Source organism: Hemibagrus wyckioides, linkage group LG22, assembly GCF_019097595.1.
Source record: "Hemibagrus wyckioides isolate EC202008001 linkage group LG22, SWU_Hwy_1.0, whole genome shotgun sequence".
Lineage (NCBI taxonomy): Eukaryota > Metazoa > Chordata > Actinopteri > Siluriformes > Bagridae > Hemibagrus > Hemibagrus wyckioides.
The window spans coordinates 19,946,314-20,017,997 of record NC_080731.1 but is presented as its reverse complement, the minus strand read 5'-3'; the positions used below and the strand labels follow the sequence as shown (position 1 = coordinate 20,017,997).

Genomic DNA, 71,684 nt, shown 5'->3' with positions numbered 1-71,684 from the left:
AAAATAACTGGAGGAATTTAAGGATTGTAAAAACAAAAACTTTTTGCCCAGCTATTTTTGCCTATCTATTTTATCCTGTAAACAAAGATCTGAATACTGAACCCTACGGGCAAAATGAGACATTTTATCTGATTTGAACTGAGTGATGGAGTTGAAGTAGAGAGAGAGGAAAGGGTTAGGGTAAGGATATGAAAAAGATTCTGCTGAGTTTAGACACTTCAGGGTGACTCCTACACACACACACACACACACACACACACACACAGACATAAGGAACAGATTTTAGGAGATCTAAGATTGTCTAAAGTTTAGTCTCTTCAACATTCTCAATACTCAGGATGAACATCTACATATGAAGCTGTACATCAGGGCTGAACTTCACCACAGTCTCTACACTGTGATTAAATTATGACACGTGATCCTGAGATGTTGTGGGGATCAGGATCTTTTTGTAAAATTCCCTTGTGTTTTCAGTGTATTTTTGTCGGCAATAAATAAAAGTATCAACAAATGTTTAAAGGATTATTTTGACAATTTTAAAAATACCTGCAGTGTTACTGTTTATTTGTAGGTAGTTTATTGGGAAAATCTTATGTCAGGATACATATCATGTGTCGTATTTATGTTTTAACATATCAGGATATATTTTATCTGATTCCAATTTGTTGTATTTTATAATTAATGGTCTTGTTCTCAGATTCTGTACAGCTTGTACTCAGATCCACATAAAATAATACTACTAATAAATGTTAATATTTATAATTAGACTAAATGCAGCATGAGTGAGATCTTCTCTCTCAGATCTTCCACAGCATTAAATCTAACTCATTTATTCATGAAAGGTTTGTCAAATTGCTATGCATGGTATATGCAGAATAACCGTGCAGTTAGATGATATAAAGCACTTCAGGGGGTACAGACACTCAGCTCTAAATCCTTACAGTGTCACTCAGCTCTAATAGACGTTATATATGGAAGGTTTTTGCTGTAACATAATAAGCTCAGTTCAGTTCCAATGTCATTTTACAGTCTTGGGATGTTTTTGGAACATAAGTTAAAACTCACATCCAAATCTGATTTAATGATAAATAAAAGTCTAATGACAGATCAGATCACACTCAGAAAGTGCTAATAAAATTCAGCAGCATATTTACCACACACTCCCTCATCCTGATTAACCCACCCTTTCTGGTCTTTCCTGTTTTCTTTCTCTAACATTACACCACATTACATACTGGGCTCAGGTGTTCTGCCAGTCTTCACATTCTCCTGCTTTCACTTCTGCTGCATGTTTCTCATTCAGCACTGAGAGACAGAACATCAGGCTGAACATCTATCTGAATCATCTGCACTTCAGAAAGAAGACGAATCATTAACTGTGACTTGGACACTGAAAATGAGACAAAAGTGACAATTCATTAAAAAATCAAGAGCAGTGTCCTAAGCTGCATACTGTATGTTACCACATGCAGCAGAATATCCCCTATAGTACAACATAATATTCCTCTAAATAAACAAAAGCCATCCAGAGAAGGAGGAAATAAGGGAAAGATATTAGAGGCCCAGCCACTAGGGGGAGCTCAATGCAGGAAGTGTTGCACTCACCAGACACCACAGTTAAAATAGTTCTTAGAAAGAAAATACTATTTATTATTTAACTGAATTTATGAGGAAGATCATGTAGACGACTCAGGTCTCTCCCACAATGTGTCTGTTGTGTCAGTGTATCAGTAGGAAGGAGAAATTAAGTGTATTTTTCAGTATCAGATTTTCAGTGTCAGAGACAGCGTCTCTCTCTCTCTCTCTCTCTCTCTTCTCATAAGTCAGTGAGGGAAAGATTGATTCTCCATCAAGGTTATAATCAGATTCAGAATAACGTTTATTTGTCACAGTTAAAATATGAAACTTGTCATAGTATTGATTTGTGCAGAACTAAAACGAATGCAATAAAATAAAAAAGAAATAATTTGCAGTAGTGAACTTTTAAATCACTACAGTGTAAAAACTTTAACTATATTTATCTCAAGTCCTACAGCCAGTGATGTTTACATGCAAATGATCATACAGTAAACAACATGCTCATGATTCAGTTATTCAAACCCAGTGTCAAAGGGAGCTGGCCACCTAGTGGCAGTGTTTTAAATTACACTTTATCACCTGAATCAGGTGTAAGAGAGGTTTTTCCCCCTAAGATAAATGTGCTGTAGATAGAAATCTTGGAGGAATGTCAGTACTGTATAATCAGTAGAATTGGAAAGTTTTTGGCGACTGGAAAGTAAAGGTTCAGGATTTCTGTTTGTATATATATATGTATATATATATATATATATATATATATATATATATATATATATATATATATATAGATACATATATATATACATATATATATATATATATATATATATATATATATATATATATAAATAATTGAGGAAAGTAAACTAAAATGCCAGAATCTTGTGAAATAGAGCTGTAGTCCTCTAGGTTCTGGATGTGGGACACATTCAGATCATATCTGTTCCAGATATGAAAAAAAAAAAAAACCCATCACCACCACCAACAACAAAAAACCTTTTGTGTCTTGACCTTTTTGTGTGATTTACATGATGAACAGCATAAGAACAAGCAGGAGGTGTTTGTAAGATCTCTCAGAGCTCTGTATGTAAATAATATTTCTACATTCTACATGATATTGTACAGCTCCACATAATGGAGTTTATATTTTGTAAAAATCTAGCTACACTTTTCATTTAAAAAATGTCCCCCATGTCCCCAAGACCAGCAAGAGATCAGGAGCATAGACTCGAAAGCGCATTTATTACAATGCAGTCTCCTGTACAATCCTATAGCCTTCTGTCTCTAATCATCCATTTCTCTCATTCTTATCATTGTGATCTCTGTGTTTTTTTTCTACTGCAGATCAATGTATTCTATTATTCTATTGTTTGGTAGAGCTGTTGATCTCATGGCAGGGTGTAGGGATAGTGGCTCACCTGCATGGTGGAGTCCTCCCCTCTCACTCCGTCTCCTTTAGGCACATAGTGCTCATGTTTCTGAATGAGACTATTCTAGACATCGCTTACAGAGAACAATATGAGGATAAATCATACATGCTGTATGGCAGTAATAGGAGTAAGAGGAGCTTCATGAGCACAGGAGGTCTAACAGTGTAAAAATATCACACAACATAGATGCAACAGACTTAAGAGAGAACCTAATGGAAAAAAAGAGAGAATGGTTAAACAAAAGAGTTTTTAACAAGTACAGAGGATCCAATGTTTCTGAAGGCTCCACCTCTCAGCTTACAGGACTTAAAGGATCACCTTGGTGCCAGATCCCACAGCACACCTCCAGGGATCTAGTGGAGTCCATGCCTCTATAGGACAGGGCTGTTTTGGCAGAAAAACGGGAACCAACACAATATTATGCAGGTGGTCATAATGTTATGACTGATCAGTGTATGTGTTTGCATATATGAACAATGCCTTTTATACATCTGTAGATACATTTACGATACAGAAAAATTGAGAGAGAGAGAGAGAGAGAGAGAGAGAGAGAAAATGTCCTGGAAACCAGAAAGAAAGTCAAAGTCATTAACACGAGATGAACACTTTATACCGGTTCAGATGTTTAAACCAGTTCAAAATGTTAATCAACTGAGTTAACTGAGATAAAAAAAAAACACGTCCATCCCTCCCCTCCCTCTCCATCAGAGGGTCAGTCTCTAACCCAAGTCTCTAAAGCTCATGATTTTGAAGACCCAAAACTCCCAGGTTTTTTGAGCTTGTGCTAAAATTTCACTTAAAAATATTAAAAATCTAAAACTTGTTATAATTTTTTTTTACAGATGTTCAGAGCCTCTCAGTGTTACAGACTATATCTATGGTCTTTTGTTATAATTTTACAAACATAAATCGAGCTTCCACACACCATCATAAATACAAGCTACTTTGACACAACAGTTCTCTTTGAGGTTCTACATTTTTTTAGTAAACTTGCACATATTATATTCTCATTGGGGCCCGAGCTCCACTCAGGATGAGATCTTATGATCTGATTACTATAAAACTCAGAGACACAATGTGGAGGCTAGTGGCTCTAGAACACATCAGTGAGGAGTCTATTGCTCTCTGATAATTAGCCCTGGGACTTTTCTTGATAAAGCTGAGGCATTACACTGATTATCAGTGGGGTAAGACTGCAAGTGAAAGTTACCAGGTCAAAGCAGAAGCTCTCTGGGCTTCTGACGGGATGTTTCAGGCTAGAGGGGACAGAGGAGTCTCCACTTTCATTGTGCATTCTGTACATACTTATTTACTGACTGATCTCATAGGATTCCCTTATCTATTTAAAAAAACCTCTGATACTGATAAACAATACCAAATGACCAAACACGTATTTATTTATTTCACACATGTACTGGACTATAAACAGCTCTAAACATGAACAGACCGCTACACAACAAACCACAGGCTTTTGCTCAAACAAATGCAGCCTCTGTCCATCTCAGAGAAAGACATGCACAGTGGTTTTAGTATTTTCCATCCACAAAGCTGATGTTCATCTCTTTTCATTGCACCACCACAAACACCTCCTGCCTCTACTTGCTGCATTGAGACCACAAAAACAAGTTTTATTTTCCATAGCTAGTCTTAGATCACACACAGTGGTTTACTGAGGACCACACAAACAGATTTAAAACAATTACATGGACATCCTTCATATTGTTAGTATAAAAAATCTTAGACCCTCTATATTCTAATACTCCACATTTACTTTTTTCTTACCCCTTTGCTAAATTACACCTGTGGCAGTGTGACATGTTACCATGTACATCACTTATATACAACAAATAAGACATGCCACTCATGCATAAACTAGTCTTCACCAAAGCTACATGCTATTAACAATAACATCCCAGCACTTCAAAATGAGGAGTGCTGCTCAATTTTCTCAGAAGACCATATTTTTGGTTGAATGATTGAATTGACTTTGTATGAATTGTATGAATTGACCATGATTGAATGTACTGTAATAAAGCATGGTGAGCTAGTTAGCTAATTAAGAGCATTAATACAGAGAACAGGACACAAAAAGGGTTTATGATCACATCGCACATCTGTGACAAAATATCAGCAAAGTCCACATTTAAGTTGGTGGGATTTGGTGATCTCTCATTACAAGATACTGCTTGCATATTTATTTTCACTGTATATGTTTAACTGGGAAGTGACTTCACGTTTTGCTAGTAGAGTTTTGCTGTCTTTGTAAATTTATTTCACGTGGTTTTTCTTGGTTCTACCATTAAAAAGATCACCTCAGGAATTGGAAATAGACTTTACAGTATTGAGTGTTGAGGTGCATCACATCACCAGGAAGTGTGTTTATTTTAAACATCACCTACATAACAAATGAAACTCAGCATGGAGAAGATTTCTTATCCTTTAACCTAATTTTTGTGTAATATTCTTAAGAACAGTGAAACTAAATCTGTGGTTACTGATTTGTGATGTGATCAGCAGTATTAGATTAATTGGTCATAAATCATTAGGCTTTAAAATGTTTGAATATGAGATTTTGATATGGTTTAATACACCATTAAGGATTTGTCTTTTCTGAGAGTCTATAAGCAGAGACAGTGTTCGTATCTGCTTTAATATACTGTGCTAGACCTGCATTTTCAGAATTAAATTGAATAGATATCAGAAACATTTCGTTAGTTCACTTATACATATTTACCTATTTATGGCTAGTACTGTAACTGGACAAAGACAAAAGTCAGACGATTTCAGACGGTTTTGAAAAAATTATTTTACTTTCTGAAAATGTGCTATAAAAGTCATACAGTTATGTTTATGCAAATATTTAGGAACAATATCCAGTATAGGAATCAGATTAATTTACCAGTTTTAGCCAAGACATTTTCAGCTCTACTCCCTGGGATGTTACACAATTCCCATTATAGTCTCCTTTATAACCTCCACAGGATCTGAGTGTTCTGAACATCGTTAGTGTACATCCACTCTGGAATTATTATAAACTCTTTATTTCAATTCAGCTGAACACAAACCCTGCATTACTGGGGAACATGCTGGTCTTCCTGAAAAAGAAGGTTTGCTGCATTCTATTCAAAACAACTGTAGACATGTTATATAGTGTTAATATCCTCACCACACCCCCTACACACAGATACATCATCATTTGGTTTGCTGAACACACAGTTTCCTCTTTCTGTCTCACCTCATACACAATGCTATCAGGCTCAGCAACAGCAATGGTTCAGTTTATGACTCTGTCTGTGTTCCTCTGCATCATTGGTAAGTGTTAATAACCTTATAAATCGATTTAATTAACAGACAAATATATTACAGAACTGAAAGATTTTGTCTGAATATACACCACAATAATACTTGCACAATAAAACTTTTAAAAAGCATTTAATTAACTGTTTGTTAATTTCCACTTTAAGTTAAAACCAAACGAGTTAAAATGTGTAATAATATTTCAGATTGTTCCAGTTTCTCAGTGTCTGAAGAATATAGAATTATATTCAGTTAATGTGTAACAGATGGAAAAGCAGTTATTTAGAAATGTATGAATCAGCACAAATCCTGAGTGTAATGCTTTCCTGGAATTATTTAATGTGAAAAATAATTTAGATGTTATACATTAGGAGAGTGTTTTCTGGGTTGCAGGTTTGCTCTCAGAGACTCTGAACTCTTTAAGTCTGGAGGCAGAAGTTGGAGATAACGTCACTATTTGGTGTCAACATGATCTGAAACGTTCAGATAATATCTTCTGGTTTAAACACACGAGTGATTCAGTTCCATTTCTTCTTGGGTGTAAAAGGTTTTTAACATCAGCTCCATCAGAGCCGTGTTACTTCTTTAGTGAGAGTGAGAGAATAGTGATGTCTGTTCATGGCAGTAAAACGTCTCTCACAATCACTGCAGTAAACGTCTCTGATACAGGACTCTATTACTGCAGCTTCATGCATCTGGACCAAGTTAGATTTAGCAACACGACCTATTTACAAATGAAAGGTAAATTTATAGAGTTAAGAGATTTTTAAATATAGAGTGATCTGACTGAGGATGTAAAATTAATGTTTCCTTTTTTCAGCAGGAAATAAAACACTGTCTACCTCAGACAGAGCAGAAGGTTTGTCATTTTTCTCTTCTAACAAAAGACTTACCAATACAGGCTTTTTATAAAAATCATGTTAATATGTTTATCAATGATTAACATTTCAAGGTTCAGTGTCTCTGGATCTGTCTTTCATACTGAATGTGGTGTTTGGTGCAGTGATTGTGTTTCTTCTCATCATACTGAAGCACAGAAAAACACACGCTGGTATATTTTTACTTTTTTAGTGTAACAAAAATATAAAATATACAATTTTATATTATATTATGTGTATTTGCATTGTTAAATGAATAAATGTATAATAAATACATTTATTGAAAACAACTAAACAAAACCTTTATAAAAAAACACTTTTCTGTGTTACTGTAGGTGATACAACTGACAGACATGATGATGAGGTAAATCTGAGAATACGTATTCAAAAACAATACATAGATACATTGGCACAGCATGTATAGGAGAATACTATGAATACTCATTGTAGATTATGAAGGCTGATCTTCTCTGGAGCAGAAATAAACCCTTACAGCTGTTCTGACATGTTCTCTGTGTTACTGCAGGATCAGGAGCCTGATTCAGTGAACTACGCTGCTCTGCAGTTCTCTAAGAAGAAAACAAAGACAGGAAGATTTAGTGAATTAATATATTCACATGTTGTATATAATGCTATCAGATAATAATTTAGTAATGTTGTGATGACACGTTGACATAATGTCATATATACGTTATTATATATGTTACTGTTACTAAAGGCAACATCAGAACTTTCATAACAGAAAATAAACATAGCATTTAAAATAACTATATTATGGTAAATATGTAGATCTATGGTAGCTTTGCATTTATCAAAATTATGTACATCTTATTTGTCTTGTGTTATGTTACTGTTTATCAATCTGGTATTCACTGTAATAAAATATTTACCTTTAAAAAGAAACATTTGTTTTTGTTATTAAGAGTCTCGTGTAAAGACTTGGAATCATTAATCTTGCATAAAGAGGCAAAAAATTTGATGTCATGTATTAAAGTAAGCTTTCTTTTAAATCTAGTTAAACTAGGAAAAAATAATAGCTAAACAGCCCGTATTACACTACTGTTCAATAGCGTAGCTGTCTGGCTGCTAGCTTTCACACAGGAAAAATCATCTCAGCTGGTAGCTAATAACAAGTGATTCAACAAATATTATCTTGCTGAATGCACTAATAGTGGATACTTTAATAGTTTTCATTAGCCCTATTTTATATAAACACCCTTTTCTAATGTTAGAACCTAAGTTATTGGTATTTGTTGTTGGAAATGTTCAGTATATAAAAAGGTAGTATCTAGAATTCAGGAGGAGGAGCAGAGTTCATGCAGCACTGAGCTTTGAGGGGTTTGTGGGGTAAAGTGTGATCAGCTTGTTGTAAATATAGCTGACGATCTCACCTGATTGTTTATCATGTCACACATCATTAAAAAGGCCCAACAACACCTCCACTTCCTCCATCAGATGATGTGAGCCAACCTAAAACACCAGCTCTGCTGCAACGGCTCAGTGGTGGAAAGCATTCTAACTCGCTGCATCATGATCTGGTATTAGAGCTCCACTGCTGCTGAATGCAAAGCCCTGCAAAGGGTGGAAAAAAGAACATCACTGCAGCTGCCCTCTGACCATACAGGAGGTTTTTAACAAGAGATATCTGAGGAAAGTCGTGAGCATTACCTTTTACCCCACCAGTTAAACTGGTCACAGCATCACTGACCAGAACATGTGTATGTTTGCATATATACATTGAAATACAGTTACTGTTCATTGCATATATCTTGTATTCATTGTCTTTGTGTCTGTCTTATGCCTGCCTTTTGTCTACTGTTTTTGCACTTCTCTCTTTGTCAAGAATCAGAAAAGTAATACTGAAGTATTAATTCTAACACACACACACACACACACACACACACATCTATACACACATGGAGCATGAATGTAAACTGTAAACTTGAACAAGGTGAAAGCCACAAGCTAATGTCAGTCTCTTTTCAGTGGTCTCCCCCCTGTTGGTATAGAGCAGAGGGCTGTTTATTCACACCTCAGAATTTGTACTGGACTTTTTCCAGCCTCCTCAGAACCATGTGAATAAATATATAAGCGTGCAGGAAACAATCACCATGTTGTTATTAATGGATACAGCATTAATTAGTGTTGTGAGTTGCATGTTTTTATTTTGAGGGGATAATTTTTTGGAGTGATGTTATTAAGTTTATCTCACTGCAGTAGTGTCCTGTAGGACGCAGTACATTATTACTTACATTTCATGCTGTTCACCAACCTTAAAACATCAGCAAAAACATTATTAAATAATCTGTTATACTGAATCTTTTAATTTTATGACAGATAATTTATTCAGAAATTGGGAAAAATTGAAGAAGGTAAACATTTAATAAATAGAATTTTTAAACAGCCCATGTGACAATTTGTACGTTTTTGTACAACTTCTTGAAAATACTGAAATATTTTATTTTTATTATACTGCTATTATTTTATTCTACTTTGATAATATGCCCTGATTTATCCTCTTATCTGTAATACTGTAGCATAGCCCTGTTGTCTCTAGCCTTACTAAACACACACACATTCAGTACTCTCTTAGGATCAGAGAACACACACACATTCAGTACTCTCGCAGGATCAGAGAACACACACACACATTCAGTACTCTCTCAGGATCAGAGAACACACACACACATTCAGTACTCTCTCAGGATCAGAGAACACACACATTCAGCACTCTCTCAGGATCAGAGAACACACACACATTCAGCACTCTCTCAGGATCAGAGAACACACACACACATTCAGCACTCTCTCAGGATCAGAGAACACACACACATTCAGTACTCTCTTAGGATCAGAGAACACACACACATTCAGTACTCTCTTAGGATCAGAGAACACACACACATTCAGCACTCTCTCAGGATCAGAGAACACACACACATTCAGTACTCTCTTAGGATCAGAGAACACACACACATTCAGCACTCTCTCAGGATCAGAGAACACACACACATTCAGCACTCTCTCAGGATCAGAGAACACACACACACATTCAGCACTCTCTCAGGATCAGAGAACACACACACATTCAGTACTCTCGCAGGATCAGAGAACACACACACACATTCAGTACTCTCTCAGGATCAGAGAACACACATTCAGCACTCTCTCAGGATCAGAGAACACACACACATTCAGTACTCTCTCAGGATCAGAGAACACACACACACATTCAGTACTCTCTCAGGATTAGAGAACACACACACACATTCAGCACTCTCTCAGGATCAGAGAACACACACACACATTCAGTACTCTCTCAGGATCAGAGAACACACACACACATTCAGCACTCTCTCAGGATCAGAGAACACACACACACATTCAGTACTCTCTCAGGATCAGAGAACACACACACACATTCAGTACTCTCTCAGGATTAGAGAACACACACACACATTCAGCACTCTCTCAGGATCAGAGAACACACACACACATTCAGTACTCTCTCAGGATCAGAGAACACACACACACATTCAGTACTCTCTCAGGATCAGAGAACACACACACATTCAGTACTCTCTCAGGATCAGAGAACACACACACGTTCAGCACTCTCTCAGGATCAGAGAACACACACACACACACACACACACATTCAGCACTCTCTCAGGATCAGAGAACACACACACATTCAGTACTCTCTCAGGATCAGAGAACACACACACACATTCAGCACTCTCTCAGGATCAGAGAACACACACACACACACACACACACACATTCAGCACTCTCTCAGGATCAGAGAACACACACACATTCAGTACTCTCTCAGGATCAGAGAACACACACACATTCAGTACTCTCTCAGGATCAGAGAACACACACACATTCAGCACTCTCTCAGGATCAGAGAACACACACACACATTCAGTACTCTCTCAGGATCAGAGAACACACACACACATTCAGTACTCTCTCAGGATCAGAGAACACACACACACATTCAACACTCTCTCAGGATCAGAGAACACACATTCAGCACTCTCTCAGGATCAGAGAACACACATTCAGCACTCTCTCAGGATCAGAGAACACACACACACATTCAACACTCTCTCAGGATCAGAGAACACACATTCAGCACTCTCTCAGGATCAGAGAACACACACACACACATTCAACACTCTCTCAGGATCAGAGAACACACACACACATTCAACACTCTCTCAGGATCAGGGTAAAACACATGAAGCTCTTTTTAACGGCACCGCCCTATAGAGCTTTAAACCAATGAGAAGAGAGGGGCGGAGACAAGAGCCTGAACACAGAACACACATGGACAACGATAAAAACACAACACTATAGTGCAGCTCGTGCTAAGAGAGGGAATTACATAAGAAGAAATAGTTTCAATTTAAGATAAATTGTTGTTAGATGAACAAAAGTGATATTAAACTGCGTTGGTTTTATTTCCCTCCAGCAGACTTGCAGAGTAAACGCCCCAGAAACCAGTGACGTAACTGAATCCTGAGTTCTGATTGGTCTAAATTCTGGCTTTTGTTGTGACTGAATGCTGTGCTCTGATTGGTTAGAACTCTGACTACTGTTCAGTAATCTCCTCCTCCCGGTAGTTTTTCTTTATATAATTATTATTTTGTTTGTTTGTTTGTTTACTTTTATTATTTCGGGTCAGAGCTGACACTGAGAGATGTCTGGCTGCAGGGATAAAAGCTCTGAGTTTCCTCACATTTTCTCTTCATTATTCCTCAGCAGGTGAGTTCTGTAATGTTTACTGTCTGTACTATAATGGTAAAGTGGAGGACTGAAACCTGAACCTCTCAATCTTAACGGGTTTATATTTCATTTAGATTAATATCTGGGTGATGGACTTCATTATAAAACCAGGACCGTGGGAATAAAGAGTACATAAAATGACAAAAATAGGAGGCAAATAAGATTAAAAAAGTAAAGCGGGGTTAAAGGTTTATAAATGAGACATATATTGAAACGAGTTTCTTCTGCTCCACTTTAACATTAACGAGAGGGACAAATAATCAAGTCATTTAAAAAGGATTTGTAAACATTTCTACATTCATCATTATAATGTATAAAAGTTGACACGTATTTCAGAATGAAAGAAAGAGAGGGAGGAAGAGAGAGAAGGAAAGAGCAGTGAGGAGAGGAGGAGTGGAGCTGTAGGAGGAAGAGGAGGAGAGAGGAATAACACCAACATCTTAGAATGATGATGAGGGAAAAATGTCCAGAAAACACCAGACACCAGTGGACAAGGACCATGATAAATATTTTAAAATGTTATATTTCTTCTTCTTCTTCTTCTTCTTCTTCTTCTTCTTCTTCTTCTTCTTCTTCTTATTATTATTATTATTATTATTATTATTATTATTATATTTTAAATTTTTATATTTCTTCTTCTTCTTCTTCTTCTTCTTATATTTTAAATTTTTATATTTCTTCTTCTTCTTCTTCTTCTTATTAGTATTATTATTAAATAATTACCTTGTGCTTTGTACAAATGTGTCTATTTTATGTACATCAACCAACTGGTAATTTAATATAATATAAATTGTATTGAATTTATTTTTTATCATTGCATCATAAATTTTTCATTTATGCATTTAAGCAACCTGCAGAAACCCAAGTTAAAGTTTAGATTAGTTTCTATATTACAGAGTGGGATAAAAAGTTTCTCTCATCAGTTTACAGAAAGTAAAATATAGATCTAACAGGATTAGAGAAAAAGTGAATAAAGAAATAAAAGGAGTTTAATCAGAGTGAGTATAATCAGTGAATGTGCTGAACTGATGATTTATGTAGGACGGATTATGTAGTAAAATGATAATTAGTGTACAAAACAGGGACTTAATGATCAGTTAATAGGATATTTATACCGAGACAATACTAAGTAGAAACATAATAATTAGAATAATGAAAAGAGTTTAAAAAGTGTGAATTGTTCTGATAAAACATTTTTATTGGTGCCGGATGTACATTTGTCTTTTTCATGTGATGTTAATAAATTAATATATAAATGTTGTTAAACTCTTACAGACACACACTATTACCAGTACTTCTTCACTGGAGTCACACCAGGAATTAACTTCCCACAATTCACTGCTGTTGGGATGCTGGATGGTGTGCAGGTCAACTACAGCAACATCAGGAAGTTTGTCCCAAAGACAGAGTGGATAAAGAAGGTTCATAGTGAGAAAGAGTGGAATGAAGTGAGTGAGAGTATGAGAGATGAACAGGAGAACTGAGAAGACGATGTGGCTGCAGTGATGAAGCGCTTTAATCACACTGATGGTAAAATACACTTAGAGCTGCAATCACTAATATACACACACACACACACACACACACACACACACACTGACTCGACTCTGGACACACACACACACACACACACACTGACTCTACTCTGGACACACACACACACACACACACACACACACTGACTCTACTCTGGACACACACACACACACACACACACACACACACTGACTCTACTCTGGACACACACCCACACACACACACACACACTGACTCTACTCTGGACACACACACACCCACACCCACACACACACACACACACTGACTAAAGACACACACACACACACACACACACACACACACACTGACTCAACTCTGGACACACACACACACACACACACTGACTACTCTGGACACACACACACACACACACTGACTACTGGACACACACACACACACACACACACACACACTGACTCTACTCTGGACACACACACACACACACACACTGACTCTACTCTGGACACACACACACACACACACACACACACTGACTCTACTCTGGACACACACACACACACACACTGACTCTACTCTGGACACACACACACACACACACACACACACACACACTGACTCTACTCTGGACACACACACACACACTGACTCGACTCTGGACACACACACACACACACACACACACTGACTCTACTCTGGACACACACACACACACTGACTCGACTCTGGACACACACACACACACACACACACACTGACTCTACTCTGGACACACACACACACACACACACACTGACTCTACTCTGGACACACACACACTCACACACACTGACTCTACTCTGGACACACACACACACACACACACTGACTCTACTCTGGACACACACACACTCACACACACTGACTCTACTCTGGACACACACACACACACACACACTGACTCTACTCTGGACACACACACACTCACACACACTGACTCTACTCTGGACACACACACACACACACACACTGACTCTACTCTGGACACACACACACACACACACACACTGACTCTACTCTGGACACACACACACACACACACACTGACTCTACTCTGGACACACACACACACACACACACTGACTCTACTCTGGACACACACACACACACACACACACTGACTCTACTCTGGACACACACACACACACTGACTCTACTCTGGACACACACACACTGACTCTACTCTGGACACACACACACACACTGACTCTACTCTGGACACACACACACACACACAATGACTCTACTCTGGACACACACACATACACACTGACTCTACTCTGACACACACTGGACACACACACACACACACACACTGACTCTACTCTGGACACACACACACACACACACACTGACTCTACTCTGACACACACTGGACACACACACACACACACTGACTCTACTATGGACACACACACACTGACTCTACTCTGGACATACACACACACACACTGACTCTACTCTGTCACACACTGGACACACACACACACACACTGACTCTACTCTGGACACACACACACACACACACACACTGACTCTACTCTGGACACACACACACACCAATTTAGGATGATCTTTGTAAAACATGATTTTTGATTTGCATGTGATTGGTTGTGTGTGTGTGTGTGTCCAGAGTAGAGTCAGTGTGTGTGTGTGTGTGTGTGTGTCCAGTGAGTGTCAGAGTAGGGTCAGTGTGTGTGTGTGTGTGTGTGTGTCCAGAGTAGAGTCAGTGTGTGTGTGTGTGTGTGCATTCACAGGAGTTCACACATGGCAGTGGATGTTCGGCTGTGAGCTCCATGATGACAACACCACCAGAGGATACACACAGTACGGGTATGATGGAGAAGATTTCATCAGTCTGGATCTGGAAAATCTCACCTACACTGCAGCTAAACCTCAAGCTGTGATCACCAAGAACATGTGGGATCCTGTAAAACAGTGGACTAGTTACATGAAGAACTACCTGGAGAACATCTGTATCGGGTGGTTAAAGAAGTACGTGTCTTATGGCAGAGAGACTCTGGAGAGGAAAGGTAATGTGTGTGATTTTTATAAGAAAACAAAACTTTTTTGTGTGTGGGGGGGGAATACTTTTGCATGGCACTGTATGTGCATCTTTGTTTATATTTTTCAGTATATGTTTATTTATTTATTTATTTATTTATTTAGTATATATATATATATATATATATAATTGACTTGTATTTTACATCCTTGAAGACTTTTATTTTTACTTTTTTTAAATAATTTAAATGCATATAAAAAAAAATTTCTTGTGTCAAGTATAATTAAACAAATCCTTCAGAATGTTTTAATATTTCTGTCTCTGTGTGTCTCTGCAGATCCTCCTACAGCATCAGTGATCCAGAAACACTCGCCTTCTCCAGAGGTGGTGTGTCACGCTACAGGTTTCTTCCCCAAAGAGGTGATGATCTCCTGGAGGAAGGACGGAGAGGACGTGAACGAGGACGTGGAGCTCAGAGAGACGTTACCCAACCAGGATGGAAGCTTCCAGAAGAGAAGCATTCTGAAAGTCCCAGCTGAGGATCTGCAGAAACACACCTACACCTGCGTGATTCAGCACAGCAGCTTGAAGGAGGAGTTAGTGCTGAATGTGAGGAACGAGAATGGTAGATGTGGGAGATAATTTTGTAAATGAGAATATACGTATAAGGTATGTGTGAAATAATCAGGGGGACAGCAGGAGTGAGTTCTCAGGTAAAGTTTATTCGTTAGGTCGTTTGAGCTTAAGAACAATATAAGGTTTAACATGTTGGCCTGTCACGGGCCTTGCACACAGGCTGCAGGGGCTTTGAAGAACAAGTAGTTGTACCAATGATGTCAGTCTGGCAGGCTTTCTCTGCGGTACCAGGCTTTCCAAACTTGGACCAATCAATGGCAGAGACGCACCCTAGATTGTTGTGGTCAATCTTCGCTCCATTGGTACCTTGAGTGGTAGTGAGCTCATCATGAAGTAAACGCAGCGCGTGTTGGATGGCAATGGTGGTACCAGGCGAAATATCTAGAGAACATACGTGGAAGACAGCGGATAAATCAGAAAATCCGTGAGGTGTAAAAGTTAATAAAAGAAAGGGGTGTTGGTCCCTGAAGAACTGAGAACTTACCCATGCTGTCTCCTGAAGAAGAATGAGGTATTGGCGAGAGTGAGGCCAAAGACAATCCCACTGGTGGGGGCGGAAACGCCCAATTTTTAATATAATGATTCAGGAAAGTTTAATTATAATGGTATTCGAAAAGTTGTAAATCCAAAGATAATGGTGTAAAAAAAGAATCTAAAAGGTCAAAAAAAGAAAGATGGGTGGGATTGTCTAGGCAAAGAACCAGTGACGTGTTGCATTGGGAAAGATAAGGGAAATGTATATAAAGGCTGTAGTTGGAGTTCCCCGAGTAGAGGTTGTTGGGACGTTCATGCGTGAGCATCTCAATTCTTGTATCAGCGCTGATTACAAAATAAAATCTCTTATCTGTATTCATCTAGTCTGCTTGATTGGCTTATTTAGTTGTGAGGCCTTACTAACTATGAGTCTCACTTAGACTGGGCTGTCGGGTCAGTGTGGAGCTGGAGTCAGATTTTAGTAGTGAGTACAGTAGATTTTTATTCCACATTGTTTTGGTGACCCCGACGTGATATTAAAGAAAACGAGATTGGCACAGAGAGAACAGCAGAGCCCCAGACCCGGGGCCTGAGGCTGCGGCCGCCGCCCACGGACCAGACACGGGATCCAACTAGGACAGAGGTAAGGCAGAAGCCTGTTTAACCGAATTTCTGCATTAGTTGTGTGTGGTCTGGGGAGGCGGAGGCGCTCGGCCCAGGGTCGGATCAGCTCTGCTCTAACCTATTGAGCCAGAGAGGCAGAGTGAGTGTAAGTTAAAACCACATAGAGTGACATGATAAATTGCATGTTTTGTATTGAAAAGACTAGATGATGTCAGATGTATGAATGTGTAAAGGCCTGTATGATCGAAAGTCCTGGTGGGTTCCAGGTGGTATGAGAGAAATTCCTGTGAAAAAGACCTTATTTGGACGCAAACGGAGCGTTTAGTAGCAGAATAGTAAGTTCTGTGAACGTGAACACCGTCACTGGAAAAAGAAAAATTAAGTGTCAAGTAGCAGGTGATAAAAGAGAAGAGTAAAATTCCTGGATCCGGGTGGTAGTGAAAGGAAAATAAGAGAAGAAAAGAGAAATATAGTGAAAAATCCCGGATCTAGGTGTAAGAGAAATAAGAGATAAAGAGAATATAAAGTGAAAAAAGCGCTGAATAGAAAAGTCCTGGATCCAGGTGGTAGAGAATAAAGAAAAGATTAAGAAAAATAAGGAGAGGCCCGCTGTCGGCCTTTGTCTGTTGTCTGTCCTGATTGTATTGCATGCAGTGTGTGGGTGTGTTGAGTGCGAGGGGCTGTGTGAGTGTGAGTGCATGAAGAGAATAAATGGTGATTGGATGTGCGCACTGTAAATAGCACTGTATTAACCTTTTGTCTACTAACACTATTACTGTGAGATTATAGGAAAACCAGTGTGTACATGCATGCACACTGATATGGGGTGTGATATATGAAACAGGTGGGGATGATAGGGCTGAAGTTGAAAAGGAATTGCAACAGAGTGAGAAAATAAGGCAGAAATCTTTGTTAGAGTAAAGGAATCACCGTGCATGGATGTAATCATACTAAGGTTTGATATATATGTTTTGGAGGTACACTATGTGAGAAATGAAGGAAAAGTAAGGGTAGTGATGGTGTGGACTAGAATAGTCTTTAGAATAAATCTTATAGTGAAGCGGGCATCCACATACCGTAAGTAAGGACCAAGTGCCAAGTGTGAGATAATGGTTCATCTCAATTTGTTATGCACTCAGTGAATTGGATGAAATACGTGTATCGGTCACAAGTATAATTGTTCCACCCTCTACTGACGTGAAAGTGTGGTGTGACATCCATGGGGTCTAGGAGAAGATGTAGCAGACTGTAGGAAACAACTGCTCCCGAATGGTGGAAGTGTTTGTATCTGCCTACACGGGACGACACCGTGTGAGTGCTTACTTTACCGTTCTGGAGGAACTAAGTGAGGAAGTTCCCAATATTATCACAGAAAGAGCAAGAACTCGCGGATTAGAGCTAAGTCTTGACAGTCCACTACCATTCAAGCGAGTTGGTTATAGGTTTCCAAATAGGTTTGAAAGGGAGTTCGCGGAGGCAGCACTAGAGTTGTTGAGAAAGGAAGCTGGGAAACTCCTGGTTAGGGTCAATTTAATGTGGCCGATGACCCCAAGAGGTCCTCAATACACGGAGGTTTGGGCTAGCATGTGGAAGTTGGGGCAGGATCGTAGGTTGTGGAAGTGTTTCATTGCAGGAAGTTTAACAGTAGATCCTCAGGTGATGATGAAGAATTAAAAAGAACAAGTGTGTGTGTGTGTGTGGAAAAAGATTGAGTGCTTTTTGAAGTAGTGGAGAGGTGTGTGTGTGTGCGGGGGCATTGTGCCAAGAAAGAGTGAGTAAGAGCGGAGACATCCCCCTAGAAGGAGGAGTTTCATACAGAATAAGTGAGGGAAAAGAGTTGTACATATGAATAGGCTGAGGAGTTCAACGGCTAGAGACACGGTCTGTGGACTTGGAACGAAATCAAAAGCGGCTGAAAGCAGGCTTAGCGAGGGAGGGATATTGTGTGATCAGCAAAAGAGAATACTTAGGAAAAATCCACCTAAAACTTGGGTCTGCATACTATTGGGCCATTCAGTGAATTGTAAAAAATGTGACCCAGATAATACAACATTACCCTTACTGAAGTATTGAGCTACTATATTGATACCATATACTGCATGCGCACTACTGTTTTCTTCAGCTGTATGGCCTTTCGCCAAGACTTGGAGATAGAAACAAGGGGAATACGCACACACTTTTGGGATGAGCGGACATATAAAGATAGGGAAGGAGTAGAGCACTGGCAGCCAGAAGATTTGATTAGAGATAAATTGTGGGCCCTGACAAAGTTTGACGGACTGTACACCTTACAAAGAACGTTCCCCGACGTAGACTGGTACGAAGCATTAAGGAAGATTTGGCGTCCCAAGTTGTTGAGCCCTATATTGAGAGCACTAGTTGACGCTCCCGAGCCCAGCAGTGTAGCCATCCCAATATTTGATTTCATCAGTGACCCATATAAGGAAGACGACGAACCCCTGGCAGAGTTATTCCAGCCCAGACCAGGCCAATACAATTATTGCTCGGGATTGACAGCAACTGTGACAGTGGAACCGCGACTCGTACACTGGGAAAGAGGTTTTGCAACATCTGTGCTGATAGATAAGATCAATGCGCTCGGTGAGAAGTTGAGAAAGAATCCAGTAAGGCCGAGCTTGACAGTGAAACGAATCAGCGTTGCACTGACGTGGTCAGAAGGCAATAGGAATCCAGGAGAGAGAAGTAGCGCATACAGGGCACAACAGGGGTGCATCATGAGTGAAGGGAGAAGACAGCCTACACCAGTTGACATTATAATAGCGCAACACAAACCTGATGAGAAGTATGTCAGGAAGTGTATGAGGAAATGGCATGACAGGACTCAGGGGACATGGCAGTGGCCGGTGGAAGGAACATTTGATGAAAAGGCCTGCTCAGAGGTGAGAGAAATGCTGAGACACTGGAAGCCAAGCAAAGATGATGATAAATCCAGAGGAAAGAAGTATAGGCGGTTGGAGATTCTGGAATGGTTCATGAGAGAAGGAAAGAAGGTCAGAGAAGCAGAAGAAGAGGTGAAGCGAGCGATAAAGAAGGAAGAAGAGCGGAGTAGAGAGGAGAGAGAAACAGAAAGACCACCGCCAATCTACTGTCCACCACCCAACTACAACGAGCCAGTGGTGGGCAGGGAACAAGTGGGAGTGTATCCAACCTTAACGGACTGCTATGCCGACTGGACAGGATGGGAAGACGTGGAGATATCAGTTGAAAACCCAATTAAAGGAAAAATTAGGAGGAGCAAGGAGACAGGGGGAAATCACAGTGAAAATGAGGAAGAAGAGGAGGCAGAGGAGATATTGCAAAGAGCAAAGAAAGAGAGTGAAGAGTATTTGCAAAAGGGAAAGGAGTTCACACACTCAACACCAGTGGGGGACAGTGCCGAGAGATATATCTCAACGCGTGCGAGTGGGCCTACAGCGCCCCCTACGCTCCCGGAAGAATGGGAAAGAGATGAACCAATGAGTGAGGAACAGGGTGCGTATAATCAATCCCGAACAGAAAAGACAACAGGGCCACCGGAAAAACAGCCATGTGCTGAATACTGGCGAGAAGATCCAGAGAGACAGGTTAGAGGAGTGCTGTACATAGAGCCGAGGGAAGATGCCATAAAGAGACAGAGGGACACCAATGGGCAGAAGGTGATGGATAGCGTTCGTGATTTCGCACAGCAGCTGGAAGAATTAGAAGAGCGCTTACAAAGTTCAGTGACAGCGTTGGAGGAGCAGCTGGAACGGGAGCGCACGCGACCAAGAACATTAAGGGACAAGAAGTCACTAAAAGCACCGCAGAGATATGGGTTTGATGGTGAAGAAGAGGTTCGAATGAATCCCCTGGTGACAAAAGGAAGAGATGTGCAATATGTTCCATGGACATTTATGGATATGGTAGGATTAAGCTCACAGCTACCGGAGATGTGTAATGGAGGGCAGAGGTGGATTACAAAGTTCGAAGAAAAGACAGCAGGACATACCTTGTCGATAGGAGATGTGAAAGCCATATTAGCTCAAACGATAGGGAAAGCAAAAACAGCTGAAATACTGAATGAAGCTGGACTAAAAGGAGCAATGGATCTACCAGGCTGGGATGCTATAGCACTGGGGACATGGAGAAACAGGTTGTGGAATGAAATAAGGAAAACCTACCCCACGAAAATGGACCCAGGACAACTGGAACACATGATTCTGAAGGAAGAAGAAAATGTAGTAAAATTCATCCATGATTATCAGAATAAATGGAAGGAAGAGACAGGTGGAACATGGGACGAGACGGACACAAGTAAAGGACTGTTTAAATTAATGCTGAAGAAATGTCTACCAGAACCAGTCCAAACCTCGTTGGATGAGGTGGTCGGTCTAAACTCCATGCCATGGGACACCTACAAAGCACATGTGATACATTATGTGGAACAATACAGAAAGAAACAAAAGGACGAGAAAACAGCCTCAGAGGTCCTACTGACACAGTTATATAAAACACAGCTTGGCGAGTTGACCAGAGCTAGACAGAAAGAAAAGGAGAGAGAAAAAGCAGGAAAAATACAAGCCGCAGTGGTTATCCCAGCAGGCCAAGAACCAGTACAGAATAACCAAATGCTGCCGCAACAAGGACAAACACCACAGCAACCGCAAATGATGCCACAACCGCAGGTGACAGCACCAAACTCACAGCATCCACAAAATAGCCAGGCGTACCCAATGGCCCAACCCATTAATGTCCACATTAGCGGTGCACAAGGAAGATTTAGAGGACGCCCAATGAGAGGTCGGTGGCAAGGAAGAAGGCAGCCATGGGAAAGATTTGGCTCACCACCGCAGGGATATGCGCCGCAGAGCCCTGGAGGGCCCCAAGGACTGAGTTATGCGCAGGCACCCCCCAATCCTCAGTACCAACAGCCTCAACAACCACTAGAGTGCTGGGGCTGCGGAGGGACTGGACACATGAGAAGAGACTGCCCACATATGTATCAGCCCCAGATAGGCCCGGGACTGGGGCCCGCACCAAATTGGAGTTGAAGCGGCCCTGAGAAGCCAGAGGGGGAGAATATGCAGTATGCTACTACACTGCATCCGCAACAGGAACCAACTGTCATGGTAACACTCAATAATGAGCATCCTTTTCCATTCATGATCGACACAGGTGCCACATATTCATGTATAGGGCGCGAAGGCTCGAATCTCCCTCTCGCTCGGAAGACCATCAAAACAACAGGCTTCTCAGGGATCTCACAGATCTTGCACTTTACAGAGCCTCAGATATTAACATTAGAAGACACCACCATTGTGGCACCACTTTTGTATTCACCCTCTACACCAGTCAATTTATTAGGACGAGATCTCTTGTGTAAATTTAAGGCTAGAATTCAGTGCAGCCCTACAGGCCTCTGGGTAACATTCCCAGACAGAACCACAGCAGGACAATATCTCATGGCTGGGACGCAGGCAGACACAGAGTGTAGCACAGTGTATTGGCTACAGAACGACGATCCCTCATTATCAGAGTTGCAGGCCAGCTATTTACAGTGGAAGCCATGGATACAGGCTATGCGGCCGAATTACACCGAACCTAAGAGCCCGCTGCACTGTACCATGTGTTTTGACCCTGACAGCACCAATGAAGAATATGCAACACTATGGTCAGAAATGTTGGAAGGGAAACTGTTTGACGTGGTGACAACAGACATTTCCGTAGGCCCTCAAGGAGTGGCAACGGCAGTTCAGTTACCCAATAACTTGGAGAGCTGGTACCAGATTACAAACTCAATACCACACATCACACTGATGGTAGCAGGAGGCTATGAATCGAAAGACCTGGGACCAATGCTCAAAGAAACTAGCCAGGTGCTAGAATGGAAGCCAACCATTAACCAGTACATGCACACCTCACCGGATGGAAAATTTATGCGCATTTCGCAAAAAGGCACAGACACTTTAAGAGCCACACAAACCTTGATAGAAAAGAAAATGTCACCTACTTATCAGTTACCACTTTCAGATGACAAGGACATCGCACCAGATAAACAATCACATACAGAAACTGACGAGCTGTTAGCCACCATCCCAAGTGTGCTCTGGACTCAGCACTCTACAGACGTAGGACTCATAAAGTCAGCCGGACAGGTTTTGATAAAACTTAAACCTAATGTCAGGTACCCGTATCAGAAACAATATCCACTAACACCACAGGCTCAGGCAGGGATAGGACTCACACTTGAGGGGTTATTGGAGGCAGGGGTTCTAATACCAACACATAGCCGTTGCAATACTCCAATATTCCCAGTTAGAAAACCAAACTCAGATAGGTGGCGACTTGTGCACGATTTACGTGCTATTAACTATATAGTTGAGGCAGAAGCACCCATAGTCCCAGATCCACATACGTTACTCTCCAACATCCCAGGCAATACTAGGTGGTACACGGTCATTGATTTGTGTTCTGCATTTTTTAGTATTCCACTGCATCCTGATTCACAACATTTGTTTGCGTTCACGTATAACGGCCAACAGTACACATACACGAGATTGCCCCAGGGCTATTGTGAAAGCCCATCAATTTTCAATCGAATTGTGGCTAGGGATCTAGCTTCGCTGGATATTGATAGTCTTCTCCTGACATATGTTGATGACATCTTGATTTGTAGCCCAACTAAAGAACAGTGCCAGGCAGACTCCCTAAAAGTATTGAGACTCTTAGCAGAAAACGGACACAAGGTGAGCAAGGAAAAGCTACAGTTCTGCAAACAGGAAGTAGAGTATCTAGGAAGAGTTTTGCATGGCACTAGCCGTAAGCTGTCGCCTACGCATCTAGAGGCGGTCCGTAAAGCCCCGAAGCCGCAAACGGTTGGACAGATGTTGTCTTTCCTGGGTATGGTGGGTTATAGCAGACAGTGGATAGTAGATTTTGCATTAAAGGTAGCTCCACTACGTGCGTTGATAAAAGCAGCTGATCAGAAGAAAGCTGCATTGGTTTGGACGACAGAAGCCGTTGCAGCTTTCGAAATGCTGAAGGAGGATCTTTGTACAGCACCAGCGCTAGCGAGTCCTGATTACGGTAAGCCATTTTTCCTGTATGTATCAGAAAAACGAGGTTTTGCTAATGCCGTGTTAACTCAGCAACAGGGACCGAGCAAACAGCCTGTTGCTTACTTTAGCTGCAGATTAGATAACATTGAGAGTGGTATGCCGCCGTGTTACCGGGGATTAGCAGCAGCAGCCTTTGCATATCAAAAGGCGTCAACCATTACAATGGGCCATCCTACTATATTGTACACTACACATGCGTTACATGCCCTGCTTACCAGTCCGACATTTGTGATAACTCATGCGCGGAAGACAGGTTACGACGTAATTCTCTCTTCACCAGAATTGACTATTCAAAGATGCCAGACAGTCAATCCAGCTGATAGATTGATGACCCCATTGGACGGTGAACCGCACGATTGTCAGCAAGTTTCAACCTCATACTCTAAAGCGCGTCAGGACCTTGAAAATCAACCTTTGCCACATTCGGATGTAACCTTTTTTGTTGACGGTTCGTGCTTTAGAGGCCCAGACGGGAACTTGGCGGGTTACGCCATAGTAGCGCCCAGTAATGATTTGACTAGCTTTGTTACTGTTCAGTCTACGGCTGTTTCTCAACCATGTTCAGCACAATTGGCTGAGTTAAAAGCGCTCGCTGCAGCTTGTAAGCTAGCTGCAGGGAAATCTTGTACTATTTTCACGGATTCGCAGTATGCTTATGGTGTGTGTCATTACTTCGGCCCTACATGGGCCCAGAGAGGGTTATTGAGAGCAGATGGCTCTCCTGTGACGCATGGAATGGCCATAACTGATTTGTTACATGCTATTACTCTGCCAGCTAAACTAGCTATCGTCAAATGTTTAGCGCACAAAACAGATGGCTCGTTTGTTACCAGTGGAAACACTGCAGCAGATGAGGCAGCGAAATCAGTAGCTTTAGGACATACCAACATTATGCTTGTGACCGACTCTGAAGGTGAAGACTACCCAGAAACGGACTTAACCTCCTTAGCCGCAGCGCAAAATTCGGCCTCAGTATATGAGATATCTAAGCGGATAAAAAGGGGGGCGGTTAAAAACGCACGAACAGGCGTATGGCGTGGTCCTCAGGGGCATTTTGTGGCTCCTCTCTCAGTTCTCACATCGTTGATTAATGGTGCGCATGGCTTGAGCCATTGCGCAAGGGGGGAAGTGATCAAACGAATTCAAAGAGCATGGTGGTCTCCGTATTTAGCTCAGATGGTTGATCACAGGTTAGCACGTTGTGAAATATGTGCAGAATACAACAACAGGAAAAGTTTTACTGCCCCAATAGGTCACATACCAGAGCCAGACGGACCATTCAGGCATCTGATCATTGACTTCATGGATATGGCAGAGGTGAAGGAGAAGAAAAGGTATGTTTTGGTGGTGGAGGATAGATTTAGTAGATGGGTGGAGGCGCACCCAACAGCTAAAGCAGATGCAGATTCAGTGGCTAAATTTTTGTGTCGTGAGGTGATTCCAAGGTTTGGTATTCCTGATAAGATCAGCTCAGACAGTGGTACTCACTTTGTGAACAATGTGATTCGAAGGGTGTTCCAGTATTTAAGAATACGACACAGATTGGGTTGTGTCTATCACCCACAGTCGCAGGGAATGGTGGAAAGGGCAAATGGAACATTAAAAGCGAAGCTGGCAAAAATTTGCGAAGCGGGAAAAATGAATTGGGTGCAGGCTTTGCCGCTAGCATTAATGAGCATGAGAATGCAAACTAACCGAATGACGCATCTAACCCCGCACGAAATGCTTACAGGATGACCTATGCCTGTGCCTTATCTACGAGGGCCCTATAAGGGCCCTTCGCTGGAGCAGCTTGAAAGTGAGCTTGGCAATTATGTGAAACACTTGACTGAAATACATCGAGCTATATTCCAACAGGTGAAAGGTGCTACGGAGGGAAGGACGAGCGAAATTGACGAGGAGCTGAGGACTGTGAAACCAGGAGACTGGGTGTATGTCAAGGTCTTCAAGAGAAGATGGAATGAGCCCAGACGAGTTGGACCACTAAAAGTTGTCTTAGCTACTCCAACAGCCGTAAAGGTCGAAGGTAAGACTGCTTGGTTTCATCTAAATCACTGTTGCAGAGCACCAGATCCAGGGGCTGGAGCGAGACGTGAAAGAGCGCAGGAGCAGGATCCACTGATAAGGGAATTCGAGGAGCGAAGGCGTGATCCAGCTGTTCCCGCCTCACAACCCCCTTCGGTACAAGCGCCCCACCCGCAGAGCCAGGAGTTTCAACCGTGGGAGAGTCCAGCAGAACAAGAAGAAGACGACCCAAGGGAAGGGCATTCACAACACGATGTGGGAGATACAGGACCTGCCTATAGAACTAGAGCCCGTGCATGGCGAGAACACTGAAAGAGAAGGGAGAGAAAGGAACGATGAGCAAGAAATAAATGAAGAGGAGGGAAATGGTGAACGAATCAACAGAACGGACTGGGGCTTATTGGTACTTGTAATAGTAGCACTGCTGTGTATAGGACTATGGATATACACACTTATACGAGTCTTCGGTGATGATGAACACATGAATGATGAAACTAGGGGAATACATTATATTGAGCAATCACCAACAACGCTGCCCAGAATATGCAGAGACACTGCACAGTCAATGAGCCTCATGAGTAGATTAGACCAGGAGTTGTGGACAAACAACTTGTTTTACCAATGGCTAAGTTACACAGCACACGAAGCAGGAAACACCTCGTGCATAGTGTGCCATGACAGGACATCGCGAGCTCCCAGAGTTTTTCCAACGAGAGGACCAGAAGGTTGTAACAGCACCAAGCACAACCTACGCCACCTATGCCCATTCGTTTGTCTTATGCATTCTATCTCATGTGCCTACGGCCCAACCAGGTTAAAGAAGTTAAATAGTACCTGTGAGTATGAGGAGATCGGGACTGAGGGACATCCGCCCATCAGAGTGAGTGAGCGTCAGGGACAAAGATACCCATTCTGTGTATGTTCAAACGGATCACAGGTGTTTGTCGGCAACATTTCTAAAGACTGTGACATGACGGCAGATACAAAAGGATTAAAGATTACCGTGTGGAGACAGTGGAAAAAGGACTATATTGATCTGAACCAGCCTGACCTATCTAATGGGACTAGGCCACTGGCTGATGTATTCTGGTATTGTGGATATAACGTTGCTAGGCAGACCCTGCCACCCGGGTGGGGAGGATGCTGCACAACAGTGGTGCTGACAGGAAAACTAACTGTGCTGCAAGAAAAGGAGATTAATACCTCAGGTCGACGAATTAAGCGCGACTTGGGACGATTCGACAGGAGCAGTGGGGTTTACGTGGATTGGAGAGGGATTCCGGTGGGAGTCCCTGATGAACATACTGCCATTGGTCGACCAGGAGCAGGAGCACTGACCTTTTTCTTGCCATGGGCACAGATTGGTAAAAACGTGAGATGGATTAACTATATTTGGTACAATCAACAAAGGTTTATGAACTACACAATACAAGCATTAGATTTGATTCAAGAACAACTACATGCAACATCTACCATGGCCTTACAGAACAGGCTTATCCTGGACACCATGAGGGCCCCGGAAGAAGGAGTGTGTACTATGTTTGGAGACCAATGTTGTACTTACATTCCAATGCACACTGGTCCGGAGGGTAACCTGAGTAAAATACTGCGGCAGATGAAAGACCTTAGAGACGAGCACGTAGAGAACACATATAAACCAACAAATGATTGGCTGGCATGGTTGTTCTCCTCAAATTGGAGAGCCGTCATACTTAGGATAGGAACAGTCGTAGGTGTGGTTTTGGTGATACTTGCAGTTCTGTTGTGTTGTGTAATTCCACTACTGCGTTCCATGATTACACAGATGACGCACACATTGTTTGGCCAATATGTTCAAATGACACATGAGATTGAGTCTCCGTTTAAACCCAGCAATGGCAGTGATGAATTGGACTTAATAAAGATGATTGCATAATGGAGGGAGATTGGAGGCATATATGGAGGTATTTATGGGGTAGGTTGTTGAAAAACGATTTGGGGGAGTGGGAGCCAAATTTAGGATTGCTAGAGTACCCTTTTATAGATAGGCGTACATCAGTAAGGGAGATTTACGCAGACAGGATGTATATTACAGAGATACAAACATTTGCATATACTCCGAGACAGACAGCACAGTTACCCATCGTGGTAGAACATGCACATTATAATGTAGAACGGTTACTTAATCTTGCGTACAGAAGGAAGAGAAGGTTTGGAATATGGATAGGTGTACCACTTAAGAAGAGGGTAGAGGTCATTACAGTCAAGTTAGGAGAAGATGTACTGTGGACCAATGTTCCTAGACAAATGATGGAGCTGCTGAGATCCTTGCCGTTCCAATCATCGGGAGGGGGCTAAGTGATGTGCTAGTAACCTCTCCTTAGCCCCCCTACGGCCCCTCTACGTGGCGCAAAGTCACATGGGCAGAAGAACAACAGGGGACATCATAAAAGGATGTGGGATATGTTATGTCGGTGTGTCGTATTATATTGTGTTTTAAATCACTAATGTTTATGCATGCAACACTATTATCATTTACGTGTGTTTTGAAATACTACTGAATGAAAAAGCGTAATCACTGGAGAAGTCTTATAATGACTACTGAATGATTGAATGTTACTCATTTATGCATCTTAATGACAACTGCTGATTTGTGGTTAAAGGGAACATAATAATAATGATTCAGGCTTATTGGTCGTGTGGGAACGAGTGGTAGACATTACTGAATGTGCTATAAACATAGAGTTAGTTGATACTTAATGTTTGCACACTTGAAGCTCTCTGCAGGTACAGTGGCTGGGTAGGTAAGGAGATGAGATCTCGAGAGTGACTGAGGACAGAGTGACTGAGGTTCCAATCTGGCTCATGGTATAGATCCCAATAATGCCCTACTGAAGAATCAAGAGAAGACAGACCAGCAACACAAAAAAAGCCACACCAGAGTCAGAGGTGTTGGGCGAAGGGAAAGCTGCTACCTGGAAAAAAACAGGGGGCAGCCGGTGACCAGAGAAGAAGGCCGGTTAGCCAAAGACGGGTAAGATCTCACTGGGTGGGACAACCTAAGGCAGGCACGGTCGTGCTGCTGGTCACCGGGTATGAAATGGAAACAACGTGGATTGCGTGTAACCAGGGGAATACCTGATGAGTAGGGTTGGGATCCAGGTAGGTATGAAATTGATTGGCAAATGTGAAGAGAGCGAGTGAGGTGGGCGATAGCAAGACTGAGAAGAACCACATGCAGTGGTACCTGCACGGAGCTTGGAGTACTTATTACTTCCCTTGACGAGTATATAATTGTTTACTAGCACCATGATAGTAGTGAAACACTGAAAACGAATCATACGAGTATGTATAATCCTTGTGCTGACTTATGTACGTATATAAGGCATGTATCCACATATCTGAGCAAGTTGAGTGTGTTGTGACTTGAGTCACAAAAGGGGGGAATGTGGGAGATAATTTTGTAAATGAGAATATATGTATAAGGTATGTGTGAAATAATCAGGGGGACAGCAGGAGTGAGTTCTCAGGTAAAGGTTTATTCGTTAGGTCGTTTGAGCTTAAGAACAATATAAGGTTTAACACGGCATGTTGGCCTGTCACGGGCCTTGCACACAGGCTGCAAGGGCTTTGAAGAACAAATAGTTGTATCAATGATGTCAGTCTGGCAGGCTTTCTCTGCGGTACCAGGCTTTCCAAACTTGGACCAGTCAATGGCAGAGACGCACCCTAGATTGTTGTGGTCAATCTTCGCTCCATTGGTACCTTGAGCGGTAGTGAGCTCATCATGAAGTAAACGCAGCGCGTGTTGGATGGCAATGGTGGTACCAGGAGAAATATCTAGAGAACATACGTGGAAGACAGCGGATAAATCAGAAAATCCGTGAGGTGTAAAAGTTAATAAAAGAAAGGGGTGTTGGTCCCTGAAGAACTGAGAACTTACCCATGCTGTCTCCTGAAGAAGAATGAGGTATTGGCAAGAGTGAGGCCAAAGACAATCCCACTGGTGGGGGCGGAAACGCCCAATTTTTAATATAATGATTCAGGAAAGTTTAATTATAATGGTATTCGAAAAGTTGTAAATCCAAAGATAATGGTGTAAAAAAGAATCAAAAAAGGTCAAAAAAGAAAGATGGGTGGGATTGTCTAGGCAAAGAACCAGTGACGTGTTGCATTGGGAAGATAAGGGAAATGTATATAAAGGCTGTAGTTGGAGTTCCCCGAGTAGAGGTTGTTGGGACGTTCATGCGTGAGCATCTCAATTCTTGTATCAGCGCTGATTACAAAATAAAATCTCTTATCTGTATTCATCTAGTCTGCTTGATTGGCTTATTTAGTTTTGAGGCCTTACTAACTATGAGTCTCACTTAGACTGAGCTGTCGGGTCAGTGTGGAGCTGGAGTCAGATTTTAGTAGTGAGTACAGTAGATTTTTATTCCACATAGAGAAACACTTTCCTATAAAACTACAGATTTTTAGTGAAAACTGATTTACTGATGCAGCAGATAATAAAGACTCCCTGCTTATTTTACAGGTAGAAGACGGATTGTCATCATCGTTTGGACAGTCGTCTTTCTCGTTGCTGTTGCAGGCTGTTGCAGCTGGAATTTTTGCAGAGATCTTCGGTGAGAAGAGAAAGGAAGCAGATGTGGAATTCAGAGACTTCTGTGTATACGTTGTATTTTTGTACATAGTAACTGTTGTGTACAGCATCATCATTTACTATATTTCTATATAAATAGACTGATCAGTGTTAATATTAAAACCAGTGACAGATGAAGAGAGTAACACTGAGTATCTCATTACACTGACACCTGTAAAGAGGTGGGATATATTATACAGTGAGTGGAGCTGGTGGAGGCAGTGTGATCTGATCATCTGACCTGTGGATCTTTCCAGTTCCTTCAGAGGTACTCTTGGTCTCTTGGTTGTTTCTCCAAGTAATCCTCTCTTTCTGGTAACTGGCATTTGGTGGACATTTGGTGGACAGACTTTTCTGGGCAGAGTTGTGATTGTGACTTTTTTTCCCCTTTTTTTAACACTGGATTTAATGGAGCTATGAGGGATACTTGAAAACTGGTTTTGTTTTTGACTAAATTTACTTTTTCCTTTACCAGTGTGTCACCGGTTTATCAGAAACACACTGAATCCTGAATTCTGAATCCTGAACACCAAATTCTGCAAACCCCCCCATTAGGTTTTTTGGACACTCTCACAGCCACACACTTCCTACAGTATTTATATTCTGGAGTCACCAGGAATAAATTTCCCAGAATTCAGCACTGTCAGTCTGGTTGATGTGCTACAACAGAAAGATGAGGAAGATGATCAGAAGGACAGAGTGGAAACAGAAGCTTGATGATGATGATGAGTAGGAGGAGTCAGAGCAGAGCTGGAGAACACAGAGAGACAGAATCAGAGTGAACAGGACAGATTTAGTCAGTATGCCTACAGCAGTGCAGCTCTATCATCCAACAATACACACCCAGTACACTCCAATACACACCCAGAACACATCCAATACACACCCAATACACTCCAATACACACCCAATACACTCCAATACACATCCAGTACACTCCAATACACACCCAGTACACTCCAATACACACCCAGTACACTCCAATACACATCCAGTACACTCCAATACACACCCAGTACACTCCAATACACATCCAGTACACTCCAATACACACCCAATACACTCCAATACACATCCAGTACACTCCAATACACACCCAGTACACTCCAATACACACCCAGTACACTCCAATACACACCCAGTACACTCCAATACACACCCAATACACTCCAATACACATCCAGTACACTCCAATACACACCCAGTACACTCCAATACACACCAATACACAGCCAATACACTCCAATACACACCCAATACACACCCAATACACTCCAATACACACCCAGTACACTCCAATACACACCCAATACACTCCAATAAACATCCAGTACACTCCAATACACATCCAGTACACTCCAATACACATCCGGTACACTCCAATACACACCCAGTACACTCCAATACACACCCAGTACACTCCAATACACTCCAATACACACCCAGCAAACTCAAATACACACCCAGTACACTCCAATACACACCCAGTACACTCCAATACACACCCAGTACACTTCAATACACACCCAGTACACTCCAATACACTCCAATACACACCCAGTACACTCCAATACACTCCAATACACATCCAGTACACTCCAATACACACCCAGTACACTCCAATACACACCCAGTACACTCCAATACACACCTAGTACACTCCAATACACACCCAGTACACTTCAATACACACCCAGTACACTCCAATACACTCCAATACACACCCAGTACACTCCAATACACTCCAATACACTCCAATACACACCCAGTACACTCCAATACACACCAATACACTCCAATACACACCCAGTACACTCCAATACACACCCAGTACACTCCAATACACACCTAGTACACTCCAATACACTCCAATACACTCCAATACACACCCAGTACACTCCAATACACACCAATACACACCCAGTACACTCCAATACACACCCAGTACACTCCAATACACACCAATACACTCCAATACACACCCAGTACACTCCAATACACACCCAATACACTCCAATACACATCCAGTACACTCCAATACACACCCAGTACACTCCAATACACACCCAGTACACTCCAATACACACCCAGTACACTCCAATACACACCCAATACACTCCAATACACATCCAGTACACTCCAATACACACCCAGTACACTCCAATACACACCAATACACAGCCAATACACTCCAATACACACCCAATACACACCCAATACACTCCAATACACACCCAGTACACTCCAATACACACCCAATACACTCCAATACACACCCAGTACACTCCAATACACACCCAGTACACTCCAATACACATCCAATACACTCCAATACACACCCAATACACTCCAATACACACCAAGTACACTCCAATACACACCCAATACACTCCAATACACATCCAATACACTCCAATACACATCCAGTACACTCCAATACACACCCAGTACACTCCAATACACACCCAGTACACTCCAATACACACCCAATACACTCCAATACACACCCAATACACTCCAATACACATCCAGTACACTCCAATACACACCCAGTACACTCCAATACACACCCAGTACACTCCAATACACACCTAGTACACTCCAATACACACCCAGTACACTTCAATACACACCCAGTACACTCCAATACACTCCAATACACACCCAGTACACTCCAATACACTCCAATACACTCCAATACACACCCAGTACACTCCAATACACACCAATACACTCCAATACACACCCAGTACACTCCAATACACACCCAGTACACTCCAATACACACCTAGTACACTCCAATACACTCCAATACACACCCAGTACACTTCAATACACACCCAGTACACTCCAATACACTCCAATACACACCCAGTACACTCCAATACACACCCAGTACACTCCAGTACACTCCAATACACACCCAGTACACTCCAATACACACCCAGTACACTCCAATACACACCCAGTACACTCCAATACACACCCAGTACACTCCAATACACTCCAATACACACCCAGTACACTCCAATACTCTCCCAGTACACTCCAATACACACCCAGTACACTCCAATACACACCCAGTACACTCCAATACACTCCAATACACACCCAGTACACTCCAATACACACCAATACACTCCAATACACACCCAGTACACTCCAATACACACCAATACACTCCAATACACTCCAATACACACCCAGTACACTCCAATACACACTCAGTACACTCCAATACACACCCAGAACACTCCAATACACACCCAGTACACTCCAATACACACCCAGTACACTCCAATACACACCCAGTACACTCCAATACACACCCAGTACACTCCAATACACTCCAATACACTCCAATACACACCCAGTACACTCCAATACATTCCAATACACACCCAGTACACTCCAATACACACCCAGTACACTCCAATACACACCCAGTACACTCCAATACACTCCAATACACACCCAGTACACTCCAATACACACCCAGTACACTCCAATACACTCCAATACACACCCAGTACACTCCAATACACACCCAGTACACTCCAATACACTCCAATACACACCCAGTACACTCCAGTACACATCCAGTGCACTCCAATACACTCCAATACACACCAAGTACACTCCAACACACACCCAGTACACTCCAATACACACCCAGTACACTCCAATACACATCCGGTACACTCCAATACACACCCGGTACACTCCAATACACATCCAGTACACACCCAGTACACTCCAGTACACATCCAGTGCACTCCAATACACTCCAATACACACCAAGTACACTCCAATACACACCCAGTACACTCCAATACACATCCAGTACACTCCAATACACATCCAGTACACTCCAATACACATCCAGTACACTCCAATACACACCCAGTACACTCCAATACACACCCAGTACATTCCAATACACACCCAGTACACTCCAATACACACCCAGTACACTCCAATACACATCCAGTACACTCCAATACACATCCAGTACACTCCAATACACACCCAGTACACTCCAATACACACCCAGTACACTCCAATACACATCCAGTACATTCCAATACACACCCAGTACACTCCAATACACACCCAGTACACTCCAATACACTCCAATACACACCCAGTACACTCCAATACACATCCAATACACATCCAGTACACTCCAATACACATCCAGTACACTCCAATACACATCCAGTACACTCCAATACACACCCAGTACACTCCAATACACATCCAGTACACTCCAATACACACCCAGTACACTCCAATACACATCCAGTACACTCCAATACACACCCAGTACACTCCAATACACATCCAGTACACTCCAATACACACCCAATACACTCCAATACACACCCAGTACACTCCAATACACACCCAGTACACTCCAATACACATCCAGTACACTCCAATACACACCCAATACACTCCAATACACACCCAGTACACTCCAATACACACCCAGTACACTCCAATACACACCCAGACCTCATGCATGTTCATGCAGTTATCTAAACCAAACTGACCGGTTTGAGCTTCTCAAAATGGTGTCCTGCCCACTGAATGTGTTTTCAGCTGCAGAAACATCTGTTGATGTCCCACATGTTTGTACTGTGTACAGTGTGTTTTATTTTACTTTCATTTGCCACTCGGAGCGGTTTAGTGGCTGCAGTCAGACTGTGAGTCTATTGCGATGATTTCTGATCATGTGACTGAATACACTGTAAATAATGGATGTGTCTTAAAGACATTTCTAAACACGTGAATCTGTAAGAGCACACTAAACTTCATCTGTAATATCTGTGAATGTAAAATAGATGTATAATTCTAAACAATTCAGTCTGATATCTCAGTTTCAGTATTTCTCCTGTGTACAGTGACGTGTGACTGGATTCTGGGTTTGTGTTGAACAGTTTAAATCAGTTACATACAAAACTTTATCCATGAAAGATCTACACAAAACAAAGATGAACACAATCTCAGTAAAATCCTGCAGAGGTTTAGTCTTAATAATAAAGTTTTGAGACTAAAATCTCAGATTCAGCATGTAAATAATTCAGTGTTATTCAAATCCAGTGTTAAAGCGCCACCTAGTGTCAGTGTTGGAGTGTAATGAAGTGATACAGTGGAATTAACACCATCAGCTGAATCAGGAGACGTTTTCAACACCAGGTCAAAATAAGTGATTTAGATAAATATACTGGAGAAATCTCACAGTTTTCAGAAAAGAGAGTTTATTTCTGATGTTGAAGAAGTTCATTCAGGTCTCCTGTAGATCCTCTCTGTGTTTCCTTCTTTCATGGCTGTGTATCTGGCCAGTGTGAACAGGTAATCACTCAACCTGCGTCAACAAGCAGCACATCAGAGCAGGTAAAGAAGTGACACTTAAAGCTTCAGCATCTCTGTTTGTTTTAAATCTGTGTTAAAGGAAGATTCTGAACAAACTCTTGTGTTTCACCTGTTGAGATATTTACTGACGTCAGGATCGGCCTCGCCTGAACGCACTATAGGAGCCACGCTGCAGAGAGAGACAGGAAGTGACACGTGTGAACCAACGATCAGCTCATAATGAGATAAAACATTAGTGCAGATCTACTGTGTGTGTGTGTGTGTGAGACTGACCAGCGCTCGGCCCGGCGACACACAGCTCTGGCCACATGCAGGGCAGCACTGCTTTTCCCCCCAGACTGTAGAACATAATCCACAGTGAGAGGATGAGAGAAGAACCCAGAGTCACACAGGTGAGAATACAGTCCAGCTTTAAAGAGTTTCTTTATCCAAAGTACAAGAACATTTACTATCAGATGAAGTGTGTAAGAGGAGGAAGCTTACAGACAGGATGAAGTGTGTGAGAGGAGGAAGCTTACAGGGAGGATGAAGTGTGTGAGAGGAGGAAGCTTACAGGGAGGATGAAGTGTGTGAGAGGAGGAAGCTTACAGACAGGATGAAGTGTGTGAGAGGAGGAAGCTTACAGACAGGATGAGGTGTGTGAGAGGAGGAAGCTTACAGGGAGGATGAAGTGTGTAAGAGGAGGAAGCTTACAGACAGGATGAAGTGTGTGAGAGGAGGAAGCTTACAGACAGGATGAAGTGTGTGAGAGGAGGAAGCTTACAGACAGGATGAAGTGTGTGAGAGGAGGAAGCTTACAGACAGGATGAAGTGTGTGAGAGGAGGAAGCTTACAGGGAGGATGAAGTGTGTGAGAGGAGGAAGCTTACAGACAGGATGAAGTGTGTGAGAGGAGGAAGCTTACAGACAGGATGAGGTGTGTGAGAGGAGGAAGCTTACAGACAGGATGAAGTGTGTGAGAGGAGGAAGCTTACAGACAGGATGAAGTGTGTGAGAGGAGGAAGCTTACAGACAGGATGAAGTGTGTGAGAGGAGGAAGCTTACAGACAGGATGAGGTGTGTGAGAGGAGGAAGCTTACAGACAGGATGAAGTGTGTGAGAGGAGGAAGCTTACAGGGAGGATGAAGTGTGTGAGAGGAGGAAGCTTACAGACAGGATGAAGTGTGTGAGAGGAGGAAGCTTACAGGGAGGATGAAGTGTGTGAGAGGAGGAAGCTTACAGACAGGATGAAGTGTGTGAGAGGAGGAAGCTTACAGGGAGGATGAAGTGTGTAAGAGGAGGAAGCTTACAGACAGGATGAAGTGTGTGAGAGGAGGAAGCTTACAGGGAGGATGAAGTGTGTGAGAGGAGGAAGCTTACAGACAGGATGAAGTGTGTGAGAGGAGGAAGCTTACAGGGAGGATGAAGTGTGTAAGAGGAGGAAGCTTACAGACAGGATGAAGTGTGTGAGAGAAGGAAGCTTACAGACAGGATGAAGTGTGTGAGAGGAGGAAGCTTACAGGGAGGATGAAGTGTGTGAGAGGAGGAAGCTTACAGGGAGGATGAAGTGTGTGAGAGGAGGAAGCTTACAGGGAGGATGAAGTGTGTGAGAGGAGGAAGCTTACAGGGAGGATGAGGTGTGTAAGAGGAGGAAGCTTACAGGGAGGATGAAGTGTGTGAGAGGAGGAAGCTTACAGACAGGATGAAGTGTGTGAGAGGAGGAAGCTTACAGGGAGGATGAAGTGTGTGAGAGGAGGAAGCTTACAGACAGGATGAAGTGTGTGAGAGGAGGAAGCTTACAGACAGGATGAAGTGTGTGAGAGGAGGAAGCTTACAGACAGGATGAAGTGTGTGAGAGGAGGAAGCTTACAGACAGGATGAAGTGTGTGAGAGGAGGAAGCTTACAGACAGGATGAAGTGTGTGAGAGGAGGAAGCTTACAGACAGGATGAAGTGTGTGAGAGGAGGAAGCTTATAGACAGGATGAAGTGTGTGAGAGGAGGAAGCTTACAGGGAGGATGAAGTGTGTGAGAGGAGGAAGCTTACAGACAGGATGAAGTGTGTGAGAGGAGGAAGCTTACAGACAGGATGAAGTGTGTGAGAGGAGAAAGCTTACAGACAGGATGAAGTGTGTGAGAGGAGGAAGCTTACAGGGAGGATGAAGTGTGTGAGAGGAGGAAGCTTACAGACAGGATGAAGTGTGTGAGAGGAGGAAGCTTACAGACAGGATGAAGTGTGTGAGAGGAGGAAGCTTACAGGGAGGATGAAGTGTGTGAGAGGAGGAAGCTTACAGGGAGGATGAAGTGTGTGAGAGGAGGAAGCTCATCTGTGTAGGAATCAATCCATCTCTCCAGCTCTGCTACAGTCTCACTGCTGAACTGCGTCTTCTCTGGTGTAGAAGGAAAAACACTGAAAATAACACACTGTACATACTGTCACTACTCCACCTGCTCATTTCTCTTCCTCTCTCTGTCTCTCACACACACACTCTGCATAATGAACACACACTTATGTGGCTCTCTCGGGCTGATGAGCGAGGAGTGGCCATGTTAGAGCCCACGTCCTGCAGCACACACTGGATCTGGAGAAGGAAAAGACAAAGCTGCAGTCAGAGACACTCAGTGTTCTTTATGGTGGTCCTACACATCCAACACACTGAATTATATATGTGTGTGTGATATACTGTGATACTTAACACACACACACCTTACTGTTGTGAAAATATAACATGCTAGATTAATATAACGCTCATCACACACACACACACACACACACCTTGTCTAGCTGATGGGTGAAGGCGTGTCCTTTCTCGAGGCAGAACTCTCTAGCCAGCCTAAGCAGGAAGAATGTGTATGATGAAGACTTTGATACACTGATGAGATACAGAAAACCCTGTGTGTGTGTGTGTGTGTGTGTGTATCTCACCCGATGGCAGACGAGAGCTCGTCCGTCGTACCCAAAGCTTCAAAAACACGATCCTCTTTGGGCCGCCTCTCTCCTGTGAAAGTGCTGGAAAATCCTAGGAGAATTCAGTGGACAGAAAACAGTCCCATGTTGAGGCTCAGTGTGAAATAATGCAGGTGGAAATGCTGAGGCTCAGTGTGTTTATGTCCGTGTACAAAGAGAGAGAAAAGAAGAGATGAGAATTGTGAAACCTTTGTCTCCTGTTTTGGTGTAAATCTTGGGAATGGGCCGATCTCGCTCCGACTTTGTGCCAAAGCTCAGAAGGTGAGAAAGTTCAGAGGTTACACACGATTCCAGTCAGAGTTCAGGAGTTACACTTCTCTGTTTATGAAGGTTATGAGGTCAAATCCCAGAAGTGAGACAGAGACACTGCAGTGAAAACTGCTTCAGAAGAACTTTTCCCCAGACTTCTACCAACTAATCCCAAAGGAAACTGGATCTAATGACATAAAATCATTTATTAAAATATTAAATATGGAGGTGCTGGAAGTTAGGAAGTGATTTCTGGAAACAACAACCTTTCTGAAATGTCCAGAATGTCTGCAGGTTTATTTAATAACTCTAGTTTGGAGCTCTGAGTGTTATTTGTTGTGTTTTTTACTTGTTTTAACATGGTTTTGCTGCGTGTGTTCATCCAAAGACAGAAAATCATTAGTGATATCAGTTCAGTTCATTTCATTCTATCATTTGTTGTCGATATGATCGTTTACCGCGGGTTGAACTTGTTACCATGGTAACTAAATGTGATGAATGATGTGTAGTTGTTTACCTTCTGAGGTTTCCACACAGAAGCTGCTGTGACTTTCTCCACGTTATTAACTGCAGCACACAGTGACGATGTGCAGCTCGACTCAAAGACAAGGACAATGCCATTACACAACTCTACACTGTTTAATGCAGTCTGATTAAATCCACAACATTTACTAACCTTAATCATCAAATCTGATGGAAATGTTTCTCGCCATACTGTAAACTGAGCTTTATTAAAGAGAATTAACTACACTACACTAGCTGCTGTTCTACTAGACAATATTACAGTTCGCAATTCAGGAAATACGGAATGTTTACCCTGAACACATTTGGCCTTCCTGCTACCCGTAGCTGATTCTGTTGGTTTCGTTACAATCTACATTTTAGTGTTCTAACTAGGACGCCTAGATAGTGTGCAGTGTCCTGGTCGCCATTTGGAGCGTGTTTCTAGCCGTATGATAGCTTGGCGCCCTCTTGTGGACGCTGATTGTAACTGCATAAGAAAAACCCGGATGCGGCTCAGTGTCGTCTGTTGCTCAGATTTTAACTTCAGACTCCTGATTAATATTCTGAAATAAACAGAACGGATTTTTCTCTACTAACTTCTTTAATAAACATATATATTATAATAATATTTATTGCTGTAATTGTGGAACAGTTTAGAGGTGAACTGAACAAAAGAGGGAAATTAACATTTGTTATTATTTATGTATGTATGTATTTATTTGTAATTTTGAAATTAGATTTAATCAAAAGGCCATATTGTGTAATTAGATACTCATTTTATTTTACCCATGCTCAGGGATAGAGGAGGAAATCATCAGACACAAACATTTATATAAATGCTAACTGAACAACAAATTATTTAGAAAAAGTTTACATTTGGTACTTACACTGTCATAAATATGTAAAAATACTGTAAAAAAAACTGTTGCTACAGAAGCATTTGGTTTCTTAACAGCGATAAAATGTATTTAATAAAGAATTTATACAGTACATTTTACTTGCAAACTATTAAATATAATTATTTTGTATACATTTTACAAGATATAAACTTCATCTTCTATGTTAAAAATGTTTCTGTGTGCTTTATTTCCTCCCAACAGAGTTTTAGACTGATGTTATCGTCAGTCTGTGGCCCAATGAACCAGGGTCCATTTATTCAACACTTTTGTACGTCGCAGTGGATAAATGTGTTTTACTTTTTATTATTCAGGAAGTCAGAGAGACTCAGTCAGGAATTAATACCTAAATTAATCACTTTTTATTTGTGTGATTTTAATCTCATGTGGTTTTATATGTATAAATGTATTTTCGGGATTAATTCTGGACCTGGGCGGTGGTCTATAGACTGAACTTGTACGGCGAGTGTGTGATTTTCTTTGCCCACCCGTATTCGGAGTGTAGGATTAGTGAGTTTTGTCAGAATGCGGGTGGGTTTTTAATGCTGGCTGTGTTCCAGACATGGCGGCTGTTCAGGAGTGTTTCATTTCAGCTCCGGGGAAATCCATCCTGCACGGAGAGCATGCTGTAGTACACGGGAAGGTAAAGTGTCCCATTCTACACACTTCATTCACTCTTTCTCCTCTGATTCGCTCTTCCACTGGAAATAACGCTGCAGTTGAGATACTCCGCCTGTAGAGGGCCTTTAAAATGCCTTTGGAAACTGAATTTCAGGCCAGAAGTGTTGCAGAAGTGTATTTACTGATCCATCAGGCTTCATGTGGCATAAATATCAGCTCTAGACTGGACACACACATGGGTATCAGAGGCACAGTCCAGTGATGTGAGCTGTGAAGGAGGTGAAGTGAGTCTCCTCAGAGCTCATTGATCAGAATCCACCACTTTTCTATCTGCTGTATCTGGATGTGTCGTGTGGAGCTCAGGTTAAAGGCTGCTTTCAGCACCTGAACTCTTCATCATCTCCAACAGGTGGCGCTGGCTGTGAGCTTGAACCTGCGCACGTATCTGCGGCTGCGGGTCACGTCTTCATCCGAAGTGTCCGTCAGTCTCCCGAACATCGACACCTTCCTGTGCTGGAACATCAGCGTGCTGAAACCACTGCTGTCTCACTGTACAGGTAGAGCTGATCACTTCACCCTCACGTATCTGTACAGAGACACAGCCCTGGTGTACACATCCTCCCTGTGTGTATGTGTGTGTGTGTAGGTGAGTGTAGGAGCTCCACAGAGCTGGACACTGAGCTGATGAGGAAGCTGAGGGAATTTACAGGCGTCTCTGATGGATCCACAGACACCAGGAGCATGGCGGTGCTGGCCTTCCTCTACACCTACCTGCGTGTCTTCTCCCAGTCAGAGTAAGAGCGAGTCCACCTCACACATTACACTGACCTCGTGCTTTTATTACTACTAGATTACTTTAGGAGTGATGTGATAAAATCTGTAACGTAATCCTGCTGGTAGAGAAGCCTGTGCTTGTGTAGAAGCCCTTCACTGGGCAGAAGAAGCTCCTGCTGCTCACTCATGCTCCTCTTTGTGTTCTGTAAAAGTTTTTTATTGAAATGGTTTTAAAAATGATTTTCCTAATGTGTGTGTGTGTGTGTGTGTGTGTGTGTAACTCCAGAATCCTGCCCGGTCTGAAGGTGTGTGTGTGGTCTGAGCTGCCTACAGGAGCAGGTTTGGGCTCCAGCGCTGCGTACAGTGTGTGTGTCTCTGCTGCTCTGCTCACCGCCAGAGGAACCATCAGCTCTCCTCTTACACAGAGCCAGGAGACGGCCAGGTCTCTCTCTTTCTCTCTCTCTCTCTCTGTCTCTCTCTCTCTGTCTCTCTCTCTCTGTCTCTCAGTCTCTCACTCTGTCTCTCTCTCTCTGTCTCTGAGTCTCTCACTCTGTCTCTCTCACTCTGTCTCTCTCTCTCTGTCTCTCTCTCTCTGTCTCTCTCTCTCAGTCTCTCACTCTCACTCTCTCTCTCTGTGTAGTGTGTTGTGTTGTGTGTGTATCAGGTGTAGTGTGTTGTGTTGTGTGTGTATCAGGTGTAGTGTGTTGTGTTGTGTGTGTGGTCAGTTCAGTAGCAGAGGGGGTTGTTGATCAGTTTCAGCTGCTTTGGGGTTAATGAAATGAACAACAGGTGCAATAGATGGACAACAATGAGACGATCCCCGAGACAGGAATGGTTTTACAGGTGGAGGTCACCGACCGTTTTTCACTAGTTTTGCATTTGGCTAGGGTCAGTGTCACTACTGGTAGCATGAGGAGATACCTGGACCCTACAGAGGTTGTACAGGCACTCCAACTCCTCCAGGATGCACAATAATACATGATATTGCCAGAAGGTTGGCTGTGTCTCCAAGTACAGTCTCAAGAGCATGGAGGAGATTCCAGGAGATGGGCAGTTACTCTAGGAGAGCTGGACAGGCCAGTAGAAGGTCCTTAACTCATCAGCAGGACCGGTATCTGCTTCTTTGTGCAAGGAGGAACAGGGTGATCATTGCCTAAAAATGACCTCCAGCAGGCCACTGGTATGAATGTCTCTGACCACACAATCAGAAACAGACTTCATGAGGGTGGCCTGAGGGCCCCAATGTCCTCTAGTGGACCCTGTGCTCACTGTCCGGCACCGTGGACCTCGATTGGCATTTACCACTGAACACCAGAATCGTCAGGTCCACCACTGGCACCCTGTGCTTTTCACAGATGAGAGCAGGTTCACCCTGAGCACACGTGACAGACATGAAAGGGTCTGGAGAAGCCGTGGAGAACGTTCTGCTGCCTGTAACATCGTTCAGTATGACCGGTTTGGTGATGGTCAGTGATGGTCAGGGGAGACATATCCATGGAGGGACACACAGACCTCTACAGGCTAGACAATGGCACCCTGACTACCATTAGGTATCGGGATGAAATCCTTGGACCCGTTGTCTGACCCTACACTGATGCACTGGGTTCTGGGTTCCTCCTGGTGCAGGACAATGCCTGACCTCATGTGGTGAGAGTATGCAGGGAGTTCCTGGAGGATGAAGGAATTGATACCATTGAATGGTCTCCACGCTCTCCTGACCTAAATCCAACAGAACACCTCTGGGACATTATGTTTCAGCCACCAGTTTGCACCTCAGACTGTCCAGGAGCTCAGTGCCCTGGTCCAGATGTGGGAGGAAATACCCCAGGACACCATCCTTTCATTCCTAACACATTACCCAGTCCTGATCAGTCGAGATATCCAGCAGGAGATTTTTCACCATTGAGATCTGATGCGTTTTCAAAGTGTTCCTTTAATTTTTTTGAGCAGTCTACAATCAGTGTGGAACATTTACACTCCGAACTGACAAACTGACCACCAAATCTTAATCACCACTGTGTAATGTTCACAGACGAGTGTGTGTGTGTAATGTTCAGAGATGTGTGTGTAATTTTCAGAGATGAGTGTGTGTGTGTGTGTGTGTAATGTTCAGAGATGAGTGTGTGTGTGTGTGTGTGTGTAATGTTCAGAGTTGTGTATGATCATGTGTGTGTGTGTAATGTTCAGAGTTGTGTATTTGAAGAGAAAGTTAGATTTTTTTCTGTTAAAGTGAAAGGTTGATTTTCTGAAGCTTCACACTGTGTGTCTGCAGGAGGCTTTCTGCGCTACCAGGCTGGGAAAATTACTCCACTGAGCAAGTAAACACACTCTTCACCCCTACACACACACACACACTGTAATTAAACTGTGGAATAAAACTTTTCTGCTTCATCACTGTGAGAAAATACACTCAGTGTGTGTGTGTGTGTGTGTGTGTGTGTGTGTTGCAGTGTACCCACACTGAGGATCCTCCTCACCAACACTAAAGTACCGCGCAGCACCAAACTCCTGGTTTCTGGAGTGAAGGACAGAATTAATCAGGTGAGTCATTTCCCTCCTTAAAGGTTCTTCACTTGTTCTTCTGGAGGAACCTTTAACACTCTGTGTAGAACCTTACACCAGAGGAGAAGCAAGAACCTCTCATTATCCAGAAAGACCTCTTTCCTAAAAGTCTCCCAAGTACCAAGAAGTTAGAAGAAAATTAGTTACTCGGTTAATACACACACTGTTAGAAAAACAGTCTATTAATGGTGTGTGTGTGTGTGTCGTTCAGTACCCATCTGTCCTGCTCCCTGTGCTGGAGTCGGTGGATGCCGTGTCTCAGATCTGTGAGCGGACACTAGCTGAGATGGCTAGAGAGGGAGCTTCAGCCAAACACTACAGCACACTGGAGGTACACACAAGTAGCACACACTGAGAGTTAGGACACAACAAGCACTAGGACTGTTCTCACAAGCGCCTGTGTGTGTTTACTGTCTATTTTATGCTCATACAAATCCTCCGGATTTCCTCTTTTCCTCCTCAGGATTTAATAGACATCAATCAGCATCACCTGAACGTGATGGGCGTCGGTCACATTTCTCTGATCTCACTGTGCCAGGTCACACTGGCCCACGGCCTCCACAGCAAACTGACCGGAGCAGGAGGAGGAGGCTGCGCCATCACACTCCTCACACCAGGTCTAGGAACACACACGTGCGCACACACACACACACACACACACACACACAGAGGTACAAACACATGACATCATAAACCAGACTTTAATATCAGTCAATAGAACTGGAGTTATAAGGTAATGTAGGTATCACCTCAGTGTGGTTAGGGTGGTTGAACATCACGGCATCTCAGATTCTCAGTAAGCAGAAACACCTCTGAATATTTTTTCTTAGATTTTTAGGACTTTTTCATGAGTAGACCCCCTCCATGAGCAGTGTGTTGAATATCTGTTGATCATATTGACTTATACACTCCTTATTAATATTAACTGGATTTTCCACACTGTTCCTCCAGAGACAGGCGAGTGTGTGGTGCGAGACGTGATGGAGGAGCTGAAGCAGGTTGGATTTGACTGCTGGGAGACGAGTATCGGAGCGCCGGGTGTCCTGATGCACTCGCCCACCTCACTGAAACACAACATCCTCCACATCCTCACTAAATACTGATCTACTGAACACACACACACACACAGTAGATGAACATTATAGCTATACCAACAGTATTTTTATATATATATATATATATATATATATATATATATATATATATATATATATATATATATATATATATATATATATATATATATATATATATATATATATGTTACCTGTGATTAGAGCATTGATTATGAAAAGTGGACACAGATTTGAACACTATAGACACCAGAGCTACATCATCCTCCAGATTTACTTGCTCGCTTTGTTTGGGGATGAACATCACAGCTCAGGTGAAGAGCTAATACAGTGGAGGATCTCTTACTTATTTAAACTAACTTTATATTTCTAAATAAATCTGATTCTCCTGACCTAATGCAGTTGTTGAGGATTTCTTCTTCTTCTTAATATTATTATTATTATTATTATTATTATTATTATTAATAATAATAATAATAATAATAATATTATTATTAGGTCTCCTGTGTCACTTTAACTATATGAACACATTAAGACACATTCAGAGATCAGAGCAATTAGCAACCTGAAGGACAGCAGGAGCATTTTAGTGTAAGATTAAAATGAGCAGCTGATGATTTCTGAGGGCTTCACAAAAGTATTATATAAAATAAATCTACATTTCAAATGAGATTAAATCTTATAAGGAAATAATTTACATATAAAAACCTGTTCTACTGAAACACGTTATTAAAACAGTTACTGTTACATGCAAAGATCTTACTCTTATAATGCACATCAGTTTTCTTATAATGCAAATTTTGTCCTGTTTTATATATTATTTTTTTATCCAATGAATATTTAAATTAATCAGTGATGCAATCTAGACAGTTTTGATCACGCTGCTACTTTCCCCTGAAAACAGTTAGCAATAGTGGATAAAAAACACATTGTTTTGGTGAAATCCAAACACAATTCAGTGGAATTTACTTTAAAAATATTTTTATTAACACAGAATCAGGTTTTATTTTAAGTGAGTCGGGTGGAAGTGGGCGGAGTCTCCATTTTTCTCGAAGTTTTCAGTTTGCCTCCATTTTGAGCTTCAGTGCTAGCTAACAAACTCCTCCTCAAGATTTATACACAGGATCATTATTTATATACAGAATAATAATTCACTAATTGTAGAAAGTGAAAGCTATAACTCTAATATAGATATAAAATACAGTCTTGTTTTTAAGCCAAATCTGGTTTAAGAACCCTGTTCATTGGTTCTATTCTTATATAACTATAATATTAACCAGTTCACTGTTACTGCTGTCAAACTCAACTGTCTGATCCTGTTCATTTAAACTGTAAAGAAATGACACTGATGAATGGTGTCAGTTTTTTTCCAGCAGAGGGCAGCACATCACACACTGCAGCTTCATCATTTACAGAGTTTACAAATAAAACTTTTTTAGATCCAGAAAAGAATTTGACAGTCCTCACCTGTTTTAAAGTCGTACAGTTGGTTTGGGAGACACTTGTATAAAGTGTGATAACTTAATCCTTAATTAATCCTTTATTTTTCCCCTAGGGTTATGTTACTCTGCGTCTGCTTAAATGTCTCTTAGTGTTGCTCCCATTTCGATGATTTCTGTCAGGCTTTACATACAGTCATGGGAAAAAGTAAGTACACCCTCCTTCAATTCTATGTATTTATTAATCAGGGCCTTAATAACAATTATCTGTTCTTCACCAACTTCTATAAACAAACAGATAACTTCAGGTGACATCATGATGTACACTCACCTGAGTGGTCCAGAACACCAAACTGCTTCATACAGTCCCACTTCCTGATAATGAACTAATCTTGTGCAGTTGATTCAGTGGATCAGGGAGGATCACAGATCCAGGTTTCCTTTTTAAACATCTTCCTCTAAACTGAATATCCCATCTTTTCTTTAGAGAAATAGAGACAGAAGACTGAGATTGTCTCTCTACAAAGGGGATGTTTCCTAATATAAAACACTATTAAAATCCTCATTTAAACTTTTATTCTTTAATCCAGATTTTCCCCAGCTCTTGAAAATATTTCATTTTTAATAGGGTCAGGTTAAGGAGCTAGGAGTAAGCAGCTGATCATTAAAATAATGAATATAAACCCAATAAGCATTTCTCGTTCCATTGTGGACCTCATCTAAGTGTGAAGCTTCATGTATGAATGATCGTTGATGGGAATCGTGTCCTCGGTGGTTATGACACGTGTCTTCAAGCTACAAAATACTTGTCCACCAGGACTTGCTCTGATTATAGCAGTGATCAGCTACATTTATAACATTTGCAGACTCCAAATGCATAATAAAAACAACAATAATAAATACTAATGTATTTAACGTCTTTCAATTAGAAATAGATGAAAATATAAAGAGTGATGATCATAAACTCTTCCCTCCTTATTGTTTCACTTTCAGAATAATTCTGTACTCCTCACATCTCCTCAGAAACTGGTGATGCGACTGAATCCTGAGTTCTGATTGGTTGCCCCATGTACACCCTCCCCTTTTCACTTAGACACCGAGAATGAGGAAAAACACTCAATCTGAACAGATAGAAATATTTAAAGGGACGTGTGCAGGTAAACAAGATCAATCTGAACACAAGAAAGGATCGGTAATTTTCTATAAACTCTTCAACAGAATTAACCAAAGTAACAGTGGAGTTAAGTCTGGACATTGAGTGTGTGGATAAGAGATTAGTGTGTGTTTAGTGTTAGTTTAGTTATTGACCGGATGTGAAACAGAAAGATGTCTCTCTGCAGCTCAGTGATAAAGACTCTGATTTTCTTCACCTGTTCTCTTCATCTTTCATCAGCAGGTGAGTTCTGTAATGTTTACTGTCTTTACTACATTTATTTACTCTCTAATATTAAAGTTTAACACTAAAGCTGTGATAAGAGTCAAATCTGATAAAGTTACACAGAAATAATACAGGAAATCAATCAATCAATCAATCAATCTGTAAAAGAGAAATAAGCACTTATTATTATTATTATTATTATTATTATTATTATTAACAACAACAACAACACCACCACCACCACCACCACCACCACCAACAACAACAACAATCATCTTGTGGTACGAACGTGAGAGTAAATTATACGCGTGACACCATCCTCATTTAAATATTTATCTCCGCAATTCTTACAACACCATCTGCTCATTTTAATATCATCACTTTTACTGTTCTTGCTATCATTTCTGTCCCATTTTATCATGGAAGTGTTTAGTTCAGTGTTTAGTTCAGTCCTGAAGAGCAGAGATGGCTCCTGCTGGCCAGGTTTTAACCTGGAATCAACATAACACAGATGTGGTCTGAGTAGCCGAGGTGGGGGCGGGGCTCCGCACAATATGCGCCGGGAATGTTTGTGTAAACAACATCCAGCGTGGTCGCCCCTCTCGTAGCAAAGTCCACATACTGATGGAATTTAGGGACCACTGTTCTGAGATTTACATGATTGAAATCTCCGGCTATAATAAACAGTCCGTCAGGGTGAGCATTCTGCAGCTCGCTAATAGCTCCGTACAGCTCACACAGAGCCTCCTTAGCATTAGCGCTGGGGGAATGTACACTCCGATAATGAAAGTGGTGGTGAAGTCCCATGGTAAATAAAATGGTCTGCATCTAACAGTCACAAACTCCACTAGCGATGAACAATAATTAGACACAAGCAAAGAGTCCTTACACCATTCCGTGTTGATGTAAACACACACACATCACCACCGCGAGTCTTACCGCACAGAGCTGCATTCTTGTTAGCACGAAACATGGTTAGCCCGGCTAGCTGAATGGCGGCGTCCGGAACTCTGTTATAAAATATAAGCGTAAGTATAGACTTAGCTCCTGGTTGTGGGGCTCTGATTGGCCGTTTGATTGTGGGTGGTGTCCTGAAGTGAGATTGATGTTTAAACCAATGCCCTCCAAAAGGCCCTCCAAACCTTGATATAAACTGGGTCCTCCAGTCCGATACGATATCTTCCAGAAGGCCGTAGTTGCTGAACATGTTGTGGAACAGTGCCGTGACTGTCTCCATTGCCGTGGGAAGTCACTGCAGGCCTTAACTGATTTATGATGACTAAGATGACAATATGTCCGTGCAAGTTCGGTAGGTCGGTGACAACATCTATAGCCCAGCGGGTAATTAGCGGGGGGTCGTGGACTGTAAACATATGTTGTGGGCCAGAACATACAGCTCTGGAAAAAAATAAGAGACCATTGCCCAATCTCCAGATGTGAACCCTATAGAAAACCTCTGGAATGTCATCAAGAGGAAGATGGATGGTCACAAACCATCAAGCAAAGCTGAGCTGTTTGCTTTTTTGCAAAAAGAGTGGTATGAAGTTCCCCAACAACAATGTGAGAAACTGGTGGAGATCATGGAGCCAAAACGCATGCAAATCGGGGTTATTCCACCAAATACTGATTTCTTAATGTTATTTAGCCAAAGCATTAACACAATTTGTTTACAAGTTATTTGCATTTTGTTTTATTTGAGTTATTAAAGCTCTGCAAATACTGCATGATCTTGGTTTATTTTGATGTGTTGTCATTTCCTTTAAATATACACTCTAAATAACAATAGTTATATATTCCCTGCTCAGCCAGTGCCCTGAACTTTACAGTGTATTTGGCCACAGAGACTGAGCCTTGGCGCTGTTGTATTAGCTGCACAGAAATGTCTTGAAACGTTGCAGGAGAGACTTTTTTTTACATGTGCTGTATCAATTTTATTCTTTTATAAAACTTTTACTGGTATAGATAGATAGATAGATAGAGGCTGCAGGAGTTGAATCCATACGGATATTTATTAATAAACACACAGGCAAAAATTTTAGTCAGAAAAGAGTACTCCTCAGGACCATAACCCTCCCAATCGACCAGATACTGCAGGCGGTTACAGATGTGACGGGAGTTCAGGAGGGTCTGTACTCTATAGGCTGGGGCCCCGTCTACGTCCAGCGGGGGTGGCGGCTCGTCCTGTGTGGGGGTGTTTGACGGAGGATCATAGGCAGGCTTGAGGAGAGAGACGGGAAAGGTGGGAGAGATGCGGTATGTGGATGGTAACTGCAGACGGTAGGAGACTGGGTTGACCTGGTGGATGATGGTGAATGGGCCGATGAAATATGGGCTCAGCTTGCAACACGGGAGCTGGAGCTTCAGTTTGCGAGTGGATAACCAGACCTGTTGCCTAGGGATGCAACAATACAGTTAACCCACGATTCAATACATACCGCAGGTTTTACCCAGGGTTTTCGGTTCAGATGGCTTGGCAAATTAAAGGTTTTTTTTCCATTATTCTTTGCTTAGGTGACAGGAACAGTAAGTATGTTAAGAAGAAAAAAACTGGTTTTAGTCGCAATTCTCTTTATTTTACTTCAAAAATCACATTCATAGTATACAGAAAATAGTGAGATATAAAAATTAGCGCTTGTATGATTTTATTACAGGGGACGGGTTTGGAGTACAGTGCTCTTTATTTCCCAATCCACTATGTAATGAGGTCTGGAAAAAAAGGACGTGTCGGTAGTGTGTAAAGCGGTTTGAGCACTTTTATGAGTTGCCGAAAGCCCACATCACCGATCACCGAAAACGACTGAAAATCTTTAGCAATTGTTATATTATAATTATTTTTTGTGTCGGAACCAGTTGGGTATGAATTACCTGTTCTGCCATCCTGCTTCCACACAGTGATATCTTGGGGTGATGGAGCTGCAGATGTGTGGTCATGTTGGTAGTATTTCCATGTCAGTAGCTAACTCGTGTGTAACAGTAATTTTTTGTTTAGCATTTTTGTTTCATCTGCATCATAGTGTGTCTCACCGCATAGACATACAGTACAGGCAAACACAAACGGGCAGTTCAGAGAGTAATAAAACGCATGGTTATAATTATTTTAAGGAAAAAACGAAAAAACTGTGGTTCACATACAAGTTTTGAACCATGGAGGTCGTATAGAACGGTTCAATATTATATTGAGTATTGTGGCATCCCTACTGTTGCCCCACCCTGTAGGTGGGGTGTGGGCGGCAGCGGTGGTCTACCATAGTTCTCTGTCTACTGATAGCCCTTTGCACCTGGACGTGAGCCCTCTCCCATATCTCTTGGCTGCATCTGGACCAGTCATCCACAGTGGGGTCGGAGGAGGGCTCTCCAGACCAGAGAAACAATAGCGGTTCATAACCCAAGACACACTGGAATGGCGTGAGCCCTGTGGACAAATGGGTGAGGGAGTTCTGGGCATATTCGGCCCAGGGGAGGAACTCACTCCAGCAGTGTTGCTGGCGCCTGCAGTAGGAGCAGAAAACCTCCCGATTTCTTGGTTCAGTCTTTCTGCTTGGCCATTTGATTGTGGGTGGTACCCAGAACTCAAGCTCACATTGATGCCTAATTGAGAACAGAAGGCCCGCCAGACGTGTGATGTAAACTGAGAGCCCTTGTCTGATACAATGTCCTCTGGAAGTCCATAGTGACGGTATACCTGGTGAAAGAGTGTGGTCGCCGTTTCCATGGCTGTGGGTAATCCTTTGAGCAGCACCAGCCTGCAGGCTTTCGAGAACCGGTCGATGACCACCAGGATCATGGTGAACCCATTCGAGGCTGGGAGATCTGTCAGGAAGTCTACTGCAATGTGCGACCAGGGAGTGGGATAGGTAGTGGTTCGAGCAGACCTTTGGGAAGCTGATGACTGGTGCATGACTGGGCACAAGTAATGCAAGATCTTATGTAATCCACAACATCGGAACTGAGAAAGAGCCACCAGAAACGACGATGGGTTAGTTCCGTGGTGTGTCGAATACCCAGATGACCACTACTGGGTGCCTTATGCACCCACTGCAGAACTCTAGGATGGAGAGTGACAGGCACATAAAGCTTGGTTGCAGGGCAGGCTGCTTTCAGAGCATCCTCCGCATGAGCTCTCCATATTTCTTCCAACAGGTTCCACTGTATGGGAGCCAGGATGACGGGGGATGGCAGGATGGGGTCAGACTGAGGTTGTGAGTTCTTGGCTTCCATCTGGTGGGACAGTGCATCAGCCTTACCGTTCTTGGAGCCTGGATGGTAGGTTACAGAGAAGTGGAAGCACGTGAAGAAGAGGCCCCCAGTTACGGGGGTTGAGACGCTTGGCTCCACGCAAATATTCAAGGTTACGGTGGTCGGTGAGGACCAGAAAGAGGTGTTGTACTCCCTCCAGCCAGTGGCGCCATTCCTATAGAGCAGCTTTGATGGAGAGGAGTTCACAGTTGCCCACGTCGTAATTTGCTTCTGCTGGGGTTAGCTTCCTGGGCAAGTATGCACATGGGTGGAGTTTCCCAGAATCCTGCTGGCATTGCCCCAATCCCAGAGCCGGAGGCGTCAACTTCCACTACAAATGGATTGCCTGGGTCCGGGTGACAGGATTGGGGCTGTGGTGAAACTGTTCTTGAGTTTTAGAAACACTTCATGTGCTCGGTCTGTCCATGACAGTCTCTTTGGCTTTCCTTTCAGAAGTGAGGACTGGCAATCATGCTATAATTCTGGATAAAACGTCTATAGAAATTTGCGAACCTCAGAAAGCATTGTAAGTCCTTAACTGTGGCTGGTTCAGGCCAGTCAGAGAGCTTGGACCTTGGCTTGATCCATCTCCACCTTCCCCGGCGAGAGCACATAACCTAGGAAAGTGATGGTGGTACGGTGGAACTCACACTTCTATAATTTGATGTAGAAGTGATGATGTAGGAGGCGGGACAGGACGAGGCGTACATGTCGGATGTGGTCTTTGAGGGAGGAGGAGTATATTAGAATATCATCTATATATGCAATGATGAATTTGTTTAAAATGTTCTTGAGAATCTCATTCACCAGAGACTGAAACACGGTGGGGGCATTAGTGAGACCGTAGGGCATGAAGCAGGTATTCATAGTGTCCCCGTGTCGTGTGGAAAGCCGTTTTCCATTCGTCCCCCACCTTGATATGAACGAGGTTATAGGTGCTCTGTAAATCCAACTTGGTGAATATCGTGGCCCCTTGAAGTTGTTCCAGAACTGTGGTCACCAGGGGGAGAGGATGTGGTAACGGACGGTGATATTGTTCAGGCCTCTGTAATCAATGCAAGGGCTAAGACCTCCGTCCTTCTTCTCCACAAAAAGGAAACCGGCAGCAGCAGGTGACATAGAGGAGCGAATGAACCCAGAGGCTAGTGCTTCTTCAATGTAATCCTTCATGGCTTGACTCTCTGGCATTGATAGAGGGTAGACACTTTTGGGTGTCATGGCATTGGGTAGCAGTTCTATGGCACAGTCTCAAGGGCGGTGAGGTGGAAGATGAGAGGCTCTTTCTTTACTGAACACTTGAAACAGGTTCTCATATTCCTTGGGTATCTTGACTGCGTGATTGGGTTCGGGGCTTTCTACAGACATGGTGAGGCATGGACGTGGTGAGGTGAGAGAGAAACAGTGGCACTGGCAGTGAAGAGACAGTTAGACAGTCAGTTTCCCCTCTCTCCAAGATATGCAACGTTCATATTGTTGTAGCCAGGGCAGGCCCAAGACCACAGGGTTAGCAGGTGAGGAGATGACGAAGAACGTGATCCTCTCATGGTAAAAAAGCCTGATTTGGAGATCTAGGGGTTGAGTCTGACGATAAAGATATCCCTCTCTGATAGGCTGGTTGTCGATGGCCGTCACTTGTAAAGGAGATATGCATGGTGAAGTGGGGAGGTGTAATTTCTCGATGAGGCCGCTGTCGATGATGTTGACGGCCGCCCCGGAATCTAGTAGCACTGTGATACGATCAGCATAGTGCAAAATGGCCGACAAGGATACCTTAGAGAAATTTTAGTCTCTCCCACCTGAGATGTGGTCGGTTTCTCAGGGCAGCGTGACACTTGGTGACCTGGTTGACCGCAGTAGTAGCATAGACGCATGTCGGTACGGCGTTGGCGTTCTCTTTCCGACACGTGTGCTCTTCCTAGTTGCATGGGTTTGGAGATGTCCTCTGGAGTAGCTTGGACATCTTGGTAGCGACGTGGCTGAAGTGACATGGTGCTGGCGCCTCAGGTTGTCGAGCCGGATCACCATCCCAAAAAATTGAGATAGCGTAGTGTTGGGATCCTGGTACGCCATTTCTGCCTGTAGAGCTGGGTTTAAGCCACCTCGGAAAACCGCCAGGAGAGCTGTCATTCCACCCCGATTGAGCTGAGAGAGTACAGAACTTTATGGCGTAGTCGGCGGCGCTATCCAAGCCTTGGCGTATCTCCATCAGCTGCACAGAAATGTCTTTACCCCCGGCTGGGTACTCGAAGACCTCGCTGATCTGCCCTGCGAAATAATCAACTGAAGTCTTTACTTGTGGATCCGCATCCCACACTGCCGATGCCCAGTCCCGTGAGGAGAGACAGCATAAATGCTCACTTGGCTGTATCGCAGCTATACAGTTCAGGCTGATGTAGTTAGCACACTGGCGAAGGAAAGCCCGGCAGCGATCAGCTGATCCATCAAATTTCTTCGGTAGCGCCTTTTGTGGAGTTAAACTATGTGCAGCAGGAGCAGGTGGCATAGAAACAGGAGGAGCAGCAATAGGTACCTGAGCTTGAGGCTGTTGTTGTTGTTGTTGTAGCTGCGCATTGGCGGCTTGTAGCTCCGCGACCTGATCTTGGTAAGCATGGATCATGTGGCCTTGGCGGACAATGGAAGCTTGCAAATCCACTGGATTCTCCATAGGCGAAGTATCCTGTAAGGAGGAGCCGGAGGCTGTAGGAGTTGAATCCATACGCGGACATTTATTAATAAACACACAGGCAAAAATCTTAGTCAGAAAACAAGCACGAGTCAAAACTGGAAAAACCACTGGAGAGAGAAAACAAAACCAAAAGCGAAAAACGAAGCGGGAAGTCAGAGTAACAGACAGGGTCATACACGAAAACACTATCAGAAACGAGGCAAGAATCGGTCGTAGTAAACAGGCAGGAATCATACACAATAACAGCAAATAACCATGGAACGCTCGGTATGTCATGCGGGGACGATACTTCGGGTTAAACAATGAGTGCATGGGGTATTATGCCCGTGAGAAACAAGGAGAGTGTCATGTGATTAATTAGTATTCCGGGGAAGGCTCATGTTCGTGTTGGGATGTTACTGATAGATAGATAGATAGATAGATAGATAGATAGATGGATAGATAGATAGATAGATAGATAGATAGATAGATAGATAGATAGATAGATAGATAGATAGATATTTTGAGGTTGTGAGCTTTTCTTATTATGACTGAATTTAAAGTTGAATGTATATTTTTCAGCTTTACAGTTTTTTCCAGTGTGTGTTGAGTTGGTGATGTGTTAGTGTGTGTGTGTGTGTGTTGAGTTGGTGATGTAGTGTTAATGTGTGTGTGTGTGTTGAGTTAGTGATGTAATGTTAATGTGTGTGCGTGTGTGTGTATTAGTGATGTAGTGTTAATGTGTGTGTGTGTGTTGAGTTAGTGTTAATGTGTGTTTTTACACTTTTACAGACACACACTCTCTGAAGTATTTCTTCACTGGAGTTACACCTGGAATAAATTTCCCAGAATTCACTCTGGTGGGTCAAGTGGATGGAGCACAGTTTGTATATTATGACAGTAACATCAGGAAAATGATCCCAACGACGGAGTGGATACAGAAGTATGTAGAAGAAGATTATTGGAACAGAGAGACACAGAAGCTGCAGGGGAATCAGGGGAACATCAAAGCCAGTGTGGATATATTAATGCAGCGCTTTAATCAGACTACAGGTAAACACACACACAGTGAAGGTCAAGTCAATATAAGTAAATTTCAATTTATTGTCATTTAAATTTGTACACCAGAAGATGCAAAGGAGAACAAAATTACAAAGCATTTAAATCACAACTTAAATTAAACACAATTAATCACAATTAAAAAAAAGGTAATAAATAACTTAAATGGTAGTCTATGAGAGAATCAATAATAGGGAAAACAAGCAGAGACGGGGTGAGTGGAGTAAAAGATGATGCTGGTGGCTTTCAACAAGCTTTCAATATTTAATAAGCTTTCAATAATTATTTTCGCCACCCTCACTATTCTTTCCAAAGCCTTTTTATCCTGGTCACTGTTTTGTGAAGTGGCCTTACTTGCTGGTAAATTGTCAAGCCTCTCAAACTGACCAAAGTAATTGTTGACGTTAATTTCAGAAATCAGTACTATTGTTACAGCACTGGGGAACAGTCATGTAATCTGTGGCAGATTGAATTCCTTGCCACTGCATCTTGGTGTCTCTATGGTCAAGGAAATGACTGTGAATTTTCTGTTCATAGGTTCTCTTTACTATTCTGATAGTATTATTCAGGTTGGCTCTTGAAGTTCTGAGTGTGGTTGTGCCACCAGGTTTAAATGCAGAATTTCTGACATCCAGCAGGGCTTGAACCTCAGGGGTTATTCATGGTTTCTGATTTGCCTGGACTGTGATGTTCATAATGACAGGCATTGACATTTATATATTTTTCGCCTGATATAGCCTCAGCAAACTCCCTTTCATCTATGATCTGATCTTTGGTAGCAGCCTCACGAATCACTGACCGTGAGTACAGTCAGAACAGTCCTGCAATGCTGACATGGCTCCCTCTGTCCAGACCCTCACCTGCTTTAATAAAAGCTTAGACCTGGTGAGCAGAGGCCTATATGCTGGTATTGGTCAGATGAGCCCAGATGATGGTGAGGGGCTTCTTTGAGTGCCTCTTTGATTTTTGGCACCCCTTGTAGCAAAATCCAGCTGCAGCCGACATGGGCACCGCAATCACAAGTGAAGGTGTGTCGCTTTCTTAGCTTATCAATCGTGATCACTTTAAAGACAAGGAAGTCAACCTTCTATGTTTAATATGAGAGAAAATCACACATGGAAAATAAAGAGATTAATATAAATAGGCAGAAATGAAATAAAAGTTCACTAAATATAAATAATATGTAAATGTGTGAGTGATGAAGAACTCAATGAGGAGTAAAGTGTGGTGTTTGAGTGGAAAGTGTAGAAGGAGACAGCTGAACCTCATTACACTCACCTCTGGGTCTGTGTGTGTGTGTGTGTGTGTTAGGAGTTCACACAGTGCAGCTAATGTATGGCTGTGAGTTTGATGATGACGGGACTGTTAGAGGATACAGACAGGAAGGTTATGATGGAGAAGATTTTATCAGTCTGGATCTGAAGACTGAAACCTGGACTGCAGCTAAACAACAAGCTCTGATCACCAAAAACAAGTGGGATAATGATCCTAGTGAAACTGTGGGCCGGAAAAACTACCTGGAGAACATCTGTATCGAGTGGTTAAAGATGTACATGTCTTACGGCAGAGAGACTCTGGAGAGGAAAGGTAAAGTGTGTAATCTGTTATTGTAACACACACACACACACACACTTCTCCTGTGGTCTGATTATTTAAATCTGGAAATGAAAAATTAGTTTATTCTATAAAAGCTGTACATTTAGAGATTTTCTGTTTGTATGATTAAAAGTATGAATCTATTTTTGTGTCCAAATCTAAACCCTTTCAGATCTTCGTAGCAGAAAATATTGATCACATGACCAATAACACTGACCTTCACTGAGGGGGAAATGAGGTGACGAGGTTCTTCAGATAGTTCAGTGTGTAAAGTGACTTTTCCTGGTGTTCTTTACAGAGCTGACGACTTTTCCACGTTTTGCTGCTCTGAGTTCTCTCTTAAACTCACACAACAATCCCTTTAACCCTTCAGTAAACACCAAACCGGAGAGAATCCAGACGCTCATCTGGAATGATCAACACTTGACCCCCTGGAAGCTCTGCCCCCTCTCTCTGTCTCTCACGATTCTTCATCAGGGTTCACATGAGGAGTTTCTATATGAAGAACAGAAGAGACTTTTAATATTTCTGTCTCTGTGTGTCTCTGCAGATCCTCCTACAGCATCAGTGTTCCAGAAACACTCACCTTCTCCAGAGGTGGTGTGTCACGCTACAGGTTTCTTCCCCAAAGAGGTGACAATCTCCTGGAGGAAGGACGGAGAGGACGTGAACGAGGACGTGGAGCTCAGAGAGACGTTACCCAACGAGGATAGAAGCTTCCAGAAGAGAAGCATTCTGAAAGTCCCAGCTGAGGATCTGCAGAAACACACCTACACCTGCGTGATTCAGCACAGCAGCTTGAAGGAGGAGTTAGTGCTAGAAGTACCAAAAGGTCCTGATCAACTCCACATACAGTATAAACAATAAATCTGATTTCCTGATGCAGCAGATAATAAAGACTCTGTGCTGATTTAACAGGTGGAGGACTGATGCCTATCATCGTTGGTGTTCTCGTGGCTCTCGTTGTTCTCGTTGCCGTTGTTGCTGGAATTATGGTCTGGAAGAAGAAGAACTCTGGTGAGAGGTGGAAGGAGGCAGATGTGAAGTTTTCAGAGAACAGATTTACACTTTCTAATTCTTGAAGGAGATTTGATGAATATTTTGCTTGTTTTTAATCTGAACTGATAAACTGATAAATAACTGTCTGTCCATCATCTGTGTTTCAGGCTTCAAACGTGCTCCATCTTCTGAAGGAGATTCTTCGTCTGACAAGTCTTAAAGTGTGACTGTGTGTCTTCCTGCTGAACTGAGAGAGTAAGACATGATGATGTTTACAGTGTCATATGGAATAAAAATCTGTGTGTGGACTGAAAATCCAGCAGAAAAACCTGAGCTCACATTAAATCTCAGCTCAGAGCTGATCCTGTTTCTTTCTCTCTGTTTTTCTAGGAGGGACCAGGAGATGGAGATGAGGACCACACACACACACACACACACACACTTTTTAATATTTTTTTCTGTCCTTCATTACACTGAAGGTGATGGCAGCTGTATTTCAGCTGAAACGAAGGTGGTTTCTAGCTTTGCTCTGTGTAGTGTCTGGTGGACATATTGTGGATGACGGCTCATCAGCTAAAAGTCAGTCCTAGCAAAACTGAACTGCTGCTCATTCCAGGTGGATCATCCCCAGCCCAGGATCTTGCGATATCCCTGAAAAACTCCCCTTTGGTCACTGCTCACAACCTTCGGGTATTTATGGACAATCAACTGTCCTTTTCCTCCCATATTGTGACATGCTCATGTTGATTTCTTCTCTAAAACATCAGAGGATTCACCAAGGTGGTGGAATGAACTTCCTCTATATGTCCGAACAGCCGAGTTACTGGATGTCTTCAAACAGTGGCTGAAGACCTACCTCTTCCTGAAGCACTTAAACTAGCTCTTATTTTCTTTGTTTGTTTCATGTATTTAAAAAAATATTATTATACTTCCTCCCAACACAGTTTTTAGGCTGATGTTATCTTTATTCATTGAGACTTTAAAGCATTTTGTATGTTGTTGTATTCTGTTGATTTATGTACAGAATCATCATTTACTATATTTTTATATAAATACACTGATCAGTGTTAATATTAAAACTAGTGACAGATGAAGAGAGTAACACTGAGTATCTCATTACACTGACTCCTGTAAAGAGGTGGGATATACAGTATTATACAGTGAGTGGAGCTGGTGGAGGCAGTGTGATCTGATCATCTGACCTGTGGATCTTTCCAGTTCCTTCAGAGTGACTCTTGGTCTCTTAATTGTTTCTCCAAGTAATCCTCTCTTACTGGTAACTGACATTTGGTGAAGTTGAGATTGTGACATATTTATTTTAAATTAGAGTTAATGTTGCTGTGAGGGTTGCTTAGAGTTTGGTTTTAACTTTATAAGCAAATGTTATTGTTCTTACTAAACATATAGCTTCTTTCTCATCATTTTATACTTTTTTACATTTTTAGGTACTGCCACAATGAACATCAAATTCTGCATTCTCCCCTGAAAAATAGAATGTAGTCCCGACATTCTCAAAATAAAATTCTGGTTGTCCACCTGTTATATTATTTCCTTGGTAGGAGTCAGTGATACCAGAGTTTTAGTATTCGTGCCAAACTTTCACACATTACACACAACATTTATCTCCTTTTCCATGCAGTGTGTTTGTAGCAGACATCATTGTGCACCATGATCTTCTACCACCATTGCTGTTCATCAACAGGAATCTGTAAATTCACTGAAGGAATCTAACCTTTAACCATGGAAACAATCTAATTCATAAATGTTTCCTTCTGGAATGTCATGGCTACACCTTTATCTTTAAAACTTAAAAAAAGAATTTATGAACGCAATCTTACTCATTAAGATCACTAATTCAACAGCTTTACCCATTTGGCCTCCTGGTTGTCCAGCGTCAGGATCCCATGCTCTCATTGCCGCAGCCTGGGTTCGATTCCTGGGCGGATGGTATGGTAAGTGAATATTTTTTTTGTTTCTGTTTCTCAAAGGATATATTCTTTTGTAGGCAGGCTGTGAAGAAATCTCCTCATCACTCTCTTCAGCTCCATCTGTTTCTTTTACCTCTCCACCGGATGATGACACATTATTATTATTACAAGGATTGACTCCTTGTTCAACTCCCCCCTCTGGATCTGCATCGTTCAGCATCACCATGTCCTCTGAGTGGGGCTCTGGAGGTTTTGACTGTAGACACTCAATGTTGTACTGACTCTTTGTGCCACCTGGGACTCCAGCCAGACATCTCCAATCATCCTCACCATCTGAACTGTCTCCGCAGCTGACTTTTGTTTCTGCATGCATACACCTGACCAAAGCATGTTAGGTGATCAATAACAACTAAAATATATTCATAACCTCCTTTACACTTCTCCAGGTGGATAAGTGATGGTGATGTTAGTCAGAGGAGCTTGGGTCACCTTGTTTGGACGCTTGCTTCTCAAGCAACTACAAACACGTGTGACATAGTGTTCCACTTCCCTTTGCATATGAGGCCAATAAAACCGATCTCTGATCAGATTCAGTACCCTTTCTGCCCTAGGTGTCCCATGTTGTGGTGTAACTCCTTAAACACAAGCTTATGTTATCTCCTAGGCAGTACCAACTGATGATGAGTTGCTGTTTTTTGAAACAGGAGACCATGTACATCCAGGTGTAATCTAGCTCGTAAGTCCATGAATCATTTTTGGCTTTGAGATACGTCAAGACTTCTTGGATTTCAGGGTCTTCCTCTTGGGCTTTTCTCAGGACTTCTATGGGTATGTCTGTAACTGACATAAGTACGTCCTCTTCCTGTTCTGCCGACAATGCTGTTTCAATGGTAAGTGGACACAACCATGGCCCTCTTTCTTGACTCTGTATCATTGCTGACTGGGTTATGCTGACCATGACATCAGGGTGCACTTCAGGTTTTCATGTACTGTTCCATCTGCAGTGGCATACGCGACAGGCCATCAGCATCCCCATTCAACTTTCCTGGACGGTATTTTAGGGTGAATAGAAATTCAGCAAGTTCAGCTGAATGATGGGGCATAATAGACATAGTCTCTGAACTGCTCACATATGGCCCACTTCATGGCCAAGAACTCTAACTTTCCCGAGTCAAAGTCCCGGGTTCTCAATCCATACGCTATCACTATCACTAATTTGCCTTTTTGCCTTTGATACAGCACTGCACCAAGGCCTTCCTGTGTAGCGTCGCAGTGTAGTACAATGGGTTCTTTCAGATCTGGATATCTGAGCACTGGTGGATTGGATAATTAGTTGATTAACTCACAGAGAATCTTTTGATGTTCATCTGTCCATGTGACTGGTTGTGATGATGCAAGCTGTCCTTGACGATTTGATCCTGTGCCCTTCCACTTTGGTTGTGTTTTTCCCTTTGGTGTCTTTGTGTGAGCAGCATGTAAAGAGGTGCAGCCTTGTGGGAAAAGGTCTCAATATATGACTGGTAGTAGGAAAGAAATCCTAATAACTTTCACACCTTGCCAACTGTCTTAGGGGTTCTCTCTTTCGGGGCGTTAGTCTGATGCCATGTTTCTGATAATACTGTAACACTTTCTTAATGTCCTGAAGGTGCTTCTCAAATGTCTGTGAATGAACTATCATCTAAATATGGTTGACATACCTCATCACGCAATTCTCTCAGGCACTCCTCCATACTCCTTTGGAATTCAGCAGGTGCATTTGACAATCCAAAAGGGATCCTTACCCATTCATATAATCCCCAAGGTGTTATGAATGCAGTTAGAGGCCGACTGGATTCCTCCATAAAGCCCTGCTGATCAAAGCTTTGCCCTGATCAAGGAGAGAAAACCAGGTGCTGCCTGTCAAACTGTCAAGCATTTCCTGTACACGCGGAATAGGATGCCTATCTGGAATGGATTTCTTGTTTAACTTCCGGTAGTCAAAGCAAAGGGGGAGAGTTCCATCTTTCTTACGCACACAGACAACCGGTGAAGAATATGGTGACTTGGACTTAGTAATCCATCCTTTATTCAAAAGATCCTCCAGATATTCTTTAAGCTCTTTGTGTAGTGGCTTCGGGACAGACTGAGGCACTGAGGCAAATCTTTAGCTGGAGGGATGGAATACATCCCACATTGCCGTCATCATAAGCAAAAGTGTCACTCTCCTACCTTAAGAGTTGCTTCACCTTCTGCTGCTGTTCGGGTGTTAGATGATCCATACAAACAGGAGGGTCCCATAAGTCTTCTTTTTTAATAGCTAACGTTGCATCAGCATTTTCCTGTGACTGAATGACTTGTTCACTGTTTTTATGGAACCAACTTTGGGTGGTGTGTGCATCAGTTGCGCAGGCTGTCACTGGTTTCATCTCAGCTGGGTAGATGGCTTTGACTTCCTGTATATGGCCCAGAATTGTGCGTGGAGGCAGGTCGAGGTCACGGACAGTATTATTAATCACAGGAATGCAGATGCATGAACAGGTCCCTCGCTGGAGACAGATAATGTTTTCCTCTACCTTTAGTCCATCTGGCCGCTTTGCGCACTCATCTGGCACAAAAAGAGTATCCTGGTCAGATAATAAAGGGCCCATCTTGATGCAATATTTGACAGCTCTCATCTTTTTGGCTGGAATTTTTGTTACTAACCTACCAGCTTTTGCTACTCCATCACAGCACCTGTTGTCTTGGCTTTTCACTAAGTTTAGCAAAACCTCTGCTTTCTCCCACTCACAGAACAGTGCAGCACTCACGGCTTTGGTCACTACACTGATCGGTTGCTCTACAACACTGTTCAGCAAGTACTCGATGACATTGTATCCAATTATAGGTTCCTCTGCCACCCCATCATCACCAGATACTAACACGGGTATCTTTAATTCTAATGGTGTGGCTTTGTCTGTTCCCAACTTCAATGTTACTTCAATCCAGCTTTCAAATGGGATGACTGTTTGATTTACTGCTCGACCAGTGAGACTTCCAGGGCCTAGGGTCTCTTTGAGGCTGCGTAGTGTTGACTGTGGGATGTATTCTTTCCTCCACTTTTCATTCATGAGACAGACTTGTGAGCCAGTATCCCATAATGCTTGTGTTGCCACACCATCAAAGAAACAGTTCACCATACATTTCTGCTCTCTAATTTGGCCATTAATCTTAAAATCACGCCAAATAGTAACTTCAGGAACTGTATGTTGGGAAAACACAGAGGAACTTGACACACCAGGGACTTTCAAACTTAAGCGCTGGATTTCATTTCTCAACATACTTGTTGATAACTCAAAATAATGTTGCAATTCTGTGTACTGTTTCTTTAAATGTGCAAGCTCCGCCAAATTTCTGTCTGTATCAGCGTAGCCATCTTGCACCACGTGGTTGCTGCCTTGCGTTATTTCGCTAGCAAACTCTAATAAATCTTTCACACATTGACAGGTGACAACTTCATCTTCTGTCTCTATGATCCTCTCTACTGCTTCACTTATTAATCTGATCAACAAGTGCCGTTTGCTTTGTGCCTCCATCGACAGTTTTGCATACACACTCACCTAATTCAGTTGATAGAGCCACAGCTGGAGCAATGCCTCGCTCAGATGATCTTGCAGATGTTTAATATCCATGCTTAGCATCTCAAAACAGCACTGCTGACCCCATCCTTTTCGCCAGTATTTTGTAGCACACTTGAAGCGTGTGTTTGAATTGGGTTCGTTTATTCAGCCCACACTACTCGCACAATCATGCACAAATCCAGCTATATCTCTCTACAACACAATACAACTTTTTTTTTTATTGAGCTGACATTCTTAAATGTATAAGCAAAGCACTTTATGTATATAGTTATACTTTTTGCACATTTTGCATTTTTGTTCAGTTTGGTTTTATTCCTTATTTAAGATATTTATTTTTATGCCATTTGGATACTTTTACATTTAACATATTTAATTTTTGGTTAACATAACTGATTCGCACATTTTTCATTTTTATAATTGTGTTAAAGTTTGTGTGTGTGTTTAATATTTAAACAGTACTTAATATTTACCACTTTATTGTTTGATATTCATCAATCCATTCATACCACATCACTGTACCATATGCAGATCTAATCACTGTATTCAGTTACTTTTTTTTCTATATTTTATCTATTTATTCTCCTACTGCAATTTTCCACCATATTTTCCCTATATGCCCTATGTACTATTTTATTTTATTGTATCTTATTTTTATTCTTTACATTAGTGTTAATTGGCTCTATTTTTATATCAAGGACAGTCTTAAAAATAATTTTACTCTCTGTCATACGGTGGATGATTGTGTATGTGACGAAAATAATAATAATAAAAGGATATCTCAATATAGACAATAATAGACAAATAATAGACAAAGGTATAGATTAGATCATAGATATCCTTTTATTTGGCCTGGACATTCTTTCTGTCCTGTTGTCCACACAATCAGCCCAGGGAAATAGATATTATGAGAAATATTCAGAATATATCATTGTTTAATGTTCAGAGTTCTGTGCTTGAGAAGAAAGAGAATGTGAGAGAGAGAGACTGCAGGAAAAAGATCCAAAAAGACAGGGAGAGAAAAAGGATGAACACTGTAGAAAGCTAATACAGTGTAGGATCTCTTACTTATTTCAACTAACTTCATATTTTAAAATAAATCTGTGTTTTTGGATTATTTTTTTTACATTATTATTATTATTATTATTATTATTATTATTATTATTATATGATATATATATATATATATATATATATATATATATATATATATATATATATATATATATATATATATATATATATATATGTATAATAATAATATAATATATACTATTATTATTATTATTTTATTTTATTTTATTTTATTTTATAGTGATGTTTTTTTGTCATGTTGTGTTGTGTTGTGTTGTGTCATGTTGTGTTGTGTTGTGATGTGTTTGTGTCATGTTGTGTTGTGTCATGTTGTGTTGTGTTGTGTTGTGATGTGTTTGTGTCATGTTGTGTTGTGTCATGTTGTGTTGTGTTGTGATGTGTTTGTGTCATGTTGTGTTGTGTTGTGTCATGTTGTGTTGTGTTGTGATGTGTTTGTGTCATGTTGTGATGTCTTGGATGTAGTTTAAGTAGCTCCTAGACCAGAATTATGCTTTATAGGTACATTACATGCACCATTCTAGTAGAAACGATAAAACAATGGCTCAAGCCCTGTTGGTACAGTATGCTCTATACTCATCTAACTATAATGTTAGGGTCAGTTTTTCTCCAGCAGAGGGCAGCAGAGTGACAGGAAGTGAATGACTGAGCGGCTCAGTGTAGTACAGTACAGTCCACACCACATCACGTGACTGATTTTACCGACGACAGTGATTTCCACACAATATAAAGAGACGCTTCATAAATTCTTATTAATCAGATATTTCATCTAACAGTCACTACACCTTCCCCATCTCACTGCAGACTCCAGGAGAGAAACCCTTCAGGCGCTTTAATAAGCTTCGTTTTTTTGTTTGTTTGTTTTTTTTTTTTTTTTTTTTTTACAGATTTTACCTTTTACTTGATGAAGGGACAATATCCTTCATCAAAGAACATCAAACTTTAACTGGATCAGGAGTAAATCAGACCTAGTGAAATGTGATGTTTAAAGAGATTCAATAGCACAGATCTAGAGCACACATTAACTTAAAATCTGCAGGAAGACAGAGCAGCTCATACACACATGTCCCCAGGGTGCAGGCAGTGATGCTGGTGAGAACAGTGTTTCAGCTCGGAGCAGCAGCAGGAACAGACTGCTCAGGTAGATGGAGTTATTGAGGTCGAGAAGACAAGGAACATAATGATGGTGGTGAAGCGTCCTAGCTCTTTCACTCCTCACCGGCTGTATGCTTCATTATTGGTGTTTACTCTCTTCACTGTTGTCATGGAGGACATTCATTTTGCATCTGTGAATATCAGTGGGACACTAAACACTTCACTAGTGGAGGAGTTGCTGTTTCATTCTCGAGGAGTTTCACTTCTATCTCCCACAGTATGGAGGAGATCGTTTCTGACAGACTGTTAAATCAGAGCTCATTTAGAGAAGCATGTTTTTCATATTTGTCTATTTGCCCCTCAGCTTCCCCAGTGGAAAGTTTGGGGTTTTTAGACAGACTGTGCACAATTTTAGAAACCTGTAATTGTAAAGAAATGTTATTTGTTGGTGTAGATTTTAATTTCACATTAAAGATTATAACCATGTAGAGCCCCACATGCCCTCTCACAAACAGCTCCTTCACACAGCTGAAAAACAGAAGTTCAATAAAACTCAGAAACAATACACATGGGCTCATGTCTGCTGCAGTTTCATGTCACTAGCAGGTCTGGACAGGTTTTATGTTTTTAAGCATCATTTAAAGATTATTAAAAGCTGGTTTATTAGCCCTGTTGACCTTTCAGACCACTGCTCAGTTTCATGTACAATAGTTTTATGCTCTGTTAAACCAAATAGTACATAGTGGCATTTTAACACAGCTTTAATTAAATCACCTGCATTTTAGAGACACTTTCACTGTTTTCTGGACAATTTGACAGAAGAAAAAGGTGTTTTTGTGTCCTTACAGCAGTGGTGGACTTTGGTAAGATAATAAAGCAGTTCTGTCAACAGTACACTGTCAATGTCACAAAGGAAGTAGAAAATGAAATCACAGAACTTCAGTCTCAGACACAGTCAACAAACGACCAGAACCATATTCCAACTCTCACAGCTAAAAGGAAAAAGCTATCAGATCTCCTAGGGTTTAAGGTACAAGGTGCACTAGTAAGATAACTCTTCCAGAAAGCCATCCAGATGGACACACCCTATAAGTCCTCCCCTCTCCTCTCTTGTAGTTCAGGACGTCTGTGTTTGTAGACTGCAGTGTGTTCTGGGAATATTGCTCTGTCAGAGGGAGAGCAGATTTTATTACTGAGTTTATTACAGAAAATTCAGTCACTTCAGAGGGTTTATAGCTTTCACTGGTGATAATTAAAGTGACTGATGGACATGTTACTAATGAACCTTAATGAAAGCTGGAGCAGTAGAGTCAGGGTTGTTGATGAGTTTGTGCAGTAAAATGGAGGTGTTGTGTTGATGGAGACAGAAACAGGAGTCAGTCTGAAGCGTCTCCACTCAGTACAATCATTTTCATCTTCTCATCTGAGCCTCCACCCTCCACCCCAACCTCCATCCCTCTCCACCCTCCACCCCAACCTCCATCCCTCTCCACATTTCCACCTCAACCTACATCCCTCTCCACCCTCCAGCTCCACCTCCATCCCTCTCCACCCTCCACCCCAATCTCCATCCCTCGCCACCCTCCATCCCTCTCCACCCCTCTCCACCCCAACCTCCATCCCACTCCACCCCAACCTCCATCCCTCTCCACATTTCCATCTCAACTCACCTTCTGTACCTGCAAACACTCAACAACAAGCACAGTGTCATCAGCTGATCCTTTATTACATTTAATATATTTAATTTATTTTATATATTTAAAGTGAGTTATTACTAGCTGATAAAAATAGTTACAAAAAATAATATTAATCTATAAGAAATAGCTGAAAATATAAAGAGAGATGATCTGTTGCCTCCTTCTTCATCTCCTGCTTTCACTTTCAGTTTAAACCTGCATTCCTCAAATCTTCTTAGAAACTGGTGACACTGAATCTTGAATTTTGTGAGTGAATTTTGATTTGGTTTTCTTGTTGGTCAGAGCCAATCAGAATCTCTGATAGCGGGAAAACATCCTCACAGATCACAACAGGAGCAGGAGGATCTGTAACTTTCTCTTAATCTGAGATAAATAGGGTTTAAATACAGAGTTAGAGTGGAGTTAGACTTGTAGATCGATTCGGTAAATAAGAGATTTAGTGAGTTTAGTGTTAGTTTAGTGTGTGTTTAGTGTTTAGTGTGTGTTTTGTGTTTAGTGTGTGTTTATTGTTGTAGTGGATCAGATGTGACAGTGTGCGATGTCTCTCTGCAGCTCAGTGATGAAGACTCTGCTTTTCTTCACATGTTCTCTTCATCTTTCATCAGCAGGTGAGTTCTGATGGTAGGAGGTTCGGGGGCAGCAGTGACAACATTCAGGGTTTAGTCCTTACAGTAGGATGATGGAGGGCAAACTGGAGAGAAAATCCAAATAAGAGAATAAATACAGATGAAGTGGGATTTATTACAAACTGGAGAGAAAATCCAAATAAGAGAATAAATACAGATGAAGTGGGATTTATTACAAACTGGAGAGAAAATCCAAATAAGAGAATAAATACAGATGAAGTGGGATTTATTACAAACTGGAGAGAAAATCCAAATAAGAGAATAAATACAGATGAAGTGGGATTTATTACAAACTGGAGAGAAAATCCAAATAAGAGAATAAATACAGATGAAGTGGGATTTATTACAAACTGGAGAGAAAATCCAAATAAGAGAATAAATACAGATAGTTTTATCTCTTTATTCACATTTAATTTGCTGATGTTCCACAGAAGAGACGTTTCTATCTGCTATACTCATTTATTTCATTTTTATTTTATTAACTCTTATTGAGGTGACACCGTGGTTTAGTGGTTAGCACGTTCGCATCACACCTCCAGCATCCTGGGTTGGAGTCTTGCTCCCACTCACTGTGTGGAGTTTGCATGTTCTTCCTCTACTTGGTGGGTTTCCTCCCAAAGATATGCTTCTAGGCTGATTTGGAGTCTCTTGTGTGTCTCTAAATTGTGTGATTGCATGAGTGAATGAGTGTGTGTGTGCCCTGTGATGGGTTGTCACTCCGTCCTGCCTTGATGCCCGATGACACCTAAGATAGGCACAGGCTCCCCGTGACCCGAGGACAGAGCGGATAAGCGCTACAGACAGTGAAATGAAAAAAACGTTTATTGAAATAAATAAAAAAAGGATAGTGATTGACAGGTTTTTTTTTAAAAACTACACTCTGTATGTGTGTGTGTGTGTGTTGAGTTAGTGATGTAGTGTTAATGTGTGTTGAGTTAGTGATGTAGTGTTAATGTGTGTGTGTGTGCGCGTGTGTTGAGTTAGTGATGTAGTGTTAATGTGTGTGTGTGTGTGTGTGTTGAGTTAGTGATGTAGTGTTAATGTGTGTGTGTGTTGAGTTAGTGATGTAGTGTTAATGTGTGTGTGTGTGTTGAGTTAGTGATATAGTGTTAATGTGTGTGTGTGTGTGTTGAGTTAGTGATGTAGTGTTAGTGTGTGTGTGTGTGATGAGTTAGTGATGTAGTGTTAATGTGTGTGTGTGTGTGTGTTGAGTTAGTGATGTAGTGTTTGTGTGTGTGTGTGTTGAGTTAGTGATGTAGTGTTTGTGTGTGTGTGTGTTGAGTTAGTGATGTAGTGTTAATGTGTGTGTGTGTGTGTGTGTTGAGTTAGTGATGTAGTGTTAATGTGTGTGTGTGTTGAGTTAGTGATGTAGTGTTAATGTGTGTGTGTGTTGAGTTAGTGATGTAGTGTTAATGTGTGAGTGTGTGTGTGTGTGTGTGTTGAGTTAGTGATGTAGTGTTAATGTGTGTGTGTGTTGAGTTAGTGATGTAGTGTGTGTGTGTTGAGTTAGTGATGTAGTGTTAATATGTGTGTGTGTGTGTGTTGAGTTAGTGATATAGTGTCTGTGTGTGTGTTGAGTTAGTGATGTAGTGTTAATGTGTGTGTGTGTGTGTTGAGTTAGTGATGTAGTGTTAATGTGTGTGTGTGTGTTGAGTTAGTGATGTAGTGTTAATGTGTGTGTGTGTGTGTGTTGAGTTAGTGATGTAGTGTTAATGTGTGTGTGTGTTGAGTTAGTGATGTAGTGTGTGTGTGTTGAGTTAGTGATGTAGTGTTAATATGTGTGTGTGTGTGTGTTGAGTTAGTGATATAGTGTCTCTGTGTGTGTTGAGTTAGTGATGTAGTGTTAATGTGTGTGTGTGTGTTGAGTTAGTGATGTAGTGTTAATGTGTGTGTGTGTGTTGAGTTAGTGATGTAGTGTTAATGTGTGTGTGTGTGTGTTGAGTTAGTGATGTAGTGTGTGTGTGTTGAGTTAGTGATGTAGTGTTAATATGTGTGTGTGTGTGTGTTGAGTTAGTGATATAGTGTCTGTGTGTGTGTTGAGTTAGTGATGTAGTGTTAATATGTGTGTGTGTGTGTGTTGAGTTAGTGATATAGTGTCTGTGTGTGTGTTGAGTTAGTGATGTAGTGTTAATGTGTGTGTGTGTGTTGAGTTAGTGATGTAGTGTGTGTGTGTTGAGTTAGTGATGTAGTGTTAATATGTGTGTGTGTGTGTGTTGAGTTAGTGATATAGTGTCTGTGTGTGTGTTGAGTTAGTGATGTAGTG

General features: G+C 41.9%; 6 protein-coding genes across 11 annotated transcripts in view; 5 read left to right on the top strand and 1 right to left on the bottom strand.

The window, feature by feature from the left end:
• Positions 1-5,947: 5,947 nt before the first annotated feature.
• Positions 5,948-8,542, top strand: LOC131343458 (uncharacterized). 4 transcript variants are annotated; one of them, XM_058375166.1, is made up of 6 exons: positions 5,948-6,320; positions 6,699-7,046; positions 7,129-7,164; positions 7,309-7,356; positions 7,519-7,547; positions 7,710-8,542. In XM_058375166.1, the coding sequence occupies exons 1-6, from the start codon at positions 6,092-6,094 to the stop codon at positions 7,824-7,826; spliced, it is 807 nt and encodes a 268-aa protein (XP_058231149.1). In that variant the 5' UTR covers positions 5,948-6,091; the 3' UTR covers positions 7,827-8,542. The 4 variants fall into 4 exon arrangements, with proteins under 4 accessions (XP_058231149.1, XP_058231146.1, XP_058231147.1 ...); XM_058375163.1 differs by having other exon boundaries at positions 7,258-7,356; XM_058375164.1 differs by having other exon boundaries at positions 7,126-7,164.
• Positions 8,543-15,311: 6,769 nt separating this feature from the next.
• LOC131343781 (BOLA class I histocompatibility antigen, alpha chain BL3-6-like) lies at positions 15,312-30,957 on the top strand. Its single transcript, XM_058375711.1, has 3 exons — positions 15,312-15,572; positions 15,840-16,170; positions 30,822-30,957. Coding segments are annotated over exons 1-3 (594 nt in total). The 3' UTR covers positions 30,824-30,957.
• A 5,068-nt stretch (positions 30,958-36,025) lies between these two features.
• On the bottom strand, positions 36,026-40,430 carry LOC131343460 (corrinoid adenosyltransferase MMAB-like). Its single transcript, XM_058375171.1, has 9 exons — positions 40,106-40,430; positions 39,528-39,592; positions 39,298-39,391; positions 39,148-39,205; positions 38,881-38,953; positions 38,664-38,761; positions 36,669-36,733; positions 36,505-36,564; positions 36,026-36,387 (listed from the first exon to the last, which is right to left on the bottom strand). The coding sequence occupies exons 1-9, from the start codon at positions 40,207-40,209 to the stop codon at positions 36,303-36,305; spliced, it is 702 nt and encodes a 233-aa protein (XP_058231154.1). The 5' UTR covers positions 40,210-40,430; the 3' UTR covers positions 36,026-36,302.
• An 889-nt stretch (positions 40,431-41,319) lies between these two features.
• On the top strand, positions 41,320-46,067 carry LOC131343779 (mevalonate kinase-like). The gene is made up of 10 exons (XM_058375710.1): positions 41,320-41,631; positions 42,019-42,166; positions 42,256-42,403; positions 42,670-42,825; positions 44,116-44,192; positions 44,635-44,701; positions 44,834-44,924; positions 45,157-45,276; positions 45,409-45,562; positions 45,897-46,067. Exons 1-10 carry the CDS (start codon positions 41,551-41,553, stop codon positions 46,046-46,048), a joined length of 1,194 nt encoding a protein of 397 aa, XP_058231693.1. The 5' UTR covers positions 41,320-41,550; the 3' UTR covers positions 46,049-46,067.
• Positions 46,068-48,405: 2,338 nt separating this feature from the next.
• LOC131343452 (BOLA class I histocompatibility antigen, alpha chain BL3-6-like) lies at positions 48,406-60,925 on the top strand. Of its 2 annotated transcripts, XM_058375155.1 has the most exons (7): positions 48,420-48,853; positions 56,529-56,789; positions 58,107-58,382; positions 58,942-59,223; positions 59,310-59,408; positions 59,558-59,645; positions 59,781-60,925. In XM_058375155.1, the coding sequence occupies exons 1-6, from the start codon at positions 48,784-48,786 to the stop codon at positions 59,608-59,610; spliced, it is 1,041 nt and encodes a 346-aa protein (XP_058231138.1). In that variant the 5' UTR covers positions 48,420-48,783; the 3' UTR covers positions 59,611-59,645; positions 59,781-60,925. The 2 variants fall into 2 exon arrangements, with proteins under 2 accessions (XP_058231137.1, XP_058231138.1); XM_058375154.1 differs by lacking the exons at positions 59,558-59,645; positions 59,781-60,925 and having other exon boundaries at positions 48,406-48,853; positions 59,310-59,504.
• Positions 60,926-69,122: 8,197 nt separating this feature from the next.
• The window catches only part of LOC131343447 (BOLA class I histocompatibility antigen, alpha chain BL3-7-like), a 94,559-nt gene continuing 91,997 nt past the window's right edge, over positions 69,123-71,684 (top strand). Inside the window, exons 1-2 of one of the 2 annotated variants that reach the window (XM_058375146.1) lie at positions 69,123-69,218; positions 69,348-69,403. In XM_058375146.1, coding sequence (XP_058231129.1) covers positions 69,355-69,403 — 49 coding nt within the window. In that variant the 5' untranslated portion in view covers positions 69,123-69,218; positions 69,348-69,354. Of the gene's footprint in view, positions 69,219-69,265; positions 69,404-71,684 lie in introns of those variants that run through there. The other variant, XM_058375144.1, reaches the window with a different exon arrangement.

What these genes read in the sequence shown, in the direction of transcription:
- LOC131343458 (XM_058375162.1), top strand. Translation starts at nt 6,092, where the DNA reads ATGCTGGTCTTCCTGAAAAAGAAGGTTTGCTGCATTCTATTCAAAACA. An exon ending in GCACAGAAAAACACACGCTG is followed by an intron (nt 7,357 to 7,518) that starts GTATATTTTTAC and finishes GTGTTACTGTAG; the next exon opens with GTGATACAACTGACAGACAT. An exon ending in CTGACAGACATGATGATGAG is followed by an intron (nt 7,548 to 7,709) that starts GTAAATCTGAGA and finishes GTGTTACTGCAG; the next exon opens with GATCAGGAGCCTGATTCAGT.
- LOC131343781 (XM_058375711.1), top strand. Translation starts at nt 15,312, where the DNA reads ATGTTCGGCTGTGAGCTCCATGATGACAACACCACCAGAGGATACACA. An exon ending in CTCTGGAGAGGAAAGGTAAT is followed by an intron (nt 15,573 to 15,839) that starts GTGTGTGATTTT and finishes CAAATCCTTCAG; the next exon opens with AATGTTTTAATATTTCTGTC.
- LOC131343460 (XM_058375171.1), bottom strand. Translation starts at nt 40,209, where the DNA reads ATGGCATTGTCCTTGTCTTTGAGTCGAGCTGCACATCGTCACTGTGTG. An exon ending in CACCAAAACAGGAGACAAAG is followed by an intron (nt 39,392 to 39,527) that starts GTTTCACAATTC and finishes GAATTCTCCTAG; the next exon opens with GATTTTCCAGCACTTTCACA. An exon ending in GAGCTCTCGTCTGCCATCGG is followed by an intron (nt 39,206 to 39,297) that starts GTGAGATACACA and finishes CTTCCTGCTTAG; the next exon opens with GCTGGCTAGAGAGTTCTGCC.
- LOC131343779 (XM_058375710.1), top strand. Translation starts at nt 41,551, where the DNA reads ATGGCGGCTGTTCAGGAGTGTTTCATTTCAGCTCCGGGGAAATCCATC. An exon ending in CTCAGTGCCCTGGTCCAGAT is followed by an intron (nt 44,193 to 44,634) that starts GTGGGAGGAAAT and finishes GATTTTCTGAAG; the next exon opens with CTTCACACTGTGTGTCTGCA. An exon ending in TGAAGGACAGAATTAATCAG is followed by an intron (nt 44,925 to 45,156) that starts GTGAGTCATTTC and finishes TGTGTCGTTCAG; the next exon opens with TACCCATCTGTCCTGCTCCC.
- LOC131343452 (XM_058375154.1), top strand. Translation starts at nt 48,784, where the DNA reads ATGTCTCTCTGCAGCTCAGTGATAAAGACTCTGATTTTCTTCACCTGT. An exon ending in TCTTCATCTTTCATCAGCAG is followed by an intron (nt 48,854 to 56,528) that starts GTGAGTTCTGTA and finishes ACACTTTTACAG; the next exon opens with ACACACACTCTCTGAAGTAT. An exon ending in GCGCTTTAATCAGACTACAG is followed by an intron (nt 56,790 to 58,106) that starts GTAAACACACAC and finishes TGTGTGTGTTAG; the next exon opens with GAGTTCACACAGTGCAGCTA.